The 72,089-nt window shown below is 41.8% G+C and overlaps 1 protein-coding gene across 1 annotated transcript; it reads right to left on the minus strand.

Annotated features, from left to right (window-relative positions):
- Nucleotides 1–13,608: 13,608 nt before the first annotated feature.
- Nucleotides 13,609–35,767, minus strand: LOC145796351 (uncharacterized). The gene is made up of 5 exons (XM_082881436.1): nt 35,253–35,767; nt 34,668–34,802; nt 34,249–34,568; nt 33,509–33,906; nt 13,609–14,001 (listed from the first exon to the last, which is right to left on the minus strand). The coding sequence occupies exons 1-5, from the start codon at nt 35,765–35,767 to the stop codon at nt 13,609–13,611; spliced, it is 1,761 nt and encodes a 586-aa protein (XP_082737562.1).
- Nucleotides 35,768–72,089: the final 36,322 nt, after the last annotated feature.

The raw sequence follows: 72,089 nt of genomic DNA on the forward strand, positions 1-72,089 counted from the left end.
GATGCTTCCAAATGGACCAAAGGACAGCCATAGGCATAACATTCCACATCTCTTTCTCAAGCTTCTTCATCTTGCAAAATGACCACCACTGCAATAGCCCTTCCACTGATTTTGGCATCACCCACTGAACACCCCACCACTTCATAATCTGAGACCACAGTAGCCAGACAAATGGGCAAAAGAGCAAGATATGGTTGACCGATTCCACCTCATTTTGACAGAAAACACAGCGAACATTGGCAGCCTCATCTAGAATCCCAATTCTTTGGAGATAGCTGGATGTTTTCAACTTGCCTAACCAAGCCAACCACCCAAAGAATTTAACTTTTGGTGGTGCACAGTTGTTCCATACTTCCCTTGTCACTTTCCTATCAGGACCCAGTAATGATTCACATTTTCTATAACCTGAAGCAACAGAATACATCCCAGAGGAATTAGCCCTCCACGTCCATATATCGGGCGACATGACCCTCACAGCCGGTGCACTCCTGAGTACGGTATGTAACCTATTCACCTCCTCATCTTCCCAAGCCAACAGAGGTCTCCTAAACTCGAAAAGCCAGTCCTGGATCCCCCCACTACTGGAATAGAAGTCAGCCACTACTCCATCTTTGACAGTAGAGAGAGAGAACAGTCTGGGAAATTCATCCTTTAAACACAACTCCCCTGCCCATTTGTCCCTCCAGAATTGTGCTCTCCTACCATTCCCCAAAATAATTGCAGAGTTTTCAAGATAGAAATTAAGTAATACAGGCTTAGAGGTAATTGCAGTAACTACGTCAGACCAAATTTTTGAGCCTCTACCTCTTCCTTCCAAATCTGGCAGCCATCTTCCACCCCCCATGTTATATTTTGAGCATATGACTTCCTTCCATAGTGAGTGATTTTCCACCCCAAACCTCCACCACCATTTCAGTAGGAGGCACTTATTCATATCAGTGATTCTTCTGATTCCCAAACCTCCCAAAGTTTTGCTCTTGGTAATATTCTCCCAACTAACCATGTGAACTTTCCTTCTTAAATCTGATCCCCCCCAAAGAAACTTAGCTTGGATTTTGTCAATTTCCTTTCCCACCCCCTCGGGTATTTTGAACAATGACAGATAATAAGTAGGCAAGTTGCTCAGAGCGGATTTAATTAAAGTCAGCCTCCCAGCAAACGATAGCAACCTTCTCTTCCATGTGGATAATTTTTGCTTAAGTTTGTCCAAAACTGGCTTCCAAGTGCTTAACCTGCTAGGATTAGCTCCTAGAGGTAACCCAAGGTACTTTAAGGGCAATTTTTGGTGAACACAATTTAATTTAGTTGCAAAACTTTGCATCAGACCCTCCTCTACTCCAATGCCAGCAATCACACTCTTATGACAGTTAATTTTCAGCCCCGAAAGAATTTCAAAGCACCTGAGAATTCTTTTGATGGTCACCACTTCCACCCACTCAGCTTCGCAAAATATAATTGTATCATCGGCGAATTGTAGATGCGTAACTCTTACCCCATTATTACCAATGGCAACTCCTTGGATTAAACCCATTTCCTTGGCTCTCTCAAACAAAATATTCAACCCCTCAGCCACTATATTGAATAGAAAAGGTGACAGTGGATCGCCTTGCCGTAAACCTCGTTGTGGACAAAATTCCTCGGTTGGAGAGCCATTTACCAGGACCGACACCTTTGTGGAGGTAACACAGGTTTTCAACCATTTCACCCATCTATTTCCAAATCCAAAGTTGGATAGCATGCTGAATAAGAATTCCCAATTTACCGAATCATAGGCCTTCTCAAAGTCTAGTTTCAAAACCAAACCTTTCCTATTGCATTTTCTCCACCCATCCACTATCTCATTTGCAATAAGAACCCCATCAAGAATATTCCTTCCCTCTAGGAACGCAGATTGGGCCTCACTAATTACCTGTGGCATCACTTGTTTCATCCTGTGTGACAAAACTTTGGCTAGGATTTTGTACAAGGAGCCAATAAGACTTATGGGCCTATATTCGCTCAAGTGTGATGGGCTGTCCACTTTTGGGATTAGAACAATAAAAGAGCTATTTAAACTAGACACCAATGTGGCATTCTGATGGAACTCTCTAAAGAAGAGCATTACCTCAGCTTTAACTATTCCCCAACATTTCTTAAAGAAAGCCAAATTAAAGCCATCAGGCCCAGGAGCTTTATTGCCTTCACAGCTCTTGATAGCATTCCTAACTTCCTCCTCGGTAAACTCTGCTTCTAGCATATCCACTGCATGTCTTCCACCAATATTCTTGAACTGCCCATCTAAGTGAGGTCTAACAACCCACGTTTCAGAGAAGAGATTCCTAAAGTGAGTCATCACCACATGTCTGACCTCCATAGGTTCCTCAACCCTTACACCATTTACCATCACTGAACACAGAGAGTTCCTGCTATTTCTGTTACAAGCCATTATGTGAAAATACCTTGTGTTCCTATCACCTTTTAAGGCCCAATCCATTCTTGATTTTTGTAACCATGACCATTCTAGCATTTTATTCAATCTCCAAACTTCCCCCATTAGTTCCCTTCTTCGAGCTTGTTCATTCCCCAGGAGTGCTCTTTCTTCAGCAATTAGTTCAATAGCATGTGCTTCCTCTTCAGCAGCTTTGATTTTAAATTCAATCTTCCCAAACACTTCAATATTCCACACTTTTAATTTTTGTTTCAAGGCTTTAAGCTTCTGAAGACATCTGTACCCAGCCCAACCAAACACCTGAGATTCTGACCAAGATTCCTCCACTAAGGAAATAAACTTGGGATGGAGAGCCCAAGCATTCAGAAACCTAAAAGGTCTAGGTCCCCAATCTCTTTCGTCCTCCATCAAAATTATAGGACAGTGGTCAGATAGTATCCTAGGAAGTCCCCATAACTTGAAATTGAAGTTTTGTAGCCACTCATGATTAAGTAAAAATCTGTCGATTCTGCTCCATTTCTCTCGAATTTGTGAGTTACACCAGGTAAATTTCCTACCTAGCATTGGTAAATCAATCATTTCTAATTGGTCAATCATGGTATTAAACTCCCTCATTCCTCTGTCTCTTCGAGAACACCCAATTCTTTCTGAGTTGGTCCTTATTTCGTTGAAATCGCCCCCCATACACCATGGCCCCAAAAAGGTATTTTTTAACCGAGCAAAATTATCCCATAATTCTTTCCTCTTAGCCACCTCCGATGGGCCATATACATTAACAATCACACAATTAAAGGAGGAAAAGAGAGTACCTGACAACAGGATGAAATTACGGTTGCCACAGCAAGAATTTAATTGGAACACCCCTGGATTCCAAATACATAACAGCCCACCTGCTCTGCCTTCTGCATCCACTGCCATAAACTCAAAATTGTCTTCGTACCAGATGGATTTTACTACTTCAGGAGTTATTGTTGAGCTCTTTGTCTCTTGGATCAATACTAAACTGATTTTCCTTCCAGCCAGACTTTTTTTTATTTTTCTCCTTTTCTCAGGCCTGCCAAGGCCTCTAACATTCCAAGATTGTATCTTCATTGCAAGACTTGTTTAACACCCAGACTCCCAGAACTGATAGCTCATTTAGCTTCACCTCCCCTACACCCCACTTTCTTTCTATCGTTGGCCTCTAGTTCCTCTAGCTTGCTAATTATCTCCTCTTCCTTACCATCACAGGCTATCCCCAACACTTTACCAATCTGAAGTGATGCTTCTGCCTCTGATAATCTCAAGCATCCTCTACTAGACTTACTTGCCATAAATAGAGAAATAGCAGCTACTGCTGACCTGAACACTGCCCCTTTCCCTAGATTCATTGGTGGCTTCACAAATTTCTTTCCCACTGCTTTCTTCCCCTTCTGAGAGAATTTATGGCTTTTATTTTCTACTCCTGACTCCATATATTTCCTTCGTATATAAGTTGTGTTCACCCTTCTGCTCACTGAGTTGGGCTGCTCCTCACCAATAACAGGTTCAGGAGGTGATTGGTTGTTGGACATCCTCCTAAACTCAAAATTGGATGGCCCCACTCCATTAGTAGAATCAGTGATAGAGTTGCTACTATTATCAGCCCAAATAAGTGGAGCTTCAGCCCTTTGGGCCGACCCAATCCTACATGTTTCAAAATGGGCCCTGTTTAAATTTACTTCCAGGTTAATTCCTGGTTGCTTCCCAGCAGACCCACTCGTGCTTCTTATGAACCCAGATGTGACCACTTCATCATCAACTCTACAGCTACCCTCCTTGCGTGCGCCACCCTTCTCTGACACTCCTTTACAGAGCTTCTTTTCAGCGCCCTCCTTACGTGAGATGCCTTCCCCTGACGCTCCCTCCATCATGTCTGTCTCCTCCACCACCGAAACCACCCTCAAGCTGGCATCCTCCTCCAAGTCATTCGTGTTAACTTGTGCATCCACCCTAACCCCTTCTTCCACATCACAGTCTTTAGCCACCTCATCACCCATATGGACTTCCACGTCATCCTCTTCTACCTTTTGTCTGCTGCCTCGATCTGCAATATTCTCAACTTCTTCCTCTGAACTGTAGCTATCAGCGTTGTTCCTCATGAAGGATTGGCAGATACAATATTCTTTTACTATTTGTGATACTATAATTTGTTCCTCACAGATCCGGACTGGGTATAGGATACCTTTGCATTCTAGATTTAAGGTATGATTAATGGCGCCCATGTGCCTTGTTGCTACCTTTACCTTCCCGCAATGGAAGGCTTTCAGATTAGCTGTATCTTCGTCCAATTTCAGAACCTCACCCCACTCTTTACCTATGCTGCAAAACGTGTTATTGTTCCACAGGACCAGTGGCACACCATAACAGCTTAACCACACCTTCCTCACCTGTTCCAAGACCATGCTGTCTTCCCATTCCTCAACCGATTCACACCAAACTGTAAGCCAGTCCTTCATGAACGGTAACTTTTCCTTCATAGCTTCCACTGATTGGAATGAGAGAACTAATTGTCTTCCACCACCGACTCTAACTGTGATATCTCCATGTCCTCGTCCCTGTAACTCCTCCTTAAAATCTTCAACTGAAAAAATTGGCTTTAATCTTACCACTACACTTTCATGCAGCCAACCATTACCAACTTTCTGTACCTTAATAGTGCGACCTGAAGTAGATTGAAAGTCCCTGCCGCTGACCACATCAGCATATGACTTTCTCCCCTGATGGGTATCATGTACAAAGTGTATGCCTTCCTTAACCCACCTCTTCTGTACTTGTTGTGACTTGCTTTGCTTATTTTCACACTCCTTCCTGAACTTAGCCATTTTAACCTTTAGCGCTTTGTCATCACACCAAAGGCCATTTGCTTTTTGCAGAGCCATACTCGCTGCTACCGGGCAACCATACCTTATGAATCCAAACCTGGAACCTGTAGATCTTCTTCTCTTCTGTGGAATATACGCATCCAATATAACTCCAAAGTTGGAGAAGAGTTTAGACAACCCTTTCGCCCCCATAGATGCTGGTATGTTATCCACAAAAACAGAGTATATGGTATTCCCCCTTTGACCCCCAACTCCTCGATCCCCATGTCTACGAACCACCGGTTGCCATCCTCCATTCCCCTGCTTACCAGCTGGCCTTACAATCTCCTTGATGTGTATTGCTGAGCCCATTTTCTTAGCCTGCGAAAAATCCATCCTAGTTGGGACTCCATTCATGGACTTGTCAAGCTAAGAGTGGTCAGTTGGGTAAAGACAAGTTCCAAGCACAAGGATTTCTCCATCAACGAGTTCATTAATCACTTGCAGCAAATCACAAATGGACCAGACTGAGTTCTTGTTGAGTTTCTGGTGGAAAATCCTTTTGGGCCTCTAATAGTTTTATGCTAACCATGTTAGTTGAACATTGTTCAATCCCGCTTTCTGATGATTGTTTCAATCAAATTCCTTTCAGTGAAAAAACCAGGTTGTTTGGGGTGAGTCAATGCACCACCATCTCCGCCCAACATCAGAATCACACTTGCTATGTTCGGCCTATACTCTGGCTGTTGTTGCACACATAATAAACTGACATGAATCGAACGCAATACTTCAAGTAGAATGCATGAGTTTTGTATCGATGCATCAATCAATTCTGCAGTTTTGCCTACCTTGTATAATCTTCAGGCCTGAACAGTTGGTAACAATTTTAAGTTCTAATTTTTCAAAGAGTAATTCTAGATAAACTATACAGAATGATGGGATTGAATCGAGGTCTTTTTTTTTTTTTTTTTTAGAACTTTTTTTTTGTAACATTATTATTTTCCTTTTTTAAAAGAAAATGACTCAATTCTATGCTTACATGGCCGAGAAGGTTGAGGTGGCAGTTTGGGTGACAAAATCCCTTGTTTCACTTCCCACTCACTACTTCTAATACCAAAAAACTAAAGCTAAATATATCGGACTTTATTGAGAAGAGCCTCTCAATTACATATTCTGGAGACATGTAACCATTGCACGAAAACAATGAACTAAACAAATAAACCAATTTATATAATTGACAGAAGTAAAATTTTGAACTGGTTAGAGGATTCTTACTATGTTTCAACCACTATTTTCGTATTTCCTCTTGTCTCATTTCTTCCAAAAATTCTGGCTAAGCCAAAGTTCGATATTTTTGGGTTCGTCTCATGATCTAGTAGAATTTTGCTTCCTTTCATATCTCTATGGATAATTCTCAATCTAGAATCTTGATGAAGACAAAGAAGCCCTCGAACAATTCCATTGATTATGTGGAAGCGCTTAGGCCAATCCAGTAGCATCTTCTGTGATTTATAAGTCCAATTTTTCGCCCAAGTTCAACTTGTAAGTTTAGAGAAGAGAAAGAGATAGGGAATGAGTAAGAACTTATCCCCTTTTATATTGATAATAATGTATAATTACAGGAGTGCCATAAGGCATAATTTATGGGCCAACCCATTACATCAATCAAGGGAAAATAAAATAAAAAAAGAATAAAATATAACAAATATTATTTCCCATTCCAACACTCCCCCTCAAGATGGTGCAAGAACATCTCTCATATGGTTTGGTCATATACAACGGAGACCAACAAAGGCAGTAGTAAAGAGATGTGATACAGTGACGGTAGAGGGAAGTGTTAGGGAAAGGGGATAAACCTAGATTGACGTGGATTAGAGTAGTAAATAGATATATGAATCTCCTTAATTTAACTAACCAAATGGCCTTTGATAGAGTCGAGTGGAAAAGAATGATTCATATAACCGACCCCATTTGATGGGACTTAAGGCTTGGTTTGGTTTGGTAAAAAAAATAAAATAATAATTATGAAAACAATTTTCTCCTCGAAATAGCAATGCCTAACTCAAAACAGGATGTTGTTCCTGCATTGGCAACACAGTTGACGCAACACCGTTTGTTGGATTCATTGGGCCTGCCGATGAAAGGTTTCCATCCTCCTTTTCTTGCTAGTTTCTTGGCAACCAAACTGAAAGGAAAAATGTAGATTGACCGAACAAACTGCTAATTGCAAAAGTGGATGCTTTGATTCCACAATTACGGTTTGCCTTCCTTTTCTTGAACTCTCAAATATAATTTCTCATAATGTGCTTATGTATATGTGTTGACATTTGTGTATGTGTGTGTGCGTACATATACATACATATGTTATCTACTCTCTCTTTCGACCATTTTAATTTCTGGAAACCTATTGTTGGTATTGCTAATTGTCCTCATTCCTGTAGCTCTGCATTGTCATCAAATATTTAGTTGTCTTTTGCACAATTGATGTTTGTAAATATATCATGGTATAAAATTGATGTTCAAGAAATCACTGTGAATATGTATTTATATTTGTATGTAATGAAAATTAGTGTGACTTGTCAAGATGTTTTTAACTACAGAAGCATAACCACTTATTCATATATGATGGAAGTGACATTGGTATACCACTAATTTCAAACTGAAATATTACTTAGTTTTGGTATATAGTTATAAGAAATTCTTTATTCTCCTGATCTTTTTTTGTCATTTTAGTTTTATGTAGTTCTAAACCCCCAAATAATTGGAATCAAGCTTTTGTTCAGGTGATTTGAGCTATGATTTATGTTGTTTTAGTAACTACTTGGTTAATTTCTATGAAGATTGTTCGAGGTTGGTTGAAGTGGATCTTTTTTTTCTTTTTTTTTTTTTGGTATGCTAAGCTTAGCAAGTGTGAGTTTTGGCTTTCTAGAATTTCATTTTTGGGTCATGTGATTAATGAAAAGGGTATTTCTGTTAATCTTAGTAAAATCGAAGCCATTGTGAAATGATCGAAACTGACTAATGTGTCCGAGGTTCGTAGTTTTCTAGATTTGGCAGGTTATTACAGAAAGTTTGTGAAGGACTTCTCAAGATTGCAATACCATTGACACAGTTGACTTAGAAGGGAGTGACATAGAAATGGACCGAGGATAAGGAATCAGCCTTCCAGGAGCTAAAAACGAGGTTAGTCATAGCACCAAGTTCGGTACTACCATCGAGTAATGAGGAGTTTCAGAAGATATAAGGGTTTAGGTTGCGTATTAATGCAAGGGGTTAAAGTCATAGCATATGCATCTTGTCAGTTGAAACCTTATGAAAAGAATTATCCTACCCATGATTTAGAATTAACAGTCGTGGTATTAGCTTTGAAAATTTGGCATCATTACTTGTATGAAGCTTCTTGTCAAGTTTTCACAGGTCACAAGAGTCTAAAGTACTTGTTCACTCAGAAAGAATTGAATATGAGACAGAGAAGATGGCTTGAGTTGTTGAAGGATTACGACATGCAAATTTAATATCACCCAGGTAAAGCCAACTCAGTGGCCGACGCATTGAGCAGAAAATATGTAGGGAGTTTGGCATGTTTATTAACCAAGTAGAAAAGCATACTTCAGGATTTGCAAGACTTAGATATTGATGTTATACTTCACCGAGATGAGGGAATTTTAGCAATGATTTCAGTGGAGCCGACTATTGTTGAGGAAGTTAAGACAAGACAGATGGAGGATGAATTTTTCGAGAAGGTAATTGATGAGATCACCACAAAGTCGAGACCAGGATACAATTGATAATCATGTACTAAGGTTTGAGGGAAGATTGTGCGTGATTGACATTCCAGAGTTAAAGAAAAGAATTTTGCAGGAAGCCCATAGTTCCAGATTTGCCGTTCATCCAGGAAATACCAAGATGTACCAAGATGTGAAGCAAACTTTTTGATGGTCGAATATGAAAAGAGAAATAGCTGAGTTTGTATCACAGTGTTTGCATTGTTAACAAGTGAACATAGAACATCAAAGACCAGCCGAACTTCTTCAACCTTTGTCGATTCCTTAGTGGAAATAGGAACACATCTCCATAGATTTTTTTGTAAGTTTGCCGAGGACGCAAAAAGGTATGGATTCAATTTGGGTTATAGTTGGCAGATTAACTAAGTCAGCACACTTTCTGCCTGTTAGGACTACATTTAATACCGACCAACTTGCTTTGTTGTATATGAATGAGATTGTTAGACTGTGTTGGGTTATTTCTATTGGGCTTTAGCTCACCCTATGTGGGAAAAATATTTCAGGTGCTGGTGATATGCTTCCACCAAGGCAATAATTTGGGAGGAATTTGAGCAAGGGCTTCTTTTTATGTATTTGTCATACTTATTTTTATACAAGCCAAGGGCTTTAATTGTGTTGGATCTAATCTATTTTTGTTGTAACCAAGTATTGACTTGAAAAGCTGTAAGCCATGAGGGCATTTCTTATCTGTTCAACTTCCATTCTATTTCTGTATTTTACAACATATGCTATTGATTCAGGGCCCAACTTGTGAATGTCTACCCGCATAAGTTATTCTTTTGTAAACTAAATTAGACTTAATGGAAGATAATTACTTTATCATTGTTGTCACTTGTTGATATTATGGATGGGTTGTTGTATTTATTTCGGGGCATTACACCCACCGTGTCATTACCGCCATGTTGGCAACAAGAGAAAAAGAGAAGAACAAGGATGAAGAAAATGAAGGAGGGGGATAAGGAGCCCTTACTAGAAAATAATTCTTCACATTTGCAGATCAACACAAAGATTTAAAGACAAATCCAGTAAAATTTTTTTATAATTGACACATTCAATAATAAATTTATCACTATCTGTTTGTTAAAAATTAAAAAAATAAAATCTCGTCTTCATAATCACAAATCTAATTAAGATTCAAAGAAATACTTAGTGATAAATTTATCACTGACTATTAGTAAAAAAATTACAAAAAGAAAATCTTATCATCATCATCACAAATTAACACAAGATTCAAAGAGATATTCAGCAATAAATTTAGCAGTGATAAACACATTCACTGATAAATTTTTCCCTACTTGTTTTTAAAATATTGTCAAAAAAAAAAAAAAAATCTCATCATCGTCGTTACAAATCAACACAAGATTCAAATAAATATATCAATGATACATTTATCACTGATACAACAGATTTGGTTTAAGAGAAATAAAAAGAGAGAGAGGAAGTGAGGAAGACGGAGGTGACAAATATAACATGGACAAAAATCAGTTATAAAGTTATCATTGTATTAATATCAAAATTCCAGCAGCAGTAGTCCACAACATATTAAACAAATCAGTGATAAATTTATCACTCATTAAGTGATAAATTTATCAGATTAGTTCAATATGTTTTACAAACGTAGATCTTCACCAATACACTGTAGAAAGAGTCTCGATCTCACCGGCGACCATGTAAAGTACAAAATTGGCGCTGACGATGGTAGATCGGCATTGAAAACAACTAGATTTCAAACCATAGGTGAAGTTTGACGTTGAAGATGGTGGATCGATGATTGAAGAAGAACGACGGTGATGGTAGATGAAGGATGCAGGATGGAGAAAAAGCAACGGTAATGGCAAATAGGAAGGAAGACGACAATATTAGGCTAGTGAGTCAAATGGTTGAGAAATGGTGAAGTATAGATCGGCGATGGTGGAGATGGTTGGTAAACAATGGTGGTGGTAGTGGCCGGTGAAGGTGGTGGTGGTGATCGGTGGAGGTGGTGGCGGTTAGTGACGGATGACGATGGTGGTTGTAGGTGGATGGCCATGGCCATAGCTACAATGGTGGTATTTTCTAGAGAGAGAGAGAGAGAGAGAAAGAGATGAGAAAGAAGAGTTTTGGAAAAATTGATCAAGAGTAAACTTAATACAAATTGAAAAAATTAATGAGTAATAAATATTATAAACAATTAAAGATTTAGAAAGTGTTTGAGATAGCAGGGGCAAAATTGGGATAAAATAATATAATAAGACTTCTTGGGGAGCATCTATTTACACACACCATTCTCTCTCTATACACATGCTTCACACATAATTTTCCAACACACTCTCTCATTAAGTGTGTGGGAAGAGGGGATATGGTGTGTGCATATAGAAGCTCCCGACTTCTTGGTGAATGAGATAGAAACTTAAGACTTAATGGGTAATAGATTCAATTATTGGGACCAACTGATAAAAATCCCTTTTGTTTATCCTACCTTGACTATTTAACTGTGGTGGGCCTCATATGACATGTCACATTGAACTCCTCATAGGTTAGTCAATTATATCAACAATAATTGAGACCCCTTTTTTTGGAGACTCTCACAATTCCTTTTGAATCTCAACTATTGATGGCGTGGACTCCACATATACATGAGTGAGTCTCACATATACATCAATGATTGAGATCTAAAGATGGTTGTCGGGTCTTCAGAAAAAGAGGGTCCCAAGTATTTTTCCAATTATACATCCATCCATCAATTAATAATAATATAGTGAGTTTATAAAATTCTGGAGAGTTTAAATTCGATGGGATTTATGTATAGGGTGGAGAACCTGAGTTGATGACAGCAGCAAAGATGGTCCTCCATGATTGGCAGAGAGGAGGTAGGAGACCACCATTCTTGTTTGTTTCTCCACCACAGGAAGAAGATAACTCTTCAGAGAAAGGAACCCAATGAACATGATGACGTGTAGATAAAGACATGGCTGTTGATGACCATCAGACCAGACCTCTGCAGCTAGAAGTGCCTTTGCAAATGTCATTTCATCCCAGCACCAAAAAAACACGGTCCTGCTCATAATAATTTTTGAGAAAAATTATATTTAAGTGGTACTTTAAAAAAAATTAGAGATTGATGAAAAAATATATGACTTTTATTTTATTGTTGTTGTTGCAAAGTTCATCATTAATGCGATTTTTTTTTTTTAAATTTACACTATGTTTTCTCATAATTTTTTTACCAAGAAATTTAAGGAAAAAGGCATTTCATGTGCATGCGAGATTGCAAAATGTAACTCTTAGATAAGTTATAATATGAGATTTAAGAGACACTAAGAAATCATGATATTTGATGATTGGTTTAAAACATGAGACACATGATATTCTATAAGCACTAAATAATTTTTAAAACGTAAAAGGCTAGAAACATAGCATAAACATCCAACCACTAACATAATCAAGCTATTGCACGGATAAATATTATATCTAAATTACAATAAACAAGGATAGTTATCAGGCAATCATTTTTTAAACACTAACTAAATAAATAAATAAAATAAAATAATTCACACAGTATTATGCGTTAAGTAAAAATGAGATTGGTAAAATTATTGTCCAGACTTTTGGTGCAAAATTCTGTAATAAAGAAGAAAATGATTGTCACACCTAAAATTCGGACAATTAAATATTACATTAGAACTAAACCCTAATTAATATTCCATCATCCAAATCCTAGGGGTAAAACAAAAAACTAAACGCCAACCAAATCATCCACCATAATTTCATAACTAAACAATACCTCCAACATTAAAGTAACAATAAATAGTCAAAACAACTTAAATAAAGTACAGTTACAAATCATGCTAAATTATTCCAATATTAAAGTCATTAAAAAAATAAATAAATATATAAACTAATATCAAATAAATATAAATAAATAAATAAATAAAAACAGCGAATTAAACATAAATCAAGGAAAGTAAAGTTTGTACTCACAATATTTTTTTAAAGATCAAAGAATTACTTGAACAATTAATAAAGCCACAAAAATAAAATCCTAATCTTTTTTATTCTTTTTCCACACCTTCTTCCGCCGTCCCTCTTGAATCCACATTTCAACTCTCTCCCTCTCTCTCCCCCGTGGTTGCTCTCTTCTCCCGTGACTGCTCTCTTGCAAATTCACTTTTCTTTTTTATGATTCCCTAATCCATATTCTAACCTAATTCACTTTATATAATATTATATTAAAACCTAATCCTATTCTAATTTAATAAACTATTATAATATATTATATTATATATAAATATAAATATAAGATTAAATATATATATATATATAACACCTTTTTTTATAACAAATATAAATATATATATATATATATTTAGATTAATTATATATAATTAAATAACACATTAAATTAATTAATCACCACATTAAATTTATTAAATATCACATTAAATTTTCATGTGACTACACAATTAATAAAGAACAAAATAAAATAAGATAATAATAACCATAATAATAAAAAATTATAATTCATGAAAATTAGGGTCGCTACAATATACACACCTCAAAAGAATCTCGTCTCGAGATTCGATAGAACGGAGTATTAAACAAAAAATTTCGGGTGCATACGCCGAACTTTCTCTTCTAATTCCCAGGTGATATCGTTCTCATCCTCGCTCCACTGCACTTTCACCAAGTTCACTTTCTTGTGCCGCAACTGCTTTACATCTCGATCTAGAATAGTAACTGGTCGCACCACATACATTAGATCATCACTAATCTCCAACACCTCTGGTGATACTACTTGGGAAGGGTCATGTTCACACTTCCGCAATAAAGATACATGGAACACATTGTGAATCATAGCTGAGGCAGGTGGTAGAGCTAATTTGTAAGTCATATTACCAATCCTCTCAGTGATCTCATATGGTCCCACAAATCTAGGTGCCAACTTTCCCCTCTTTCTGAACCACATGATACCCTTCATCGGCGAGACCTTCAAAAACACGAAATCTCTAACATTCAACTCAATCCCCTTTCGTTTTCTATCAGCGTAACTCTTCTGACGGCTTTGTGCAGTCTTAATACGTTCCCCGAATAATGTTTATCTTCTCCATGGTCTCTCTCATCAACTCTGGCCCCAACAACGGCGCATCACCTACCTCCATCCAACAAGCAGGTGATTGACATGGCCTCCCATACAAAGCCTCAAAAGGGGCCATCCCGATACTGGAGTGATGGCTATTATTATAAGCAAACTCCACCAATGGCAAGTGTTCTTCCCAACTACCACCAAGATCAAGGACACAAGCTCTCAACATATCTTCCAAGATTTGATTTACCCGCTCAGTTTGCCTATCTATCTGAGGATGGTAAGTCGTGCTCAAGTCTAACCTAGCACCCAAAGCATGCTGAAAACTCTCCCAAAACTTTGCCACAAACAACGGATCACGATCCGAAACTATAGAAACTGGTGCGCCATGAAGTCGCACCACCTCTCGAATATACAACCTAGCCAGTTTATTGCAGTTCGATGAACATTGATAGGAATAAAATGAGCAGACTTGGTGAGTCGATCCACTATGACCCAAATAGATTCATTGCCTCGCTTAGACCGCGGCAATCCATCCACGAAGTCCATCGAGATGTACTCCCATTTCCAAGTAGGAATCTCAAGAGGCTGCAAAAGTCCAAACGGTCGTTGGTGTTCTGCCTTAACCTGTTGGCACACATAACATCGAGAAACATACTCTCCTACGTCTTTCTTCATACCTTCCCATCAAAACGTCCTCTTTAGGTCATGATACATCTTAGTCCCACCAGGGTGAATGGTATATCGGGACCTATGGGCATCATCCATAATCTCTTTCCTCAATTCAACAATGTTAGGGACACACAACATGCCTTTGAATCGCAATCCCCCATCTGAGTCCATAGACCAATCAGTAGGACAATCATCGATCAAATCCACTATAAGATCATCGAGCTTGTTGACGAGAAACCCATCTAAATTTTGCATCTGACGAACTTTACCCAGTAATGTCGGCTGCAGGGTCAAACTACCTGTAGACGCGCCAGTGGGCCTCATGCTACAGTTCGGACTCTCGATTTGTGTCCCGATTCTTAATCTGAACCAAAGAGTCCAAATCTGGCAAATCGTTTTGAGAAACAGATTTTTGAAAAAGTAGTGCCAAATATGGACTGCTTTGCCAGATACAGAGTCGCCACCTAAATATTTTTTATGGGAGAATTTAGGAAACCCTGACTCGGTGCCGAAGGCCACATGTCCGTCATCACCGAAGTTGTCTCGGCTCGGGAGCTTGGGTACGATCGGGGAAGGTCAGCTATGAGCACCCCCTTTCGCCCGGTCCGAAGACCGGCCTCTACTAACCGTGATATCCGTTTTTGAAAACTTTATGTGTTCTTAAACCAATTGTTAGCCTAGAATTACTATGTTATGCGCGTAGCAAACAAGTATAGACTAGATTGCCTAATTTGGGAATAAACATTGCATATCCGTTTGCTTTGGAAATACTTTGGATTTTGCTACTCGCAAGTAGGCTAAAACACGGATTTCAATGAGTTTTTCCAACTCAAACAATCCAACCTTCACCCACAGGCATTCAAACAGTTTAACACATAAGCATTTAGCCGCATGGCAAGTATACTGTCATGTTAACATTCACACACATGCGAGATGCTAAAGCATAAATACTTACATCGTACTCCGTGCCAAAACAATAAACTAGTTAGCAAACATGCGTGTCCTGGTTTATGTTAAAAATGGCTAATGCATCACATGCAAAAATGCAATCTAGGCAGGCTCGGCTAACCCTAAACATGGCATATGAAATGTGATCAACTATCACATATTCAATTTTTGAATTGAAGTACAAATGCAGTTAGCGTGATGTACCGAGCCTAATGCATGCAATACAAATGCATGGATGCACACATGCATAGCATAAGGTATGCTAATTTAAACGTGCCCTAATCTACCACCGTAAGCAGGTAAATAAAAGGGAAGAAAGAAATAGGGATTGGAAGACATACCCACACTCACACACACTTATTACAGATTTGCCCTCGCTCGGAGGGACCAAATAAATATTACAAATCAATTAACTACGCAAGCTAATTAATAATTACAAATTAATTAATTTAATTAAAAAATTAAATTAAACTAAGAAAACAGATAAATCGCCTCGGGAAACGCGCCGCCATGCATAGGCTGCCTCTGTTTTCCTTCTTTCACTCCTCTGGAGGCTGTCAAAACCTCAGGGCTGCATCTCTGGACACTGGGGAGTGTCACCGGCTGAGTGGAATTACCACCGGCAGTGGTGTGTGGCCATCGGCACAAAATGAAGCTGTCGGCAGAGGAATTGTTGCCGGTCGGCATCTTACACTGCCGGTCGGCAGAGTGTTCCTGCAGAATCTGCAAATGACAGCAACAGAGGGCAAGGCAAAGCATGGCAGCACAATTCAAGGCATATATGCACCAACCATGTCCCTTATCATGGTAATAACTCAAAGGGGCATGTGCCTCGATTCTCGGACCACCAATCACGCATTTCCATGCATGATGGCCCAAAGAAGCAAGTATGCAACTTTGATTTCAAATGCAATGCAAACCAATCAAACCAAACAAGGCCCAATTCCTATCATCAAGTCAAGGAACAAGGCATGCATACAAGATGCAATGCAACCTAAGCATACAAGCTAAGGATGCAACATGGCATGGGCGTAAGCTTATGCAAGCATACAGGCATACCTATGGTAATGCAAATAGATGAAAAGATGGACTTAAACATGAATTAGGCAGCTCTAAATAGGCCTAAAACAGTAGCCAAAATGCTATAATGAAGGACCAAATATATGCACACATGCACCTAATTGAAGGCCAACACTTAAGCACAAATTGCACAACCCTCAAACACATTTGAAAAGGGGAATCATGGACTAATTAGCATGCAACATAAGCATTGAAAACATGTCATAAAATGATGCCAAATCATGTTTAAACAAGACAAGCAAATGCATGCAAGCATGGTCCAAATACTTGAGGCAAGTCATGAAGCTTTGAAGCATGTTTATCACAACAAACATGGCATGCATTAACCAACTAAAAACAGGTTTTTAGCACATAACATAAGGCCCAAAAGACCACTTAGATGGCATCTAAATGGCTCAAAAACAAAGGCATGCACAAGTGCTAAACCAAGGAGCATGCAACACATGCTTCCAAAGCATCAAAGGGGCATGCAAGGCAATCAAGCAAGCATGAAAATGGGACTGAAATAGCTTATAGGGTGGCCCCAAATCACCAAAACAATGCAAAGATGCCATGCTATACATTCATATACTCAAGGCCAACGAGCCTAAATACAAAGGAGCTATATGATGCATGCCAAATTTGACCCAAACAACCTAGGACATACCTAGAACATGGCAAAACATGCACAAAATCTTCACAAGACTAAGCCTAAAACATGCTCCAACAAAGGCTAACAACCTAAGACATGTTAAGGCATAACAAGGCATTACAAGGCAACTATGCTAAGCATGCATGGAGTACCAAAACCAACTTAAAATCATGTTATATTATGGATATATAAGCATGAAAAACAGCCTAAACATGCTCAACACACACTCAAGCATAGGCTCTCTTTAGAGACCAAAATATGCCCTTTTCAAGGACAACAAGGAGAGGGGGTGGCCCTCTCCTTCTTGAGACTTCAAGGCATCATCTTCACCAATGAAATCCCTCAAGATTTCAGTGGTGAAGAGACCCCAACACCAAACTCCCGGAGCTAGCACAAAAGGGCACAAAATGAGGCCTTTCAAGGCCTAAGGGGGGTCAACCACCCTCAAACAATAAAACACTCTTAATAAACAATAAAGAGGGTCTAAAAACAGAACTTTTTTATGTTATACAATAAGCACAAAAACAGCTCTAAGATAGGTAGAAAATCAATGCAAAAATGGGGAATATAAAGTCAAAATTGTTACCCTTGAAGACCTTCTTCACAAATGGTGGACCAGCTGGTTCTTCAAGCTCAAAACCACTCAAGAACACCAAGAACAACCCTTTAGAACCTCAGTAGCTAAAGGAAGGTGAAACACTATGTGTTTGTGTGCAATAGTAAGACACAAACACACTAAAACACACACAAGAGGGAAAAAGAGAGAGATAAGGTGTAACAAACCCTAACCCTAGATCTCAAACCCTAACAATGGCTGTGTAAGCTCTCAAAATATCTCAAAATGTCTAACCTCTCAGCCAAGAGCTCTCTCTCTCTATATGGCACTTCTTGTCTTGTAAAGCTTACAAGACAAGCCTCTTAAGAGGGAGATCCCTCCATACATATGGAGGGGAGCAAAAGCAAGACAGTTGTCTTAAAATATCTGCTAAAGCAGATGCACAGTAATCGGCCGGCCAAAAATTCCATCTTGGACAAAAGGAGTGCCGGCCGGCACTAAAAAGTGCTGACCGGCAACAAATAGTGCCGGCCGGCAATATACATTGCCGGTGGCAGCAAAAACCAGCCGGTGGCCTCTAGCCACTGCCGGTGGTGGGTGGGGATGGTCTACGAGCCCTACCCTGCCTCTCAAAGGCAAAACACAAGTGTTTGGTGTGAAACCAGACACTAAACAGTCAAGTTCGGAGATCCTGAGGCAAGGCACGCGAGCCGAGGCCTCCGGGGACTTCAAACGAACACAAACATGGATGATCACCGAGTGTTCCAACGGTGACGTCCAAGTCTTGAGGACGGTAAAAAATGGGGTGCCTACAGTTGCCCCTCTTTGACAGAACTCGAAAGTCATAACAATGACGGGAGTGAATGTCAAAGCCCAGAGACGACCCATTTTTGACGAGGCCGAAGACTTAGACAAACATGCAAGACAAACAAGATATGCACCCGAAGGCAGGGGCAAAATGCAAGACAATGCAGAGAGCCGGACATAACTTATGATCATGCAAAGAAAGCTGTAACGAAGCATACATGCGACAGTTCTAAGCTAGCATACACCGAACTACACTACAATGCAGAAATGATGTAAGAGAATTATGCAATTCTCAATACGTCTCACTCGGGAGATACAATTCCTGTGCGGCTCGTCTGGTTGCACCAGCCTCAAATGAACCGTACATACAATATCGTGCCTGAAAAGAAAACAAACTTAACAGGTACAATATCGTTAGCAACATGCATAACAATGCGAATGTGGATGCAAAACGAAATGCAATATATACAAAGCAATGTATAAACAATGCAAATGAAGATGCAATGTAATTGAAATAATACAAACTACATGCAAAGCATTTGAATCATGATCCAATCATGAGCGGTTCGAAACCACACCTATGTCAAATAGATTGATGGAGATAACAAGTCTGTCTACCACAGAACGGTCAACTGAACTGTGAGCATTGTAGACAGGCGCAAGAACAAGTATTGGGTGGAATTGACATAAGTGAGGAAACGACCCGCTGGAGAAAGGACTACGATCCTAATGCCGGATGCAAAAATTACACTACAATGTAATATATGTGGATATGCTAGGAAGATGGCAATGGATATGGCACGCAAGCCAAACCAAATCTTGCCTAGGAAAGGTATGTACGCATACAGGCCATGTGTAACACAGAAAAGGTGCCGCAACCCTCAACCAACATATCAGCGTGGAATCGGCGCGATACACATGCAGAACTGTGTTTTAACATGAAAAGTAAGGGCACATACCGGACCAAGCTCAACCTGGAAAGGCGCAAGCCATAGGCGGTAGGCGATGCAATGAATGCATGCAATCTACAATGCAATATCTACAAATATGCAATGGAGTGGATATGGATACAATGGATATGGCACGCAAGCCAAACCAAATCTTGCCTAGGAAAGGCATGTACACATACGAGCCATGTGTAACACAGAAAAGGTGCCACAACCCTCAACCAACATATCAGCGTGGAATCGGCGCGATACACATGCGGAACTGTGTTTTAACATGAAAAGTAAGGGCACATACCGAACCAAGCTCAACCTGGAAAGGCGCAAGCCATAGGCGGAAAGCGATGCAGTGAATGCATGCAATCTACAATGCAATATCTACAAATATGCAATGGAACGGATATTTACAAATATGCATGACAATACAGTACGATGCGACTACTGGGAAAAATGCAATGGATGCATGCAAGCTACAATGCAAATGCATGACAATGCACTATGATTGTTTTTTTTTGTTTTGTGTGTTTTTTGAGATGTACATGATGCAAGTGCGGCACGCGTGCCGTACGGAATGTAAGATGATACAAATGAGACACGTATGCCTCATAAGATGCGAAAAAGATTTTGACAATTGGACTTATATGCTACGCGAAGCCGGTTTGTGTTCAAAACAATGCAATGCACTAACAAGTACAAGTGAGGTGCGCAAGATAGCGCGATAGGATGCATGTAAGATGCAAGTGAGGTGCACAAAACAGTGCGATGCGCAAAACAACGCGATTGAAATACAATGCACAAAACAGTGCGATGCGCAAAACAGCGCGATTGAAATACAATGCACAAAACAGTGCGATGCGCAAAACAGCGCGATTGAAATACAATGCACAAAACAGTGCGATGCGCAAAACAACGCGATGGAAATACAATGCACAAAACAGTGCAACAATTCGAATTGCACAAAACAGTGCGACAAATATGCGATATACATGGGGCAACTTTTGGACCTTATAAAAGTCAAAAGGATACGAAAAGGATACACCTTGTATGGGTTGGAGTGCTACGCACGGCAGATGCAGTCCGAAGTCAGAACGGAGGCCGGTTGAGCAACGAAGATGCTCTTTCTTGCACTTTCTTGAGCTATGAAGACCAAAAACTCCTCATATGGCCTAAACAAGGCTGTGGGAACACCACCGGCCGGGAGGGGAGGCCACCGGCTGTCCACCGGCTGAAAAATAATTCCATCGGCACAAAAAAGTGCCGGCCGGCACAAAACATTGCCGACCGGCAAACAGTTGCTGAATCGGGGCAGTTTCGACTTTTCACTTCGGGTGTTTTAAAATAGGGTTTCAAAACCCTATTCCTCACTTCTCCACCGCCGAAAACTCTTGCCCTCTCTCTCTAGAGTGTTTTGCTTTCATTTTCCGTCCGTTTCTTCGCGTTCTACGCCCATTTCGTCGTCGGATTCGCGATTTCCTTCGCGTTTCGGACATTTTCAACCGATCACATTTTTGTTTCGGTGCCTCGTTTGGCGTTCCCACCTTTTCGGGGTTTGTTCCCCTTGTTTTCCTCTTCATTTTTGTGCCTTTTCACATTCCGGCCTTTCCGGCCATTCCCGACCCTCTCGGGAGTCGACTTTTCGGTTGACTCTTCGTATTCTGGCCCGGTTTTCCTTCCTCCGGCCATTTTCTCATCATTTCTGATATGGAGAACGATATTCCACGTGGCGGGACTCCCCCGGACCACGAGATGGATCCCGGGGTCGAGCTCCTACCATTGAGCGAGCGCCCGTTCGACCCGGCGACCTACCGACGGGCGATCCATGTTCTGCCCCCCGACGGCCTGCGTCAGTTCCGGAGCTTCGAGAGGCACGTGGCGCCTGAGCTACTACTGCGTGAGCCTACCTCCCACCTTTCATTCGGCACTTCTGAGGTAATTCTTTGACTTCTGCTTTACTTTTCGCAATGTAGGATACAAAAACTGTCATAGCTAGTTGTATTCTTTAACTGCTGAAAACTGATATGCTGTAGACTGTAGTTGACTGTAAACATACATACAACTGATATCTGCTTGAGACTGACACATGCACACACACTGCACTAGCTCTGAATTACTCAAACACACTACACTTGCTGTAGTTCACTGCATACACACTGGCACCCAGTATTCGTTTGAATCTGTTAGATTTGCACACATGCTATATCTGTTCTGAAACACCCAAACACGCTGACACATCGCACGTATTTCACTGCAAGCACACCGACACCCGGTATTTGCCTGAATCTGTCAAACTTGCACACATGCTTTATCTACTTTTTCAAAACTGCATTTTGAATGTTGTCTTGCAATTGTTACTTTCTGTTTACAGGAGGGTTCCCATACCATCCGTGGGTATGGGAATACTGGTGCTCGGGAGTGGTACGGTGAGCTCCCTGATGCAGTCCGGCGCATCGTGGATCGAGCGGGTTTCGGCGCCTTCTGCCGAGGACTCTCTAGGCTCTCCACTTGTGGGCCTCTCCTTGCCGCTCTGGCGGAGAGGTGGTGGGACACCACCGATTCTTTTTATTTTTCCACTATAGGGGACATGACGATGACCCCTTACGATTTCTCGATGCTCACTGGCATCGGGGTAGGGGGGGATCCTATCCCATTTGACATCGACATGGATGAGTGGACCGCCGCTCAGGTCCATCTTCTGGGGGAGGCGCCACCCCTAGCTCGCCCAGGTTTCGTTCGATACTCTTGGTTTGAGGTCCAGTTTCGAGTCCAGCCCGTGTTGGAGGAGGAGGCGGAGATGACCCCGGAGGACGTGGAGAGGTATGCTCGCGGCTTCCTCATGTTCCTGTTCGGGACTACCATCTTCGCCGATCGGGCAAACACTGTGCCTCTTTGTCTTCTCAGCGCACTGGTGGACGTCCGGGACATTCTGCACTATGATTGGGGCGGCGCCGCTCTGTCCACCCTCTACGGGTACATGAGCTCGGCGTCTCGCAGCAGCGGCCAGCTACTCGGAGGCTACTAGCGGGCTTGGGAGGTACACTTCTTCTCCGCTTTTCATTTCTACCCTATACTTTCTGTATTCTGTACACTGCACACACTGTAGTCTGCTTTACACTTGCTGTATACTGTACACCCGGCACACACATACATTCTGCTTTACACTGACTGTACACTGCTCACACTGTACACTGCACACAATACACTGCACAACACACGGCTCTGCCATTTCTGCTTTATTCTGCATTCTGCCTCAACTGATAAATGCACTGGTATTTATCTCGCAGTTGTGGGTTTACGCCTACTTCCCTAGGCTCGCCCCTGTGCCAGTTGCAGAGACTCCTCTGGCCGTCCCCTTCTCGAGTCGCTTCGACGGGAGATGCACCCGGCGACCACGGGAGACATTCGGCTTCTTCCGCCGATACTTCGACACCATTACCCCTGCCGAGGTATGTTTTACTTACAGTTCATTTAAGCTTCGCTTTTTTTCACTGTATATTTTCAAAACAGTAGATAACAAACTGTCTGTCACTTTCAGATCACATGGCGGCCGTGGGCTCCCTTTCCGGCGGTGATGCAGGATCGGTTCACTGGTGCGGAGGAGACCTCACGTTTCCGGATCATGCTTGAGGGCCCGGTCTGTCGGGCTTGGTACCTGGGGGAGCGTTTCCTACGCCAGACCCTGGGGTTACCTGAGCAGATAGTCCCGGTTCACCCCCCTGCAGAGATGAGGGAGACCGAGGGGCTCACGACTAAGCAGATGGACGACTACACCATCGGCTGGGAGGAGGCCGGCTTCAGAGGCACCAGAGACTATCGGGAGTACGTGCAGACGTACCTGATGCGACCTCTGAGTGGTGGCCGTCGAGCAGAGGGGGCCAAGCCTGTGGCATCGGCGGCTGGGGCCGGAGCGGGAGTTGGAGTAGGGGCTGCGAGGAGGGCCCGAGTCCGTGGTAGGGGCGGAGCGCAGGGAGGACGGGGAGCTGGCTGGCCTGCCCTTCCCGCTGTACTGACTTTCCAGGGGCAGGGTGGGTCGACCTACCAGATCCCCTTCGCCCCTCCACCGGCTGGTCACGAGTTCATCGATGTCCCCGACTTACCTCCGGTATATATTACTGCATTTTTGTACAGTTATTCATTTCAGTTTACTTGATATTCCACAGAATATTGATGCATCTGATACTTTTGCAGGCTTCTTCTGGGTACACCCATTAGTCGTTGGCGATGAATGCCTTGATGATGGGGATGCTCCAGCAGACATTTGATCTCCTAGCCCTCTACAGCATACCGGTATGTCCTTCTAACACTGGCCTCAAACCATTCATACACTGATTCACATAATCTGATGCACGGCACAACACCTGATACACTGATCTCACAGTATCTGAACACTGCATACACTGCATTCTGCACCGTTAAACTGCCCACGGCATTCATACACTGTACTCACACACTGCATTCTGCACTGATAGACTGCTCACGGCATTCTCACACTGTACTCATACACTGCATTCTGCACTGATAGACTGTCTACAGTATACTGATGCATTTCCCTTTTGTGTACTTTTTCAGCCTCCTTTCCAGATTCCCATGGCAGAGGTGCTCCAGCTGGGCCTTCTGTCCCTGCCCGGGGGAGAGATGAGGAGGGCTGGATATTTCCCCGTACCAGGGGAGGGCGTACCCATGTCGGGAGTAGCTCGCGAGCTCCAGTCCCAGACGACGATGATGACGAGGAGTAAGAGGCGGAGGCAGAGGCGGAGTCAGAGTCATCAGAGGAGGAGACCAGAGGCGGTTCTACTCGGGCTCTGACGACGATGCTGATGATGCTCCTGGACCTTCGTCCAGGAAGAGGACTAGGACGGACTGACGGCCCTTGGAGTTGCTTGACATGGATGCAGATTTTTGCTATCTTCTTCTTTTTGTACTTTTCCTCTTTTCTTTGGTAGTTAGATTACCTTGTACTGCCGCAGGCAGATTTTTGTTTCCAAAACTTGTACATTTGAAAAGATTATGAAATGAAACGGACTTTTTATCTGAAAAAGTGTTTACATTTACACATTTCATGCATTGCATCGCATCTCATCATGTTACACCTCAATGTAAATGAAATTGATTGGTTATCTGAAAATTGAACACTTGCACTTGTAATAATCAGATAATTAAACAGCCAACAGAAAAATAACCCAAGCAACCCACTGCTTGATTCTTGATACACGGCCCTTGTTCTGTTGGGGATTAATCTGCATACAGCCCATAACACAGCATTCGTTTCATTCTGCACACGGAAAATTCTGAACAAACGGCCCAATCTAACAGGACGGACCTCAAAGATGGAACCGGTTGGAGTCGAAACACGTTCAAATGTAGAGAATGGCACAGTATTCTGAGCGTAAATGATTTTTGAAATCGAATGAGGGTTTTTCAAACCGGGATATCGAGCCTACAACTGAACACAGCAGGGAGGACTCAAATATAAAGGTACACGACCTAACACAACGAGACACGCTCGGAAAAGACCTAAAACAAAGGTTGAGGTAAACAAAACCAAAGACACGACATACAGACGCGTTAGCGAAGATGGGGGACCTCGGACCACGAGGAGCCAGTTTCTCTAGGCATTGTTTCCCACCCTTTCTGATTTGTGATTCTCACATCACTCGACTCTCGAGCTCGGATTTTTTTTTCAAAACCCTTTTCTTCACTTTTCTCTCAACTTACACCTCTCTATTCTTCATTTTCTCATTTTTCATCCCTCCCCGAGGTGTTTAATGAATGAATAGGAAGTTGCGGGTTCATGCCCAATGCCGTTAGCTCACGGCTATTTCTTCTGACGGGTAGAGCGCTCTTCTGGCAAATACGTCGATGATGGGGGAAAGACAGAACGCCTAGCTCAACTGTGCCCCTAGTTCATCGTTTTAACCATTCTTTGTTTTTGCTTTCTACTAAAACAATTTTGATCAAAATGAGAGTCGGATTAACGTACTTGTTCGATTGTTGATTTGAAAAGCATGCGAGTCAGGCTGTAAGCACTGAAAATTTTCCTTTTTGGGTCCAAGACAATGGTCCAGTTTTGGAAAATGGAATAGTTTTCGAGAAAATAGTCAACCTCAGTAAAAAATTTTCAAAAACTATTTTTCAAACAGCTGATGCTCGACAAGCATGGAACTTACTCTTTGAGATGCGCAACCTCGGATCGGAGGCAATGGAAAATTGCCCCTGGTTTGAAGGGAGTGGGAGGCAACGGAAAGTTGCCCCTGGTTTGAATGGCGTCTCACGACGGCTCGTGGCAACGGAAAGTTGCCCCTTGTTTGGGATGGTGCCGCAGCAATCTGTAAACAGTCTTCATTGGCGATGGTCGAACTCTCAGACACAGAGATGACGAAGACGGTCACAACACATATATGGACACAATCACCTTGAAGGGTGTTGGCCACTGGACTTTGGGATGAAATCGAAACCATTGCATGGACTGAGACGCTATGAAAGCGTTGGGGGCTGGACTTCATGATGAAGTTGCCTACGTATCCCAAACATGGGAATCAAGCCTTACGTAGTTCCGGTTAAGGTACACTCGGGTATTTTAACCTTCACTTTTTTTTAGGCTCTCACTTTTGCCAAGGCGCCCAATGCGGGTTTTCGACCTTGCGAGCTTATTTTCATTTTCTATTTTTTTCCTTTCTTTTTTGCTCTTCCTTTTTTCTCTCTTCTTTTTTTCTTTTCATTTCTTTTCTTTTCTTCTTTTTTGTCTTTTTTGTCTTTTTCTCTTGCTCTAACTTTTGCCTGGGTCGCTCTTCCGGGTTTTCGGCCTAGCGAGCCTCTTAAAGGATAAAAGTGTAGCAAGTCCATGCCAAATGGTTTTTTGAATTGAAGCCCCTCTGTATCTAAGAGAACGGCTGTTGCAATGATTTATAGGAGAATCCATCCCGGTTACTCCACGAGCTTCTTCCGGCGAGATCTACTCCTTCTGATTCGGCTTTGGTGCCTCTTGCTCGAGGGCTGCTTCAAAACTGGCCATACAGACCTTTCATGGCGTTTGTCCGTTGAACTTTTTGAACGTTCTGAACGGGTTCAAAGTTGGAAAACAAATGGGTTGAATCTTGAGGCTGAGAGCGATCCTAGGCTGCGCGACCTCAAGAGGGATTCCACACAAGTCTTCACAGGGCCGCGCAAAACATTTGCTTTTGAAAGTTTTTAAGAAAGCGACAAATTGCTCGCGCCGAAGATAGTGTGGAACCAATCTGGATCAGGCCAGGATCCTTCTCAGTACTCACGCCGACAAGCATGATTTCATTCATAAGAAGGCTTAGCACGCCTCTCTTTCTCTCAAGATGATCAAAATTTTGCAAAACCCGAGGAATTCCTTCCTCTTCGTTTTTATCACCGTAGTGTTCAAAAGGTTTGTTTTTTGGAAAACTTAGGTTAATGCAATGAGTTTGGCACGCAGGGGAGCAGGCGAGATGTACTGTCAGCCCAATCAAATTCTCTGGCCCTTATCCTGAAAGCAAGCATGAAGTTGAGATAGCAACAGCTGTTTCACTCGGATTTGTTGGTGCAACTGGCCCCTCGGCGGAAACAGACTCAAAACAAAAACAAATAATAACAAAATGGCGTTCGGGACAACAACCCCAGAATCACCTAGTATTATATACAAAGGGGACTGACTCGATACAACAAGACAGACCCTTAAGCAAAAGACTGACTCAAGACAAAGAGACAGACTCAAAACAAAAGACTGACTCGATATCCAAGCCAGGATTTACAAAACTCGGTTTCACCGATGCTAAAAAATGAGTGCCAGACGCTACATCCAAAATATACCAAATGTCGCCCGCAGGCGGTTCACTTCACATACTCGCAGTATCTGAGCCCTCGAAATCCAACAACTGGGTGGTAATTGACTTGGCTGAGGTGGGTGGAAGGATAACTTTGTTATCGATCAAATCCTGCACTTCATGACGAAGGCGGGAACATCCATCGGTACTGTGACCAGACTGTTGGTGGTACGCGCAGTACAAGGTAGCATCATGCGTGGGAGGGAGATTCTTCGGGAGTGGCCGAGGCTCCAAAGGCTTAAGATGCCCATTCTTCGCCAATATTAGTAATGCCCTAGACAAAGGCATGTGGAGGTCGTGAAAGACCCTACGCCCTCGGGGCAGGTACTTTGAAGTTTGAGGATTCTTGCCAGATGCGCTAGCGAAAGGGTCGGCTGGCGCTGCCTTGGCTTTTTGACCCTTTCCCGGTGCAGGGTTGGGAACGACAGGAATTGTCTGGGCATGACGGGGCCCATCCCGATTTTCTACCTGGCTTGAACTGCCTTTGATCGGAGCGGGGAAAGCATCATCCACAGCTTTGATCACGATCGCAGATGTTTGTTGCTTGTTCATCCCTCTGGCTTTCAGAGCCTCGACTGCCCACATCAGTTGTTCAATAGGATCGGCGTCTACCTTTGCCTTGTCTTTTCCTCTGGCCTCAGCCTGATCAAGGGTCTGGGTCGGTGCTGGCATGTCGCGGCTATAGCTGGAAGCCACCTCTGGCTGGCTGAGCTCTATCACAATCCGCCCCAGTAGCGGGGGCTCCTACGGTACGAAATTCCCGGCATACGGTGCTGCTGGTGGTGAAGCCGACATTCCATAGGCCAGATCGGCCACGGACCTCTGGAGGTCACCTATCATTCCCACCAATTCAAAGGTGGTGGGCTCACGAGCCTGATATAACTAGGGAGCCCAAACCGGGTGCACAACGGGCGACCTGGGTGGATGTGACATATTGATGCTGGCCTCACTCTGCGGAGCGGTTCCCTGCTCCAATGCAGCCGTCATAACCACAATTTCTTCTGAATTTTGTGCCGTCATAAATCCTGCCTCAGCAAGGGGAGACACTGGCTATTCTGTATAAACTCTGCAACTCTCTGAACCTTGAAAGGAAAAACAGACAGCATTTCAGCCCAAACTGATCAAACACGGGTGTAGCCAAACAACTGTACCCTACTGCTGATCACTGTTCCCAGAAATCACTGTCCCCCAAAACTGAACCCGATACCCGCAGATAACTGATTCATAAACTGATACTGATGCCCTCAGGCCTACTACTCAGTCCTGCAAACTGACATGCACGTTCCTGTAGAGCCACACTCTGAAAGCACATAGCAAGTAAAGAGAGCCAAAACACCCCTATATTGGGGTAGGGTTTCCCTGTCCTATTTTGTCAGGAGCTAGGGTTTCACTATGTACGCAGCGGTTTCAAACAACCTAACATCGGGTAAGCAACCTGTCCTGACTTGGAATGGTCACTATAGATCCGAATATGCACTAGGTCGAATGGTTGAAAAGGGTGCCTCGGTAAAAACCGGGGTTTGTGTTCCCATGCTGTCAGAGCCCATAGCCGGTCAGCCTTATGGACATGCCTTGACAAGACAAGCCTCCGGCAAACTGTTCAGGAATGGCAGACGGCAAACACTCTGTTCCTAGGCGCACCAATGCACATGCAATGCAAAGAAACACATAAGTGAAATCAAAACAGGATATCATGAGTTCGAGTCAAGCTCTCTAAACTCCCCAGCAGAGTCGCCAGAAACTGTAGACGCGCCCGTGGGCCTCATGCTACAGTTCGGACTCTCGATTTGTGTCCCGATTCTTAATCTGAACTAAAGAGTCCAAATCTGGCAAATCGTTTTGAGAAACAAATTTTTGAAAAAGTAGTGCCAAACATGGACTGCTTTGCCAGATACAGAGTCGCCACCTAAATATTTTTTGTGGGAGAATTTAGGAAACCCTGACTCGGTGCCGAAGGCCACATGTCCGTCATCACCGGAGTTGTCTCGGCTCGGGAGCTTGGGTACGATCGGGGAAGGTCAGCTATGAGCACCCCCTTTCGCCCGGTCCGAAGACCGGCCTCTACTAACCGTGATATCCGTTTTTGAAAACTTTATGTGTTCTTAAACCAATTGTTAGCCTAGAATTACTATGTTATGCGCGCAGCAAACAAGTATAGACTAGATTGCCTAATTTGGGAATAAACATTGCATATCCGTTTGCTTTGGAAATACTTTGGATTTTGCTACTCGCAAGTAGGCTAAAACACGGATTTCAATGAGTTTTTCCAACTCAAACAATCCAACCTTCACCCATAGGCATTCAAACAGTTTAACACATAAGCATTTAGCCGCATGGCAAGCATACTGTCATGCTAACATTCACACACATGCGAGATGCTAAAGCATAAATACTTACATCGTACTCCGTGCCAAAACAATAAACTAGTTAGCAAACATGCGTGTCCTGGTTTATGTTAAAAATGGCTAATGCATCACATGCAAAAATGCAATCTAGGCAGGCTCGGCTAACCCTAAACATGGCATGTGAAATGTGATCAACTATCACATATTCAATTTTTGAATTGAAGTACAAATGCAGTTAGCGTGATGTACCGAGCCTAATGCATGCAATACAAATGCATGGATGCACACATGCATAGCATAAGGTATGCTAATTTAAACGTGCCCTAATCTACCACCGTAAGCAGGTAAATAAAAGGGAAGAAAGAAATGGGGATTGGAAGACATACCCACACTCACACACACTTATTACAGATTTGCCCTCGCTCGGAGGGACCAAATAAATATTACAAATCAATTAACTACGCAAGCTAATTAATAATTACAAATTAATTAATTTAATTAACAAATTAAATTAAACTAAGAAAACAGATAAATCGCCTCGGGAAACGCGCCGCCATGCATAGGCTGCCTCTGTTTTCCTTCTTTCACTCCTCTGGAGGCTGTCAAAACCTCAGGGCTGCATCTCTGGACACTGGGGAGTGTCACCGGCTGAGTGGAATTACCACCGGCAGTGGTGTGTGGCCATCGGCACAAAATGAAGCTGTCGGCAGAGGAATTGTTGCCGGTCGGCATCTTACACTGCCGGTCGGCAGAGTGTTCCTGCAGAATCTGCAAATGACAGCAACAGAGGGCAAGGCAAAGCATGGCAGCACAATTCAAGGCATATATGCACCAACCATGTCCCTTATCATGGTAATGACTCAAAGGGGCATGTGCCTCGATTCTCGGACCACCAATCACGCATTTCCATGCATGATGGCCCAAAGAAGCAAGTATGCAACTTTGATTTCAAATGCAATGCAAACCAATCAAACCAAACAAGGCCCAATTCCTATCATCAAGTCAAGGAACAAGGCATGCATACAAGATGCAATGCAACCTAAGCATACAAGCTAAGGATGCAACATGGCATGGGCGTAAGCTTATGCAAGCATATAGGCATACCTATGGTAATGCAAATAGATGAAAAGATGGACTTAAACATGAATTAGGCAGCTCTAAATAGGCCTAAAACAGTAGCCAAAATGCTATAATGAAGGACCAAATACATGCACACATGCACCTAATTGAAGGCCAACACTTAAGCACAAATTGCACAACCCTCAAACACATTTGAAAGGGGGAATCATGGACTAATTAGCATGCAACATAAGCATTGAAAACATGTCATAAAATGATGCCAAATCATGTTTAAACAAGACAAGCAAATGCATGCAAGCATGGTCCAAATACTTGAGGCAAGTCATGAAGCTTTGAAGCATGTTTATCACAACAAACATGGCATGCATTAACCAACTAAAAACAGGTTTTTAGCACATAACATAAGGCCCAAAAGACCACTTAGATGGCATCTAAATGGCTCAAAAACAAAGGCATGCACAAGTGCCAAACCAAGGAGCATGCAACACATGCTTCCAAAGCATCAAAGGGGCATGCAAGGCAATCAAGCAAGCATGAAAATGGGACTGAAATAGCTTATAGGGTGGCCCCAAATCACCAAAACAATGCAAAGATGCCATGCTATACATTCATATACTCAAGGCCAACGAGCCTAAATACAAAGGAGCTATATGATGCATGCCAAATTTGACCCAAACAACCTAGGACATACCTAGAACATGGCAAAACATGCACAAAATCTTCACAAGACTAAGCCTAAAACATGCTCCAACAAAGGCTAACAACCTAAGACATGTTAAGGCATAACAAGGCATTACAAGGCAACTATGCTAAGCATGCATGGAGTACCAAAACCAACTTAAAATCATGTTATATTATGGATATATAAGCATGAAAAACAGCCTAAACATGCTCAACACACACTCAAGCATAGGCTCTCTTTAGAGACCAAAATATGCCCTTTTCAAGGACAACAAGGAGAGGGGGTGGCCCTCTCCTTCTTGAGACTTCAAGGCATCATCTTCACCAATGAAATCCCTCAAGATTTCAGTGGTGAAGAGACCCCAACACCAAAATCCCGGAGCTAGCACAAAAGGGCACAAAATGAGGCCTTTCAAGGCCTAAGGGGGGTCAACCACCCTCAAACAATAAAACACTCTTAATAAACAATAAAGAGGGTCTAAAAACAGAACTTTTTTATGTTATACAATAAGCACAAAAACAGCTCTAAGATAGGTAGAAAATCAATGCAAAAATGGGGAATATAAAGTCAAAATTGTTACCCTTGAAGACCTTCTTCACAAATGGTGGACCGGCTGGTTCTTCAAGCTCAAAACCACTCAAGAACACCAAGAACAACCCTTTAGAACCTCAGTAGCTAAAGGAAGGTGAAACACTATGTGTTTGTGTGCAATAGTAAGACACAAACACACTAAAACACACACAAGAGGGAAAAAGAGAGAGATAAGGTGTAACAAACCCTAACCCTAGATCTCAAACCCTAACAATGGCTGTGTAAGCTCTCAAAATATCTCAAAATGTCTAACCTCTCAGCCAAGAGCTCTCTCTCTCTCTATATGGCACTTCTTGTCTTGTAAAGCTTACAAGACAAGCCTCTTAAGAGGGAGATCCCTCCATACACGTGTATGGAGGGGAGCAAAAGCAAGACAGCTGTCTTAAAATATCTGCTAAAGCAGATGCACCGTAATCGGCCGGCCAAAAATTCCATCTTGGCCAAAAGGAGTGCCGGCCGGTACTAAAAAGTGCTGACCGGCAACAAATAGTGCCGGCCGGTAATATACATTGCCGGTGGCAGCAAAAACCAGCCGGTGGCCTCTAGCCACTGCCGGTGGTGGGTGGGGATGGTCTATAAGCCCTACCCTGCCTCTCAAAGGCAAAACACAAGTGTTTGGTGTGAAACCAGACACTAAACAGTCAAGTTCGGAGATCCTGAGGCAAGGCACGCGAGCCGAGGCCTCCGGGGACTTCAAACGAACACAAACATGGATGATCACCGAGTGTTCCAACGGTGACGTCCAAGTCTTGAGGACGGTCAAAAATGGGGTGTCTACACTACCAATATATGCCCTTTCAGCACTCTCTATTGGTTGAATGCCATGCATCGAAATTAACTCCAAGGACTTCCATTCTTGAATCATCAAAGAAGCTATAATCCCATGTTGTTGACTAAGTGCATTAGCGACCACATTTCCTTTCCCCGGGTGATAAAGGATCTCAAAATCATAACTACTGACGAATTCAACCCACCTCTGTTGTCTTATGTTCAACTCTTTTTGAGAAAAGAGATATTTGAGGCTCTTGTGATCTGTGTACAACTTAAAGTGCTCCCCAAACAAGTAGTGTCGCCACACTTTCAACGCAAAAACAACTGCTGCCAACTCTAAGTCATGAGTAGGGTATCGTCTCTCATGAGGTTTTAATTGTCGAGAAGCATAAGATACAACCTTCTGATGCTGTATCAACACACATCCCAACCCAGTTCCACTCGCATCAGTAAACACTACTAACTTTTCCCCTTGTACCGATATAGTTAACACCAGAGCTGTAGTTAACCGCTGCTTTAACTCCTGGAAAGCTTTCTCACAATCATCTGTCCATACAAACTTCACATTCTTACGGGTCAACTTGGTCACGGGTACTGCAATAGTGGAAAACTTCTCTATAAATCTTCTATAATAACCAGCTAGTCCTAAAAAACTTCTCACCTCTGTAGGGTTCGTGGGCTGCTTCCATTCTTTGACCGTAACAACTTTCTCAGGATCTATTGTTATCTCTTGATTGGATACAACATGACCCAAAAATCGAACTTCTTTATTCCAAAAGTGACACTTATTGAACTTAGCGTATAACTGTTGCTCCCTCAAAATCTGCAATATAACTTCCAAGTGTTCTCTGTGTTCTTCTTTATTCACAAACTTATCTAGATACGGTTGAAAAATTCTGTTCATCAAGTCCATGAAATAGGCAAGAGCATTGGTCAAACCAAAAGGCATTACAGGAAATTCGTACAACCCATATTGGGTCCAAAAAGCAGTAAGCGGCATACTTTCCTCGGACACACCCATTTGATGGTAACCCGTTCTGAGATCAAACTAAGAGAACATGGCAGCCCCCTTCAACTGATCAAACAAGTCATCAATTCTAGGTAAGGGATAGTTGTTCTTGATAGTCACCTTGTTTAGCTCTCTGTAATCTATGCACATATGGAGAGTGCCATCTTTCTTGGAGAGAAAGATCGCAGGTGCTCCTCACGGGGAGTTACTTGAACAAATGAACCCTTTCTGAAGCATCTCTTCCAGCTGCTTTTTCATCTCCACAAGCTCCTTAGGCGCCGTTCTGTATGCCGCCTTAGAAATCGGTGCAGTTCCCGGCACTAGGTCAATGCGAAATTCTACTACCCGTTGGGGTGGAGCTCCAGGTATCGCTTGAAATACATCCTCAAACTCACGTACCACATCTACCTCACTAATATCCTGTTTAGGGATTTCTACCGAGCACAACAAACTCATCATCACCGACTCTTCTCCATCGCTAGAAGTGTGGGTAAGTCGTGGCATGCCGGGAATATCTATATTTACAGTCCTTCCAGCACAATCTAGAGTCACAAAGTGTTTTCGCAGCCAATCCATACCCAAAATAATTGTACACCCCTCAAACCCTACAACAATTACGTCTGCATACCGGACTCTACCCGCAAAATCAATCTCAAAATCTTTACACATCTCATAAAGAGTAACTGCCCCTTCTAAAGGGGTCTCAACACGAATAGGTTTAGACAAGAAAGTAGTTACAATACGTTCTCTTTCTACAAACTGTCTAGATATAAAAGAATGAGAGGCACCAGTATTAAAAAGTACTCTAATGGGTTCTTGAAAGAGATTAAAAGTACCTTGTACTTTGTCAATTCCTAGCATCACTGCAAATGCCCTGGCTGGAGCTGCCTGACCCTGTTGCGCCTGCTATCTCTGAGGGCAATCCTTGATTCCATGCCCCAACTGCTGACACCCAAAACACTTCCTATTGATCAGTTGAGGTGCTACTGGTCTGATAGGTGGGGGACCCTCTAACCGAGGTACGGGAGGACGATAACCCAACTGTGGCACTTGCTGCCGTTGTCCTTGATAACCTTATGGGCTCGGATGACCCTGTCTCTGAAAATAGTGCCCCTAGGGTTGGAAATTGCCCTGAGGCCGGAAATTACCCTGAGGTCTGAAATTTCCCTGACTACCCTCTTGCTGTGACCTCTGAAACTACTGACCCCTATGCCTTTGATCATAGGGTCGGTATCTGTTCCCATCCCGCTGTTGGAAGTGACTCCCTCTAGAAGTCTCTCCGACCTTGGCCTTCCCTTCTTTAAACTGTTTCTCATTTTCCTCATACTTCAGTGCCAAGTTAAGAACTCTGTCAAATGATTCAGTATCAAAGGGAATAAGGGACTTAGATAGGTAATGATTCAATCCCTTAATAAACTTCTCATTCTTCTTCTCCTGCGTGTCGACCAAGTAAGGGGCATAACGAGACAACTCATTAAACTTAGTGACATACTCAATCACTGTTCTACTCTCTTGAGTCAACTTAAAAAATTCATCACTCAGTTGAGACCGAATAGCAGCAGGAACAAACTTCAGGTCAAAACGAGTCTTGAAATTTGCCCAAGTCAAAGTCGTCAAATCTAGACCCTCATTCCATGAGTTCCACCAAAATAGGGTTGCTCCTTCAAGCTGATGTGTAGCCAACTCCTGTTTTTGAACCTCGGTGAGCAGCATACGACCAAACACCATCTCACATTTCTGAACCCAAGCGTCAGCTGCAATGGGTCCTCCATCTCTAGAGAATTTTTGACCTCCCAAGGAACCAAAGTCTTTGTTTCTCTTCGTAAAGGGATCTCCCTGCTGGCCTTGATTATTGTTCTGAATAACTTGAAGTAATCATCTCCACCACATTAACTTGCACCGTATTGGTTGCCCCGGAAGCAGCCGCCGTTGCCTTAGTAGCAACAGTCACCGCCGTTGCTGCTGCCGCCGCGTTAGCAGTTGTTTCTTCCCTTGTGCCATTAGACTCAGCACTTCTTAAATTATACCTTCCAGCCATCACCTTCAAGTTAAACACATAAAAATTCGTTCATAAATACTTAGAATAAATTCAACCACCAACCTAAACCAGCTAATCCATGTTTCCACAATCCGAGGACCACCTAAACTCTTACAAGTCTAGGGTAACCTAGAGCTCTGATACCAAACTATCATACTCCAAAATTCGGACAATTAAATATTACATTAGAACTAAATCCCAATTAATATTCCATCATCCAAATCCTAGGAGTGAAACAAAAAAACTAAACGCCAACCAAATCATCCACCATAATTTCACAACTAAACAATACCTTCAACATTAAAGTAACAACAAATAGTCAAAACAACTTAAATAAAGTACGGTTACAAATCATGCTAAATTATTCTAATACTAAATCATTAAAAAATAATAATAAATACATAAACTAATACCAAATAAATAAATAAATAAATAAAAACATCGAATTAAACATAAATCAAGAAAAGTACAATTTGTACTCACAATATTTTTTTAAAAATCAAAAAATTACTTGAATAATTAATAAAGACATTAAAATAAAACCCTAATCTTTTTAATTCTTTTTCCACACCTTCTTCCGCCGTCCCTCTTGAATCCTCAATTCAACTCTTTGATTTTGATCTCTCCCCTCCCCCCCCCCCCCCCCCCCCCCCCGCGTCGTGGCTGCTCTCCTCTCCCGTGGCTGCTCTCTTGCAAATTCACTTTTCTTTTCTTTGATTCCCTAATCCATATTCTAACCTAATTCACTTTATATAGTATTATATTAAAACCCAATCCTATTTTAACTTAATAAACTATTATAATATGTTATATTATATATAAATATAAATAGAAGATTAAATATATATATAACACCTTTTTTTATAACAAATATAAAAATATATATATATATTTAGATTAATTATATATAATTAAATAACATATTAAATTAATTAATCACCACATTAAATTCATTAAATATCACATTAGTTTGGGATGTTCTAAAAAAGTACACTTTTTGACTTATTGACTTATATGGGTTGGGTTTGGGTTGAGTTTGATGTGATCTGTTAGAAATGTGATGTGATTTAAATAAGATGATGTGACTTAAATAGGATAGTGACTTTTTGACTTTTTTAGGTTATGCCAAACCTAGGATTGGGTTTGTAAAGAACAAAATAAAATAAGATAATAATAACCATAATAATAATAAATTATGACTCAAGAAAATTAAGATCGCTATAATAATAGTAATTAATGTTACAAAAAATTTCACCAAGCAACAATAAGAACATTTTTTTGGAAGTATAATAGTACATTATTTGTTTAATTTTAAATTAAAAAACGAAAACATAAAATGGTTTACACCCCCATATTTCCCCATAGATTTTTGTTCCAGCAACCTTATCAGGTCCTGGGATGGGTTGTCTTCCATTATTCATCTAATTGTTTCTTTCAGCTTTGGCACTCTCTCATAGTACTTTTCCAAAGAAAAATAAAAGGGCACACTATCCCTTTTCTCTTACCTTTTTTGGTGGCAGAGAATATCATAAAAAGCTAGGCTGATTCCAACTTTAATTTTTATAATAAAATAATAAAAAAGTAACATATTGATTCCAACTTTCTTGATGTATTTGAACTCGAACCTGTGGTCTTATGACATGTTGAACACTTTATTTTAAAATGAGACCCTCCCACCACCATGCTCTATTATTATCTTCTAAATTATTGTGTTAATCTCTTTTACTTTTTTGTAATTCAGATTTTTGTTTTGCATAAATTCTTATATTAATATAATATATTGGGTTTGTCGGTATGTATAGTTAAATTTTTTTATATAATTGTTTGTTCAGTTTGATAGTTGCAAATAATTTGCAATTGATTGACGGAAAAAAAAAATAATTGCAGCATAATACTAAATATACAATAAGAAATAGAAAACTTGAAGGATATGTTTGCTTGGACGGGCTGGATAAGGGGGATTATAATCCATCGGACTGTTAGTCCTGGATACATTGTCTCTATGCTATTTGGTTGGACTGGATTTGTATCCTATGTTTGTTTAGTCATGGGATTGGATATCTGGATTGAACTATTTTTAGTTATTTGGTTAGACGGACTGGATAAGGATAAATGTTCAAAAGACTATTTTACCCTTATAATTTATAATTTATATTTTTTGTTTAATATATAATTTTAAATTTGTAATATAAAATTTATAATTTAGCAACACTAAAATTTTTTTAATTTATAAGACCATAATTTTTAATTTATTATTTTAATTAAATTAAATTTTTAATTTATATTTTTTATTTAATATATAATTTTAAATTAACAACACTAAAAAAATAATTTTATTTAATATATAAATTTAATTTCTTAACAACACTAAAATTTTTTAATTTATAAGGCCATAATTTTTAATTTATTACTTTTAATTAAATTAAAATTTTAATTTACATTTTTTATTTAATATATAATTTTAAATTAACAACATTAAAAAAAGATATTAAATACAAGAGGGTCAAAAATGTAATTTCATAAGCTAATCCATGAGATAAGTTATTCCATGATTTCTATCCCACCCCCCTCCATGGGATATGACAATCCAACAAATATGTGACTAATAGTCCGGAGCAAAAATTGGCAACCAAACAATGGACTATTAGTCCATCCATGTCCCAATAGTTCAAAACAAACACCACGAAAATAAAATATTATCAGAAATTTTATATAGAATTTATTTCCAAAACAATGTGATAGTAGAAAACTTGTAAACTATATGGGTTTTGGGTCTTTAAGAGTGAAACATTCACGGTAAGCTATTTCATTTTATATAAAAGCTATGCACAATATTCTATTTGTATAACATTAAATTTATATTTTATAGTGCACTACAACAAAAAACACCTTTGGCAACTAAATTTTTAGTCACCAAAAGTCCTTTTTAGTCGCCAAATGTCGAATTTTCACTTTCCCCGACAAAAACTTTTAGTCGCCAGTTTTGTCGCGAATACATGGTCGCAAATACCTTTGGCGACTAAAAAACTGTTAGTCGGCAATATACAGGTCTTCAGCGACGAAAGAATTTGTCACCAAATGCAATTCTATTTTTGGAAATTATACATTTTGCAACTAAGGTTTTAGTCGTCAATACTGATTTTTTTATTATTATTTAAACATTTGCCGACTAAACTTTTTGTCGCCAAAAAGTATACCTTTCGGCGACTACAGACTTTAGCCGCCAAAACCATTTTTTAGGAAAAAAAAAAAAATTGCCTCTGCTGGTCCCAAGTTTCGAACCCGCAACGTCCCAACATTCTCAACCTTTACCAACACTTTCTCCCCACTACGCCACTACAACATCACATGAATATTAATGCAACATTTATTATTTATATATTATATTGACTGGTATTAATACAAAATTATATATATAAAAATAATTATTTTTATTTAATATATTTTATGTAAAAAATAAATTATTTACTAAAAAAAATAGGATAGTACTTTTGGTGACTAAATCTGAATTTTAGTTGCCAATTCTCCATTTTTTGGCTACTAATTTGTTTTCTGTCGCTAAAAGAATTAAATCCCGCCTAAGGATAGCACTTTTGGCAACTAAACTGAATTTTAGTCGCCAAAACCTCTACTTTGGGCGACTAAACTGCATTTTAGTCGGCAATTCTTGACCTTTAGCTACTAATTTTTTTTTTGTAGCCAAAAAGCTTCACTTTCAGCGACTAAACTGCTTTTAGTCGGCAAAACACCTATAATCGGCGACCAAACTGCTGTTTAGTTGCCAAAACCATCACTTTTGGCTACTAAATCATTTTTAGTCGCTAAAACCCCTACATTCGGCGACTAAACTGCCTTTTAGTCGCTAATACGCTTATATTTGGCGACTAAACTCTTTTAGTCGGCAAAAGTGATCAATTTTAGCGACTAATTCCATTTTAGTCGCCAATTCTACTACTTTCAGCGACGAAAAATGCAGTTTTGGTCGCCAAAAGTGCTTTTTGTTGTAGTGGTGCTACAAAATTAATTCAAAATTATATGATGATGGCATTTTAACAATTCAATCTTGATAGATGTTTTATTTTAATGTAGGACATGCTGAGTTGTATCCATGGTTGAATCATAATGTATTGAAAGGAAATCTTTTTGGAATATGTGGTGACCTACATATTTTGCTACTGCTTCGTGTGGTCTAATATAGAAAAATATCAATATGCTCAAGTCTTGCCAAACAGATTTAAAGAAACTTGGGACTGAACCACTCCATATTTGTAACAAAATAAGAGGCACTCAAAAGTAAATAGATTGAGGTTGCATTGGGAATCTAGTTAGGCATGCCAAACGCGCAAATACTCAAAAATCATGTTTTTCTGTATTTAATACCAGCCCCACTACAGACTTGCAGGACCTCCACACCCCCATACATTTGTGAAAGATAGGGAGGAGAGAAAGAGGAAAATAATAATAATAGTAATAATGAGTGATCATCAATCAATTGGGGATTGTGGGGGTCACAAAATTTGAGGGCTCTAAGTATTTTCCTTAATATACTTTCAATCATATAATAGTAACAAATCTCAAAATATAATTATATGCCGGAAAGTGTGTTGAATATAGCACTCTATTTGTTTGAAGTATAAAAGATTTTTCAATTGAAAACATTTGAAAATTGTTCGTAAAAAATGTTTTTTTTTTAGTTATGTCCCTATAAATAATTAGTACTAGTTATTATATTAATGGTGGTGGTGTTAGTGGTTGTGGTGGCAGGCTGGTCGCGAGGTGATGGTGGTGTTCTTGGTAGTGGAGGAGGAGAAAATGGTGGTGATAGTGACGATGACAGTGATGGAGTTGATAGTGGAAATGTTGCGGAGTTGGTAGTGGTAATCTTCACTGTATTTAAAGAACTAAATTATGTTTGTGTACTAAACAACAAACAAAATACAAAAGAAATAAGGGAAATGAGAGAGATTGTTTGATTACAAAAATCAAACCAATAAATAAATAAATAAAAGATTTTTGTTTTGTTACAAAAACAAAATCAAAATCTGGTTTAAATAAATAAAACAGAAAATTAACAACTTACTTGATTAAATTCTTAAACAATATTCTGATCAAGTCCAGTATTTGACACTGTGTCCTTAAGACATATTCGTCCTCTCCACGGTGCTTTCAAAATATGGACGTCTATCTCCCAGGATAAAATGATCAATCAACCAAAAATAGCAGCACTATAAATTTTTCGTACAACGAACACACTAAGTGTTTATACTATTTCTCACAGAAATTTAGATGTAGCAAAATGCAGAGATTATTTGCAGAGGAAAAGTATGAAAATTGTGAATGAAAACATCAAATGAGGACTACCTATTTATTGATGTAGTTGTGGCTTTTCAATTTGAATTAAACGGGTACCAAACCCGTTTGAACAGGTGCAACACTGTTTCAACAGATAACCGAATCTGTTCGGTTTAATTTGCACATATTTGAATCTATTTGAATTTAAATTCAAACAGGTATGCGTTTTCCTTGAATTAAACGGACAGATTTTGAAATATTTCCAGAAGGTTTGGACAAATTTGAATTTAAACAGCCTGATTTTATTTTACCAAAAAATAAATTAAATTCAAATGTTTTTGGCCCAAAAAGATTAGTAATGGGTCAGACAAGCCTAATCCAACCACACACCACACACCCGCGCCCAAGTCCAGCCCAGCTCGCTCAATCGAACAGATGGTGGCAGCGGCGGCGCGTGCGTGTGTTTATTTTGGGTTCAATGGGTCTAGCCCACTTTGCCTATAACCTTTCTCTCTACAAAACTTGGGTGCCCCTTGGGGCCTACCCCAAGTTCCAACTCCAAGCCTTATAAACCCACTCAAAGTTTCACACCAAATCAATGTGAGACAAGCCATTTTTCAAACCTTAAGGAATTTTTACCAAAAACTCCATTTCCATTGAGCTCACTTTGGCTTCAATTTTCTATTCACTCGATAATGGTTTTAAGCAACCAAATATATCACGTGAATCACAACGCGACATAGAACGCGTTACCACTTAGACCCGCGAAATTCGGCGCATGGGTCCCATCTAAAAATTAGACCAAAGTTTAGGAAAAAATCTGTTTTTCCAGATTTTCCCAAAACCAATTTCTAACAATCCCCCACATGAATGGAATTTGATGACAACGGAAATGCAACAATATGCAGAATTTGTTGAAAGAGTATAAATCGAAAATATCTTGCATAAGGATAGGTAGCTTTCGGCATTGAACCTTCTCTAGTGATAACATATCGAACTTACTAGCTAACCAATGGACGCGATACCTTGAATTGTTCAGCCGTTTTTGTAAGCCAAGACAATAGATTTCACACAAAATATCTTCTAACACATCGTGGTTCTCACTGTTGTGTTCATTTTGGCCTTGAACGCTCTTGGTTTTCATGAGTGCTTCTAGAGAATGTAGCCTTTTCATTCTCAGAGAACTGGCCCCAGTTCAACACTCATATAGGTAATTCTTATTGTGAGTATCTCCTTATACTCGTCTTGATTTTTATGCTTAAATCAAGATATAAGTAATCATTAAAAGCAAAGCATATCCTTAAACCCTTGTATACAACATATTGTAGACACCCCATTTTTGACCGTCCTCAAGACTTGGACGTCACCGTTTGAACACTCGGTGATTATCCATGTTTGTGTTCGTTTGGAGTTCCCGGAGGTCTCGGCTCGCGCGCCCCGCCTCAGGATCTCCGAACTTGACCGTTTAGTGTCCGGTTTTGCACCGAACACTTGTGTTTTGCCTTGGAAGGGCAGGGTAGGGCTTGTAGACCATCCCCACCCATCACCGGCAGTGGCTAGATGCCACCGGCTGGTTTTTGCTGCCACCGGCAAAATAGTTTGCCGGTCGGCACTATTTGTTGCCGGTCAGCACTTTTTTGTGCCGGTCGGCACTTTGTTTGGCCAAGATGGCATTTTTTGTCGGCCGATTGCTGTTCATCTGCTTTTGCAGATATTTTAGGACAGCTGTATAACTTTTTCTCCCCTCCATACACGTGTATGGAGGGATCTCCCTCTTGCAAAGCTTGTTGAATAAGCTTTACAAGAGGCTTATAGAGAGAGCTCTCTCTAAGGCAAAAAAAGAGGGGCTTAGACATTTTTGAGAGAGAAAAAGACAGAGGAGAGCTCTGGTTTTTCTAGGGTTAGGGTTAGATACACTCACCTATCTCTCTTTCCCTCCCATTTTGCACACTAGGTGTTTTGTGCCTTACTATTGCACACAAACACCTAGTGTTTCACCTTCCTCTTGAGATTAGAGTTCTAAGGGGTTGTTCTTGAGTTTCTTGACTGATTTGGAGCTCAAGGAGGCCATTGGAGCATCCTTGTTGAAGAGGACTACAAGGGTAAGAAACTTACACCTTTGTTCCCCATTCTTGCATCAATTTTCTACTAGTCTTAGAGCTGTTTTTGTGATTATTGTATAACATAAAAAAGTTCTATTTTTAAGCCCTCTTTATTGTTTATTAAGAGTGTTTTGTTGTTTGAGGGGTGTTGACCACCCTTAGGCCTCAAAAGGCCTCATTTTAAGCCATTTTGTGTTAGCTCCGGGATTTTGGTGTTGAGGTCTCTTCACCACTGAAATCTTGAGGGATTTCAGTGGTGAAGATGATGCTTTGAAGTCCCAAGAAGGAGAGGGCCACCCCCTCTCCTTGTTGTCCTTGAAAAGGGCACATTTTGGCCTTCCTAAGGAAGCCTATGCTTGAGTGTGTGTTGAGCATGTTTGGTTTGTTTTTCATGCTTATATATCCATGATATAACATGATTTAAAGTTGGTTTTGGAACCTTATGCATGTTTAGCATAGTTGCCTTGTAATGCCATGTTTGTGCCTTAACATGATCTAGGTTGTTAGCCTTTGTTGGAGCATGTTTTAGGTTCACATTTGTGAAGATTATATGCTTATTTTGCCATGTTTTAGATCTGTCCATAGTCGTTTGGGTCGATTTCAGCATGCATTATATGGCTCCTTTGCATTTAGGCTTGTTGGCCTTGAGTATGTGCATGTGTAGCATGCAATCTTTGCATTGTTTTGGTGATTTGGGATCATTCTACATGTCATTTCAGTCCTATTTCCATGCTTGTTTGATTGCCTCGCATGCCTCTTTAATGCTTTGAAAGCATGTTTTGCAATGTTCCATGTTTTGGTGCCTTTGCATGCCTTTGAATTTGGGCCACTTAGATGCCATCTAAGGAGTCCTTTGGCCTTGTTTTAACATGCTAAAAATCTATTTTTAGTTGTTTAATGCATGCCATGTTTGGTCATGATAAGTGTAGTTCAATGCCTTATCAACTTGCCTTGAACACTTGGACTTTTTGTTGCATGCTTGACTTGATTTATAATTTGATTTGGCATCATTTTATAACATGATTTTAAGGCTCATGTTGCATGCTAATTTGTCCATGTTTCCTTCTTTCAAGTGTGCTTGAATGTTGTTTGATTCATGCTTAAGTGTTGGTCCTTATGAGCATGTGTGTGTGCATGCCATTTAGCTCTCACTCTTTAGCACTTTTGGCTACTGTTTTAGGCCTATTTTAGAGTCGCCTAATTCATGTTTAAGTCCATCTTTGCATCCATTTGCATTGCCATATGCATGCTTGTATGCTTGCATAAGTGTTTTGCCATGCCATGTTGCATTCCTAGCTTGTGTGCCTAGGTTGCATTGCATTTTGCATGCATGCCTTGTTCCTTGAATTGGTGATAGGAATTGGGCCTAATTTGTTTGATTGGTGTGCATTGCATTTGAAACCAAAGTTGCATACTTGGTTCTTTGGGCCATCATGCATGGAAATGCGTGATTGGTGGTCCGAGAACCGAGGCACATGTCCCTTTGAGTCATCACAATGATAGGAGACATGGTTGATGCATACATGCCTTGAAATATGCTACCATGCCTTGTTTTGCCCTTTGTTGCTGTGAGTTGCAGGTTCTGCAGGAATACTCTGCCGACCGGCAGTGTAGTGTGCCGACCGGCACATTCTTCTCTGCCGACAGACCCTATTTTGTGCCGATGGCCATACCACACTGCCGGTGGAAGTTTCACTCAGCCGGTGATGATCCCCTCTGTCCAAGGATGTAGTCCTGAGGCTTTGACAGCCTCCAGAGGAGGAAAGGAAGGAAAACAGAGGCAGCTTGCGCATGGTGGCGCGTCTCCCGAGACGCTTTCCTGCTTTAATTAATTTAATTCAATTTGTTAATTAAATTAGTTAATTTGTAATATTAATTAGCTTGCGTAGTTAGTTAATTTTGTAATATTTATTCGGTCCCTCCGAGCGAGGGCAAATCTGTAATAAGTGTGTGTGGGTGTGTGAATGTCTTCCAATCCCCACTTCTTTCTTCCCTTTTACTTACCTGCTTTGATGGTTAGTATTAGGGCACGTCTAATTTAGCATACCTTATGCTACGCATGTGTGCATCCATGCATTTGTATTGCATGCATTAGGCTCGGTACATCACGCTAATTGCATCAATACTTCAATTCCCAAACTGAATACGTGATAATTGTGCATTTTCACATGACATGTTTAGGATAGCCGAGCCTATTCTAGCAACATTTTGTATGCGATGCATTAGGCACTTCACATGGACTTGGATCATGCATGATTGCTAACAAGTTCTTTGTTTTGGCATGGAGTACTACGTAAGTATTTCCGCTTTAGCATATCGCACGAGTGTGAATGTTGCCATGACAGCATGCTTGACATGTGGCTAGATGCTTATGTGTTAAACTGTTTTGAATGCCTGTGGGTGAAGGTTGGATTGTTTGAGTTGGAAAAACTCGTTGAAATCCGTATTTTAGCCTACTTGCGAGTAGCAAATTCCAAAGCATTTTTCAAACCAAACGGATATGCAATGTTTATTTCCAAATTAGGCAATCTAGTCTATACTTGTTTGCCGTGCGCATAACATAGTAATTCTAGGCTAATAAATGGAATAAGAACACGTAACGTTTTCAAAAACGGATATCACGGTTAGTAGAGGCCGGTCTTCGGACCGGGCGAAAGGGGGTGCTCATAGCTGACCTTCCCCGATCGTACCCAAGCTCCCGAGCCGAGACAACTCCGGTGATGACGGACATGTGGCCTTCGGCACCGAGTCAGGGTTTCCTAAATTACCCCATTTTAAAATATTTAGGTGGCGACTCTGTATCTGGCAAAGCAGTCCATGTTTGGCACTACTTTCAAAAAAATCTGTTTTTCTCAAAACGATTTGCCGGATTTGGACTCTTTGGTTCAGATTAAGAACCGTGACACAAATCGAGTCCGAACTGTAGCACGAGGCCCCTCCCACGCGGGCGCTGTTACAGTTTCTGGCGACTCTGCTGGGGATTTTTAGAGAGTTTGACTCGAACTCGTGATATCCTGTTTTGATCTCATTTATGTGTTTCTTTGCATTGCATGTGCATTGGTGCGCCTAGGAACACAGTGTTTGCCATCTGCCATTCCTGAACGGTTTGCCGGAGGCTTGTCTTGTCAAGGCATGTCCATAAGGCTGACCGGCTATGGGCTCTGACAGCATGGGAACACAAACCCCGGTTTTACCGGGGCACCCTTTTTGACCATTCGACCTAGTGCATATTCGGAATCCGTAGTGACCATTCCAAACTAGGACAGGTTGCTTACCCGATAGGTTGTGTGAAACCGCTGTGTGCGTAGTGAAACCCTAGCTCCTGACAAAATAGGACAGGGAAACCCTACCCCAACATAGGGGTGTTTTGGCTCTCTCTTACTTGCTATGTGCTTTTAGAGTGTCCCTCTACAGGAACGCACATGTCGGTTCGCAAGCCAGAGTATCTAACCTGGGAACACCAGTATCAGTATCAGTTGTGAGAATCAGTTATCCGCGGGTATCAGATTCAGTATTTTGGGGAACAGAAATCTGGGAACAGTGATCAGCAGTAGGGAACAGTTGTTCGGCTACACCCGTGTTTGATCAGTTTGGGCTGAAGTGCTGTCTGTTTTTCTTTCAGTTCAGAGAGTTGCAGAGTTGATACAGGACAACCAGTACCCCCCCTTTTGCTGAGGCAGGATTTATGGCGGCACAAAGTTCAGAAGAAATTGTGGTTATGGCAGCTGTATCGGAGCAGGGAACCACTCCGCAGAATGAGGCCAGCATCAGTATGTCATATCCGCCCAGGATGCCTGTTGTGCACCCGGTCTGGACTCCCCAGTTATACCAGGCTCGTGAGCCCACCACTTTCGAATTGATGGGGATGATAGGCGATCTCCAAAGGTCTGTGGCAGACCTCGCCTATGGAATGTCGGCTTCACCGCCAGCGGCACCGTATGCCGGGAATTTTGTACCACAGGAGCCCCCGCTACTGGGGCGGATTGTGATAGAGCTCAGCCAGCCAGAGGTGACTTCCGGCTATAGCCACGACATGCCAGCACCAACCCAGACCCTCGATCAGGCTGAGGCCAGAGGAAAAGAAAAGGCAAAGATAGACGCCGACCCCATTGAACAACTGCTGTGGGCAGTCGAGGCTCTGAAGGCCAGAGGGATGAACAAGCAACAAACATCTGCAATAGTGACCCAAGCTATAGATGATGCTTTCCCCGCTCCAACCAAAGGCAGTTCAAGCCAGGCAGAAAATCGGGATGGGCCCCGTCATGCCCAAACAGTTCCTGTTGTTCCCAACCCTGCACCGGGAAAGGTTCAAAAAGCCAAGGCAGCGCCAGCTGATCCTTTCGCCAGCGCGTCTGGCAAGAATCCTCAAACTGCAAAGTACCTGCCCCGAGGGCGCAGAGTCTTTCACGACCTCCACATGCCTTTGTCTAGGGCATTGTTGATATTGGCGAAGAATGGGCATCTTAAGCCTTTGGAGCCTCGACCGCTCCCGAAGAATCTCCCCGCCACCCATGATGCTACCTTGTACTGCGCGTACCATCAACAGTCCGGTCACAGCACCGATGGATGTTCCCGCCTTCGTCATGAAGTGCAGGATTTGATTGATAACAAGGTTATCCTACCACCCACCTCAGGCAAGCCCGTTACCACCCAGTTGCTGGATTTCGAGGGCTCAGATACTGCGAGTATGTAAAGTAAACCGCCTGCGGGCAACATTTGGTACATTTTTGGATGAAGCGTCTGGCACGCATTTTTGAGCATCGGTGAAACCGAGTTTTGTAAATCCTGGCTTGGATATCGAGTCAGTCTTTTGTTTTGAGTCTGTCTCTCTGTCTTGAGTCAGTCTTTTTCTGCTTAAGTGGCTGTCTTGTTGTATTGAGTCAGTCCCCGTTGTATATAATACCAGGTGATTCTGGGGTTGTTGCCTCGAACACCGTTTTGTTTTGTAATTATCTGTTTTGTTTTGAGTCTGTCTCTGCCGAGGGGCCAGTTGCACCAACAAAGCCGGTTGAAACAGCTGTTGCTACCTCAACCTTCATGCTTGCTTTCAGCATAAGTGCCAGAGAATTTGATTGGGCTGACAGTACATCTCGCCTGCTCTCCTGCGCGCCAAACTCATAGCATTAACCTAAGTTTTTCAAAAAGAAAACCTTTTGAACACTGCGGTGATAAAAACGAAGAGGAAGGAATTCCTCGGGTTTTGCAAAATTTTGGTCATTTTGAGAGAAAGAGAGGCGTGCTAAGCCTTTTTGTGAATAAAGCCATGCTTGTTGGCGTGAGTACTGAGAAGGACCCTGGCCTGATCCAGATTGGTTCCACACTATCTTCGGCGCGAGCGATTTATCGCCTTCTTAAAAACTTTCAAAAACAAATATTTTACGCGGCCTTGTGAAGACCTGTGTGGAATCGCTCTTGAGATCGCGCAGCTTAGGATCGCTCTCAGCCTCAAGATTCAACCCGTTCCGACTTTGAACCCGTTCAGAACATTCAGAGAGTTCAACGGACAAACATCATGCAAGGTCTGTATGGCCAAGTAGCCCTCGAGCAAGAGGCACCCAAGCTGAATCAGAAGGAGTGAATCTCGCCGGGAAAAGCTCGTAGAGTAACCCTGATGGATTCTCCGCAAATCAGTGCAACAGCCGTTCTCCTAGACACAGAGAGGCTTCAATTTCAAGAAACCATTTGGCATGGACTTGCTACACTTTTACCCTTTGAGAGGCTCGCTGGGCCGAAAACCCGGAATGGCGGTCCAGACAAAAGTTAGAGCAAGAGAAAAATACAAAAGAAAGAATGAAAAAAAAATACAAAATAAAAAAAATACAAAAAGAAAGAAAAAAAAAAGAAAGAAGAAAAGAAAAGCAAGAAAAAGAAAAAAAAAAAAGAAAAAGAAACGAACAAAAGAAAATGAAAAGAAGCTCGCAAGGTCGAAAACCTGCATTAGGCGCCTTGGCAAAAGTAAGAGCCAAACAAAGTGAAGGTTAAAATACCCGAGTGGACCTTAACCGGAACTACGTAAGGCTTGATTCCCATGTTTGGGATACGTAGGCAACTTCATCATGAAGTCCAGCCCCCAACGCTTTCATAAGCGTCTCAGTCCATGCAATGGTTTCAATTTCGTTCCAAAGTCCAGTGGCCAACACCCTTCAAGGTGACTGTGTCCATATATGTGTTATAACCGTCTTCGTCATCGCTGTGTCCGAGAGTTCGATCACCGCCAATGAAGACTGTCTGCGGATTGCTGTGGCACCATCCAAACAAGGGGCAACTTTCCGTTGCCGCCAGCCGCCGTGAGCCGCCATTCAAACTAGGGGCAATTTTCCGTTGCCTCCCCCCACCCTCCTTCAAACCAGGGGCAATTCTCCATTGCCTCCGATCCGAGGTTGCGCATCTCGAAGGGTAAGTTTCATGCTTGTTGAGCATTGACTGTTTGAAAAATAGTTTTTGAAAATTTTTACTGAGGTTGACCATTTTCTCGAAAACTATTTCGTTTTCCAAAATCGGACCATTGTCTTGGACCCAAAAAGGAAAATTTTCAGTGCTTGCTGCCTGACTCGCATGCTTTTCAAATCAAAAATCGAACAAGTGCGTTAATCCAACTCTCGTTTTGATCAAAACCGTTTTAGTAGAAAGCAAAAACGAAAAATGGTTAAAATGATGAACTAGGGGCACAGTCGAGCCAGGCGTTCTGTCTTTCCCCCGTCATCGACGTACTTGCCAGAAGAGCACTCTGCCCGCTGGAAGAAATAGCCGTGAGCTAACGGTGTTGGGCGTGAACCCGCACCTTTCATTTATCCATCAAATCACCCCGGGGAGGGATGAAAAATGAGAGATTGAAGAATAGAGAGGTGTAAGTTGAGAGAAAAGTGAGGAAAAGGGTTTTGAGAGAAAATCCGAGCTTGAGAGCCGAATGATGTGAGGATCACAAATCAGAAAGGGTGGGAAACAATACCCAGATTGAACTGGCTCCTCGTGGTCCGAGGTCTCCCATCTTCGTTTACGCGTCTGTGTGTCGTGTCTCTTTCATTTGACGGTCTCGTCTTTTGTTTTGAGTCTCTCCCGAGCGTGTCTCGTTGTGTTTAGGTCATGTACCTCTTTATTTGAGTCCTTTCCGCTGTGTTCAGTGGTAGGCTCGATATCCCAGTTTGAAAAACCCTCATTTGATTTCAAAAATCATTTATGCTCAGAATGCTGTGCCATTCTCTACATTCGAGCGTGTTTCGACTCCAACCGGTTCCATCTTTGAGCTCCGTCATGTCAGATTGGGCCGTTTGTTCAGAGTTTGCTGTGTGTAGAATGAACCGAATGCTGTGTTTTGGGCTGTATGCAGATCAATCCCCAACAGAGTAAGGGCTGTGTGTCCAGAATCAGGCAGTGGGTTACTTGGATCATTTTGCTGTTGGCTGTTTAAGTTATCTGATTATTACAGTGCAAGTGTTCAATTTTCAGACAACCAATCAATTCCATTTACATTGAGGTGTAACATGATGAGATGCGATGTAATGCATGAAATGTGTAAATGTAAACACTTTTTCAGATAAAAAGTCTGTTTCATTTCACTATCTTTTCAAATGTACAAGCTTTGGAAACAAAACCTGCCTGTGGCAGTACAAGGTAATCTATCTACCAACCAAAAAGAAAAGTACAAAGAAAGAAAGAAAAGATAGCAAAAATCTGCATCTGTGTCAAGCACTCCGAAGGGCCGTCAGTCTGTCCTGGTCCTCTTCCTGGACGAGGGTCCAGGAGCATCATCAGCGTCGTCATCAGAGCCCGAGCTAGAACCGTCTGCGGTCTCCTCCTCCGATGACCCTGCCTCCGCCTCTGACTCCTCGTCGTCATCATCTTCCGGGACTGGAGCTCGCGAGCTACTCCCGACGTGAGTCCGCCCTCCCCTGGTACGGGGAAATATCCTGCCCTCCTCGTCTCTCCCCCGAGCAGGAACAGCAGGTCTAGCTGGAGCACCTCCTGCCATGGGAATCTGGAAAGGAGGCTGAAAAGTACACGAAAGTGAAATGCATCAGTATACTGTAGACAGTTTAACAGTGCAGAATGCAGTGTGTGAATACAGTGTATGAATGCCGTGAGCAGTTTATCAGTACAGAGTACAGTGCAGAATGCAGTGTATGCAGTGTTCAGATACTGTGAGATCAGTGTGTCAGGTGTTGTGCCGTGAATCAGATTATGCGAAGCAGTGTATGAATGGTTTGAGGCCAGTGTCAGAAGGACATACCGGTATGCTGTAGACAGCCAGAAGGTCAAATGTCCGCTGGAGCATCCCCATCATCGAGGCATTCATCGCCAACGACTGACGGGTGTACTCAGAAGAAGCCTGCAAAGGTATCAGATGCATTAGTATTTTGTGGAATATCAGTAAACTGAAATGAGATAACTGTACGAAGTGCAGTGATACATACCGGCGGAAGGTCGGGGATGTCAGTGAACTCATGCCCAGCTGGTGGAGGGGCGAAGGGGATCTGATAGGTCGCCCCACACTGCCCCTGGAAAGTCAGCACAGCGGGCAGGGCAGGCCACCCAGCTCCTCGTCCACCCCGCACTCCGCCCCTGCCACGGACCCGGGCCCTCCTCGAAGATCCGGCCCCTGCTCCTGCTCCGGCCCCAGCCGCCGATGCTACAGGCCTGGCCCCCTCTGCTCGACGGCCGCTCAAAGGTCGCATCAGGTACGTCCGCACGTACTCCTGATAGTCGCCGGTGCCTCGGAAGCCGGCCTCCTCCCAGCCGATGGAGTAATCATCCAGCTGCTCAGTGGTCAGCCCCTCGGTCTCCCTCATCTCTGCAGGAGGGTGAACCGGGACTATCTGCTCAGGTAACCCGCGGGTCTGGCGTAGAAAACGCTCCCCCAGGTACCAAGCCCGACAGACCGGGCCCTCTAGCAGAATCTGGAAACGCGAGGTCTCCTCAGCACCAGGGAACCGACCCCGCATCGCCGATGGCAAGGAAGCCCATGGCCGCCATGTGATCTGAAAGTAACAGACAGTTTGTTATCTACTGTTATTGAAATATGCAGTTGGAAAGCGAAGCTTAAACGAACTGAAAGTAAAGCATACCTCTGTGGGGGTGATGGTGTCGAAATATCGGCGGAAGAAGCCGAACGTCTCCCGAGGTCGCCGGGTGCATCCCCCGTCAAAACGACTCGAGAAAGGAATAGCCGGAGGAGGCTCCACAACTGGTACAGGTGCAAGCCTAGGGAAGTAGGCGTAAACCCACAACTGCAAAACAGATGTCAGTATGACCATCAGATAAAGCAGAATGCAGAATAAAGCAGAAATGGCAGAGCCGTGTGTTGTGCAGTGTATTGTGTGCAGTGTACAGTGTGAGCAGTGTACAGTCAGTGTAAAACAGAATGTATGTGTGTGCCGTGTGTACAGTATACAGTGAGTGTAAAGCAGACCGTAGTGTGTGCAGTATACAGAGTACAGAAAGTACGAGACAGGAATGAAAAAGCGGAGAAGAAGTGTACCTCCCAAGCCCGCCAGTAACCTCCAAGCAGCTGGCCGCTGCCGCGAGAAGCCGAGCTCATATAGCCGTACAGGGTGGCCAGAGCAGCGCCGCCCCAGTCATAATGCAAGATGTCTCGGACGTCCACCAGTGCGCTGAGAAGGCAGAGAGGCACGGTGTTTGCCCGGTCGGCGAAGATAGTAGTCCCGAATAGGAACATGAGGAAGCCCCGAGCATACCTCTCCACGTCCTCCTCGGTCATCTGAGTCTCCTCCCCCAATGCGGGCAGGACCCTGAACTGTGCCTCGAACCAGGAATAGCGGACGAAGCCTGGGCGAGCTAGCGGAGGGGCCTCCCCCAGTAGATGAACCTGAGCGGCGGTCCACTCATCCATCGCTATGTCAAAGGGGATCGGATCACCCCCTACCCCGATGCCTGTGAGCATCGAGAAGTCATGAGGGGTCATCGTCATGTCCCCTGTAGCAGAGAAATGGAAAGAATCGGTGGTGTCCCACCACCTCTCCGCCAGAGCAGCAAGAAGAGGTCTGCAAGTAGACAGCCTAGAGAGTCCTCGGCAGAAGGAGCCGAAACCCGCCCGGTCCACGATGCGCCGGACCGCATCAGGGAGCTCATCATACCACTCCCGTGCACCAGTATTCCCATACCCGCGAATGGTATGGGAACCCTCCTGCAAACAGAAAACAACAATTGCAAGACAACATTCAAAATGCAGTTTTGAAAGGACAGATATGGCATGTATGCAAGTTTGTCAGATTCAGGCGAATACCGGGTGCCGGTGTGCTTACAATGAAATACGTGTGCTGTGTCAGCGTGTTTGAGTGTTTCAGAACAGATGTAGCATATGTGCAAGTTTGACAGATTCAGACAAATACTGGGTACCAGTGTGTGTGCAGTGAAATACAGTGTGTGTCGTGTGTTTGGGTGATTCAGGGCTAGTGCAGTGTGTGTGCATGTGTCAGTCTCAAGCAGATATCAGTTGTATGTATGTTTACAGTCAACTACGGTCTACGGCATATCAGATTTCAGCAATTAAAGAGTACAACTAACTATGGCAGTTTTGTATCCTACATTGCAGAAAGTAAAGCAGAAATAAGAAGAGTTACCTCGGGAGTGCCGAATGAAAGGTGGGAGGTAGGCTCGCGTAGTAGTAGCTCAGGCGCCGCGTACCTCTCAAAGCTCCGGAACTGACGTAGACCGTCTGGAGGCAGAACGTGAATCGCCGGCTGGTAGGTCGCCGGGTCGAACGGGCGCTCGCTCAGTGGTAAGAGCTCGACCCCGGGGTCCATCTCGTGGTCCGGGGGAGTCCCGACACGTGGAATGTCGTCCGCCATGTAGAGAGTGGTGTGAAAATAGCCGGAAAAGGAAAACCGAGCCGGAATACGAAGAGTCAACTGAAAAGTCAACTCCCGAGAGGGTCGAAAATGGCCGGGAAGGCCGGAATGTGAAAAGGCACGGAAATGAAGAGGAAAGTGAGGGGAACAAACCCCGAGAAGGCGAGAACGCCGAACGAGGCACCGAAACGAGAATGTGATCGGTGGAAAATGTCCGAAACGCGAAGAGAAACGCGAATCCGACGACGAAACGGGCGTAGAACGCGAAGAAACGGGCGAAAAATGAGACAGAAGCACTCTAGAGAGAGAGGGCAAGAATTTTCGGCGGTGGAAAAGTGAAGAATAGGGTTTTCAAGCCCTATTTTATAATGCCCGAAGTGAAAAGACAAAACTGCCCCGATTCAGCAACTGTTTGCCGGTCGGCAATGTTTTGTGCCGGCCGGCACTTTTTTGTGCCGATAGAATTGTTTTTGTGCCGATGGCCAGCCGGTGGCCTCCCCTTTCTGCCGGTGGGGTTCCCACAGCCTTGTTTAGGCCATTTGAGTTGTTTTGGGTCTTCATAGCTCAAGAAAGTGCAGGAAAGTGCATCTCCGACATTCAACCGGCCTCCATTCTGACCGCGGGCCGTGTCTCCAGTGCGTGGCACTCAAATTCATGCAAGGTGTATCCTTTTTGTATCCTTTTGAATTCAAAAGTTGCCCCATGTGTGTTGCACAAGTTCATCACACTACTTCGGTGCATTACATCGCACTATCGTGCGCCACCCCTGTGCATTGTCGTGCACATGTCTCATGCATCATCATTGCATTTCCATTCCATGCATTGTCGTGCATTCCGGAATACATGCGTTGTTGCGCGTTTGAGCCCGTTTACATTCCATGTGGCGTGCATGTCACACTGGTCATCGCACTGTTTTGTGCATTGCATTGTTCGCGCTATTCTGCGCATTGCACTGTTTTGTGCATTTCAAACCTCGCGCTGTTCTGCGCATTGCACTGTTTTGTGCATTTCAAACCTCGCGCTATTCTGCGCATTGCACTGTTTTGTGCATTTCAAACCATCGCACTGTTTTGTGCATTGCATTGTTCGCGCTGTTCTGCGCATTGCACTGTTTTGTGCATTTCAAACCTCGCGCTGTTCTGCGCATTGCACTGTTTTGTGCATTTCAAACCATCGCACTGTTTTGTGCATTGTATTTGTTCGCGCTGTTCTGCGCATCGCACTGTTTTGTGCATTGTATTGTTCGCGCTGTTCTGCGCATCGCACTGTTTTGTGCACCTCGATTGCATCTGGCATGTATCCCCTCGCGTTATTTTACGCACCTCACTTGTACTTGTTAGTACATTGCATTGTTTTGCATACGAACCGGCTTCGCGAAGCGTGTAAGTCCAATTTTCAAAATTCTGCATTCCGTGTGGCATACGTGTCACACATGCATACATTTTGCATTCCGGTCTAGGAGACCTTAAATCCTTGGAAGGTGCAAGACCTTTAATGCATTGGTGTGCACACTATTGCTTTGTACATATCTTAAGCCGCGTGTTGTCGCGCATTTCATGCAACATGCATTTCATGCATCATTTGCATAAAAAAAAAAAAAAAAAAAAAACAAACAAAACATGCATTGTCATGCATACATTTTGCATTCCGGTCTAGGAGACCTTAAATCCTCTGAAGGTGCAATTCCTTCGGTGTTTGTCGTGCCCGAACGACTTTTCGGTGGTCTGGTAAAGCCACCAGTCTGTGCTTGCGATGAGTTCCTAGAAGACCAACGGGGACGGTGGAAACTAGAGTTCGAACGGCTTATGCCTAGAACGCAAAGGTTCGGGAGTTCCGAGACTAAAGTCTGGTTTAAATACCCAGGGGTTTACCCTCGGCTTGAAATCTGTATGGAAGCCCCATAGGTTGAGGCGGCATGTCTACGCCTCAGTTCTGGATACTGAACCAACCTAGTATATCACCCTGTTGGTAAGATAGGGAAAGTTGCAATCATAGTCATTGCATCATAGTGCATTGTCATGCATTTGCATTGTAGATTGCATGCATTCATTGCATCACCTTCCGCCTATGGCTTGCGCCTTTCCAGGTTGAGCTTGGTCCGGTATGTGCCCTTACTTTTCATGTTAGAACACAGTTCTTGTGTATCGCGCCGATTCCACGTTGATATGTTGGTTGAGGGTTGCGGCACCTTTTCTGTGTTACACATGGCTCGTACGTGTACATGCCTTTCCTAGGCAAGATTTGGTTTGGCTTGTATGCCATATCCATTGTATCCATGTCCATTCCATTGCATATTTGTAGATATTGCATTGTAGATTGCATGCATTCATTGCATCACCTCCCGCCTATGGCTTGCGCCTTTCCAGGTTGAGCTTGGTCCGGTATGTGCCCTTACTTTTCATGTTAAAACACAGTTCTAGTGTATCGCGCCGATTCCACGCTGGTATGTTGGTTGAGGGTTGCGGCACCTTTTCTGTGTTACACATGGCTTGTATGTATGCATGCCTTTCCTAGGCAAGATTTGGTTTGGCCTGCGTGCCATATTCATGTATTACATTGTAGTGTAATTTTTGCATCCGGCATTAGGATCATTGTCCTTTCTCCAGCGGGTTGTTTCCCCACTTATGTCAATTCCACCCAATACTTGTTCTTGCGTCTGTCTACAATACTCATAGTTCAGTTGACCGTTCTATGGTAGACAGACTTGTTATCTCCATCAATCTATTTGACATAGATGTGGTTTCGAACCGCTCGTGATTGGATCACGATTCAAATGCTTTGCATGTAGCTTGCATTGTTTCAATTACATTGCATCTGCATTTGCATTGTTTATACATTGTTTTGTATATATTGCACATCATTTTGCATCCATTCTTGCATTGTCATGCATGTTGCTAACAATATTGTACCTGTTAAGTTTGTTTTCTTTGCAGGCACGATATTGTATGTACGGTTCATTTGAAGCTGGTGCAACCAGATGAGCCGCACAGGTATTGTATCTCCCGAGTGAGACGTATTGAGAATTCCATAATTCTCTTACATCCTTTCTGCATTGTAGTGTAGTTTGGTTTGCTAGCTTAAAACCGTTGCATGTTTGCTTCGTTACAGCTTTCTTTGCATGATCATAAGTTATGCTCGGCTCCGTGCATTGTCTTGCATTTTGCCCCTGCCTTCGGGCGCATATCTTATTTGTATTGCATGTTTGTCTAAGTCTTCGGCCTTGTCAAAAATGGGTCGTCTCTGGGCTTTGACATTCACTCCCGTCATTGTTATGACTTTCGAGTTCTGTCAAAGAGGGGCAACTGTAGACACCCCATTTTTGACCGTCCTCAAGACTTGGACGTCACCGTTTGAACACTCGGTGATTATCCATGTTTGTGTTCGTTTGGAGTTCCCGGAGGTCTCGGCTCGCGCGCCCCGCCTCAGGATCTCCGAACTTGACCGTTTAGTGTCCGGTTTTGCACCGAACACTTGTGTTTTGCCTTGGAAGGGCAGGGTAGGGCTTGTAGACCATCCCCACCCATCACCGGCAGTGGCTAGATGCCACCGGCTGGTTTTTGCTGCCACCGGCAAAATAGTTTGCCGGTCGGCACTATTTGTTGCCGGTCAGCACTTTTTTGTGCCGGTCGGCACTTTGTTTGGCCAAGATGGCATTTTTTGCCGGCCGATTGCTGTTCATCTGCTTTTGCAGATATTTTAGGACAGCTGTATAACTTTTTCTCCCCTCCATACACGTGTATGGAGGGATCTCCCTCTTGCAAAGCTTGTTGAATAAGCTTTACAAGAGGCTTATAGAGAGAGCTCTCTCTAAGGCAAAAAAAGAGGGGCTTAGACATTTTTGAGAGAGAAAAAGACAGAGGAGAGCTCTGGTTTTTCTAGGGTTAGGGTTAGATACACTCACCTATCTCTCTTTCCCTCCCATTTTGCACACTAGGTGTTTTGTGCCTTACTATTGCACACAAACACCTAGTGTTTCACCTTCCTCTTGAGATTAGAGTTCTAAGGGGTTGTTCTTGAGTTTCTTGACTGATTTGGAGCTCAAGGAGGCCATTGGAGCATCCTTGTTGAAGAGGACTACAAGGGTAAGAAACTTACACCTTTGTTCCCCATTCTTGCATCAATTTTCTACTAGTCTTAGAGCTGTTTTTGTGATTATTGTATAACATAAAAAAGTTCTATTTTTAAGCCCTCTTTATTGTTTATTAAGAGTGTTTTGTTGTTTGAGGGGTGTTGACCACCCTTAGGCCTCAAAAGGCCTCATTTTAAGTCATTTTGTGTTAGCTCCGGGATTTTGGTGTTGAGGTCTCTTCACCACTGAAATCTTGAGGGATTTCAGTGGTGAAGATGATGCTTTGAAGTCCCAAGAAGGAGAGGGCCACCCCCTCTCCTTGTTGTCCTTGAAAAGGGCACATTTTGGCCTTCCTAAGGAAGCCTATGCTTGAGTGTGTGTTGAGCATGTTTGGTTTGTTTTTCATGCTTATATATCCATGATATAACATGATTTAAAGTTGGTTTTGGAACCTTATGCATGTTTAGCATAGTTGCCTTGTAATGCCATGTTTGTGCCTTAACATGATCTAGGTTGTTAGCCTTTGTTGGAGCATGTTTTAGGTTCGCATTTGTGAAGATTATATGCTTATTTTGCCATGTTTTAGATCTGTCCATAGTCGTTTGGGTCGATTTCAGCATGCATTATATGGCTCCTTTGCATTTAGGCTTGTTGGCCTTGAGTATGTGCATGTGTAGCATGCAATCTTTGCATTGTTTTGGTGATTTGGGATCATTCTACATGTCATTTCAGTCCCATTTCCATGCTTGTTTGATTGCCTCGCATGCCTCTTTAATGCTTTGAAAGCATGTTTTGCAATGTTCCATGTTTTGGTGCCTTTGCATGCCTTTGAATTTGGGCCACTTAGATGCCATCTAAGGAGTCCTTTGGCCTTGTTTTAACATGCTAAAAATCTATTTTTAGTTGTTTAATGCATGCCATGTTTGGTCATGATAAGTGTAGTTCAATGCCTTATCAACTTGCCTTGAACACTTGGACTTTTTGTTGCATGCTTGACTTGATTTATAATTTGATTTGGCATCATTTTATAACATGATTTTAAGGCTCATGTTGCATGCTAATTTGTCCATGTTTCCTTCTTTCAAGTGTGCTTGAATGTTGTTTGATTCATGCTTAAGTGTTGGTCCTTATGAGCATGTGTGTGTGCATGCCATTTAGCTCTCACTCTTTAGCACTTTTGGCTACTGTTTTAGGCCTATTTTAGAGTCGCCTAATTCATGTTTAAGTCCATCTTTGCATCCATTTGCATTGCCATATGCATGCTTGTATGCTTGCATAAGTGTTTTGCCATGCCATGTTGCATTCCTAGCTTGTGTGCCTAGGTTGCATTGCATTTTGCATGCATGCCTTGTTCCTTGAATTGGTGATAGGAATTGGGCCTAATTTGTTTGATTGGTGTGCATTGCATTTGAAACCAAAGTTGCATACTTGGTTCTTTGGGCCATCATGCATGGAAATGCGTGATTGGTGGTCCGAGAACCGAGGCACATGTCCCTTTGAGTCATCACAATGATAGGAGACATGGTTGATGCATACATGCCTTGAAATATGCTACCATGCCTTGTTTTGCCCTTTGTTGCTGTGAGTTGCAGGTTCTGCAGGAATACTCTGCCGACCGGCAGTGTAGTGTGCCGACCGGCACATTCTTCTCTGCCGACAGACCCTATTTTGTGCCGATGGCCATACCACACTGCCGGTGGAAGTTTCACTCAGCCGGTGATGATCCCCTCTGTCCAAGGATGTAGTCCTGAGGCTTTGACAGCCTCCAGAGGAGGAAAGGAAGGAAAACAGAGGCAGCTTGCGCATGGTGGCGCGTCTCCCGAGACGCTTTCCTGCTTTAATTAATTTAATTCAATTTGTTAATTAAATTAGTTAATTTGTAATATTAATTAGCTTGCGTAGTTAGTTAATTTTGTAATATTTATTCGGTCCCTCCGAGCGAGGGCAAATCTGTAATAAGTGTGTGTGGGTGTGTGAATGTCTTCCAATCCCCACTTCTTTCTTCCCTTTTACTTACCTGCTTTGATGGTTAGTATTAGGGCACGTCTAATTTAGCATACCTTATGCTACGCATGTGTGCATCCATGCATTTGTATTGCATGCATTAGGCTCGGTACATCACGCTAATTGCATCAATACTTCAATTCCCAAACTGAATACGTGATAATTGTGCATTTTCACATGACATGTTTAGGATAGCCGAGCCTATTCTAGCAACATTTTGTATGCGATGCATTAGGCACTTCACATGGACTTGGATCATGTATGATTGCTAACAAGTTCTTTGTTTTGGCATGGAGTACTACGTAAGTATTTCCGCTTTAGCATATCGCACGAGTGTGAATGTTGCCATGACAGCATGCTTGACATGTGGCTAGATGCTTATGTGTTAAACTGTTTTGAATGCCTGTGGGTGAAGGTTGGATTGTTTGAGTTGGAAAAACTCGTTGAAATCCGTATTTTAGCCTACTTGCGAGTAGCAAATTCCAAAGCATTTTTCAAACCAAACGGATATGCAATGTTTATTTCCAAATTAGGCAATCTAGTCTATACTTGTTTGCCGTGCGCATAACATAGTAATTCTAGGCTAATAAATGGAATAAGAACACGTAACGTTTTCAAAAACGGATATCACGGTTAGTAGAGGCCGGTCTTCGGACCGGGCGAAAGGGGGTGCTCATAGCTGACCTTCCCCGATCGTACCCAAGCTCCCGAGCCGAGACAACTCCGGTGATGACGGACATGTGGCCTTCGGCACCGAGTCAGGGTTTCCTAAATTACCCCATTTTAAAATATTTAGGTGGCGACTCTGTATCTGGCAAAGCAGTCCATGTTTGGCACTACTTTCAAAAAAATCTGTTTTTCTCAAAACGATTTGCCGGATTTGGACTCTTTGGTTCAGATTAAGAACCGTGACACAAATCGAGTCCGAACTGTAGCACGAGGCCCCTCCCACGCGGGCGCTGTTACACATATGTTGCAGATATCACTCTCACCATAGGAATGGATAGGGAATTTTAATCCCTTGGTGATTTCCGACGAGCCACACATAACTTAGTTGTCCCTTTGAACTTAGTTCCTAGGATCTCCAGTCATATAAGTAGGGTTACCATTATGATGACTCTTATGTAATAGGCTTTAATCCCATCCCATTTGATAAACTATACAATTGCTCTTTTGTCAAACCTTTTGTTAACGGATCCGCAATATTTGTCACGACCCCAACCTGCCCCTATAGGTTTAGTGTCATAGCCGGCCAATAATCCGAGATTACCAAAGGCCTTCCTGTATAATAAAAAATAATTGGGGCTAGCGGAAGCAATATACAAAAAACACCAATTGTCCAATGAGCTGTGCATCTATATGAACAAATATTGACATGCAAAAACGTTAATTTACCCACATTCAGTACATAACTTATAACTTAACATCTTATACATGACATATGCACATAACAGAAGCGTACTTCATGATCAAAAGCCTGACGGCGGCCTTCCAGGCCTAGCCCCAACTCAGAGGCACACAAAACAACTTGGTAGGCTTCAAAACGGTGGCTCAACTAAAGACCCCTTCTAGGCTTGCCCTCCAGAACGCTCACCTATACATATATATAAAAACAGTGAGCTAAAACCCAGTGAATAACATTAACGTAAAGGGGTTAGTGAACGAATTCCAAATATATCATATCCGTAAAACAAATCATGACACAATCATTCATATCAGTCTCATATCAGAACATAACGTAATGGTACATCTCACATATCACTTATCGTCTTCCGACTAGAGTAATCAATTTTGGATACTGATTAAACACATATCACCACAATGAAGTGGCTAACGAGATCTCGTATCACATATACGTCATGGACCCGCATTTGCAAGCTGTCCCCCTATGACTTGGGACTATCTGTGGTTGCCATACTAGATTTGCAAATAGGACATTCGTTCACATAATCAAGATAGCATTTCAAGAAACCATAACTTATCGATAACAGTTAAAACATAATTTATATCAACATATCTTTACAGAAATGTTACTCACAGATAACAAGGCTGCAAGCAGGCTATTCAACTTCCTTGAGGCGCGTAACCTACACAGTTACAGAATGAACGTATACTAAATTACACACCCGGAATTGATAACAAAGTCCTTTCTACTTCATTATGCTCATTATGATGCCTTAATCATGGCCTAGGAATGCTTAGGATGGAATGATGATGCAAAAATGTACTTGAAAATATTTTTTAAAACTTGCTTAAAACAGGGGTCTCGCTTGAGCGTAGCTTTCTTTGCTCGAGCGGACATACCGAATGTGAGTGGTCGCTCGAGCGCACACTACTTCGCTCGAGCGGTCTGCAAAATGTGAAAAAGTTCTAGTTGCATGCAATTTCCGCTCAATGGTCGCTCGACGCTCACTCGAGCATAAGGCACAAGTCCTCGCTCGAGCGCAACTCTTGTCGCTCGAGCGGGCTGCAAAACACGCAAAATTTTGAGAGCATGCAATTTACGCTCGAGCCAACCTTTAGTTGCTCGAGCGGAAGTGTGAAAATGCAAGCGGTCGCTCGAGCGTGAAATCCTTCGCTCGAGCGTAGAGGCAAAATTCTGGGTTTTCTAGATTTGCCTCCAAATTGCAAACCTTGAATTCAACATTCCAAAACTTATCCTCTTGGGCCAAAATTCTGGAAAACATTTAGAAACTCACAAAACATCAAGATTTAAGGATCATTTCATGAAATCAAGGCCCAAAAGCATGCCAATTGTACACAAATTCAACTTAAACTTTATGAATGTTTCAAGAATATAACATGCATGAATTCTCTTGAACTCCACCACTCCAAAACATGATCAAACTTGGCAAATTGATAGAAAACATGGTGAATTCCCAAAACATAGGTGGGATGAACACATGCATGAAAGAGTTCTTTGAAATCATGCCCAATTTGTGAAGAAATGAACATGCATGCATGGTATTGCTAAATTTTCCTCAATTCTAGTGCAATTCCCTCATGAATTCACCTAATTCACTTGAAGTCTTGTAGAGTCTAACTCATTTACATAATTAAAAGTTTGATTCCTTACCTAGAGACTTGAATTCACAAGAATTGAAGTTGAAACTCTCAAATCTTCTTCAAATGTCAACAATTCCTAGCAATTCTCTTCTATCCCAACTTTGATCTGAATTTCCTTCCCTCTCCTTCTCTCCCACGTTTTGCTTGTTTGAGGCACAAAATGAGGGATTGAAAATGTATTTTCCTAGTCTTGACTCAACAATTTGCCTTATATAGGCTTGGGCAAAAATGTAATTATTTATTGATCAAGTTAATCAAGTAGATCTTAAATTATTTTAATTTAATCGTTCCGAACCGAATTTCAATTAAACCCACCATAAAATTTTATAAATCCTAATTAACATATAAATCAAGTCAATTTCTGAATCGGATGCTGATAAGGCCTTCAATTCGCAAATCGAAACTAAAACATGAATAGATCTTTCTACATCAAATAGATAAAAATGCATTTAACGCAACACACTCATGTAATTAATTTAGGATTTCATCTTTATCATTTACTTAGCATGTGTTAATCATGAATTAGCGCTAATCATGGGTCGAGGTTGTTACAGTCTCCCCACCTTAAGAAGTTTGGTCCTCTAAACTTATCTTACCCTGTAATACGATTAGAAACCTCGGTATTATATTATTATTCAATTCCGTCACACATGGTCAACGCAATTCAAAGATCCATTTTAGTCATTCAGAATTCTAAATCAACTCCATATTTCCATCCCATAACAGTGAAGGCAGTAGTAGTCAAGCACTTAATGAACATATCTTTCACATTTTCCACAAAATCAATTGGAAGATAAGGCAATGTATCTAAGTAACATACTTCCAAGTAGCTAGTAACATAAATGCAACCATTCCCTGAACAAGCAATAGCAAAGGTAATACCGAGGCATTCAATCTTTGTCATAACTCATGTGCTTTGAATTAGTCGAAGTTATACAGTAAGCAAATTCTCAGTTTACCCCTCCATCAGCAAAGATAACCCTATCATTCGTTCAATAGCAATTCATAGTCCTCATAAAAAAAATCAAATCAAATAAAGGTTAAATTTCAAACGGGTTCCGTCGTCACAAAACCATGGTCTTGAGGATCTAATTCTAAGGGTCACATATCTTAACAAATTACTCCGAGGAAAGATACACACACATCTGAGTCCAGATTCCATGATTACATAGGCATTTGGTTATAAATTCGGAAGTAATAGTATTCAATAACAAAATTCGTCCCCCGATAATTAGCATAGGTGATTTGTCAAAGTCGCAACGTTTCAAAGCATCGCATAGCATCTCTATCATTTCAATCAGCATGTTCCTAAGTCATATCAAATTGAGGAAGGTACATAACAATGTCTGATAAATCAGCTAATTTCTTAGTTTGTTTACAAGTAAGTGTTATGACCAATCAATATTCCATGTAAGTAATAGGAGTTAAGCTTCGTGAGTAAGCAAAAGCAATTATCATAATTCATCACAATAGTCCAACAAATGACATGATGTATAACAATTTCCACCTAAATATATTGCACATAAGTAAGATAATACCTGCATCTGTTGTCTCAATATTCTGTATATTTTCTGAAACTAGAGTGTAAACTCTTCCCTACCTAAGATTACTCCCCTCCGCAGTAGCAATTACATTTGTTCTTGGTGTCATTTTTGAGTTAAACCTACTGGTAACCAGTCTTTGATTGTTTGGGTGAGCTTGTGGACAAGATTTGGCTAAGTGTCCTTTTTGTCTACATTTAAAGTAAGCTCCAGAATGGCAACGGCAACTGCCCCAGTGCTGTTTCCCACACTCCCTACATGTAGGTACCTCGTTGTTCCCATTATTTCCTCGATTTGTATTACCAAAAGTTCTCGAATTTGATTTGTCATTCACGGAGGCCATTGATTCACTAATCATTTCCATTTTCTGTTTCTTTAATTTCTTACTTTCTTCTTCGGTTGTTGTTGTTGGCTTGGACATTTTCAAGGCAGCAATGTTTGCTTTGGACATCAAGGCTTTATTAAGTACGTCCACATATTTTACCAATTTCAACACACTTACCTGATCAAGTACTTCAACATCCAATCTGCCTTCAAATTTCCTTGCCTTTTTGTAGTCAGTGTCAACCATATGAGGTGCATAATGGTCTAATTCAGTAAATTTAGCTTCATACTTTGCTACTGACATGGTCTCTTGCTTCAACTGTTCAAATTCAGATACCTTCCTATCTCGAATGCATTGCGGGAAGTATTTTTCATAGAAAATTTCTTTGAGCCGATCCCATGTCAAGTCTCTATTCTTGTCTCGAACGAGCATCCACCATCTTCTAGTTTCTTCTTTCAAAGTAAATGTTGCTAACAGGACTTTATGCACATCAGTACATGGAAACATTTTAAAAATCTTTTCAGTTTCAAGCACCTACACCTTAGCTTTTAACTGTTCAATACCCCTCAAAAATTCTGGTGGCTTCATTTTCTTGTATTTCTGTGTAAGAGCAATGATGTCATCATTATTGATCAATTCCATTTGAATAGGTAGCGAAGGAGGAGGTGGGAATGGTTGTCTCTGTTGTTGTTGCCCTTGCTCTTGTTGTCTCACCAATTCAGTTAAAGCCTCCACCATTCTTTTTAACCGATCTATTTTGGCATTAGAAGATTCTGACTCATCTACATTTCTTGCATTTGCGTTCTCCATTGGTCTATATAATCCATAATAGATATAATCATAGGCAACCAAGTTTCACAGTCGATATACAACACCATAATATAGACTACAACAACAATTCCAAATAGCACACAGAGCACAATATTCACAACATAATGTTTTCCCTGCCATTTCACCATTTACAATTCTTATTCTTTCTATTCTCTCTTCATAGGTAGAGCACAGGCAAAGAATTCCATACAGTTTCAAAGTGTTTCGTTCATGTCAGTTCTCGTCAGATAAATTCCTTTCAGTTCACATGTGTTCACTTCATGTCATTTCCAATATGTGCATAGTATTCAAATTCATTTCATTTCATATAAAGCACATACACACACATACACACACGTCTATGCCATGCCCTATTTCTTTTCTAGGACACCCTACAGCTCATATGGATACGTGTGTGGGTAAATTAACTCGTGCTCTGATACCATTCTGTCACGACCCAAACCCGCCCCTATAGGTTTAGTGTCGTAACCGGCTAGTAATCTGAGATTACCAAAGGCTTTCTTGTATAATCAAAAATAATCAGGGCTAGAGGAAACAATATACAAAAAACACCAATTATCCAATGAGCTGTGCATCTATATGAACAAATATTGACTTGCAAAAACGTTAATTTACCCACATTCAGTACATAACTTATAACTTTACATCTTATACATGACATATGCACATAACAGAAGTGTACTTCATGATCAAAAGCCTGACGGCGGACTTCCAGGCCTAGCCCCAACTCAGAGGCACACAAAACAACTTGGTAGGCTTCAAAACGGTGGCTCAACTAAAGACCCCTTCTAGGCTTGCCCTCCAGAACGCTCACCTATACATATATATAAAAATAGTGAGCTAAAACCCAGTGAATAACATTAACGTAAAGGGCTTAGTGAACAAATTCCAAATATATCATATCCGTAAAACAAATCATGACACAATCATTCATATCATTCTCATATCAGAACATAACGTAATGGTACATCTCACATATCACTTATCGTCTTCCGACTAGAGTAATCAGTTTCGGATACTGATTAAACACATATCACCACAATGAAGTGGTTAACGGGATCTCGTATCACATATACGTCATGGACCTGCATTTACATGTCGTCCCCCCATGACTTGAGACTATCTGTGGATGCCATAATAGATTCACAAATAGGACATTCGTTCACATAATCAAGATAGCATTTCAAGAAACCATAACTTATCGATAACAGTTAAAACATAATTTATATCAACACATCTTTACAGAAATGTTACTCACAGATAACAGTGCTGCAAGTAGGCTATTCAACTTTCTTGAGGCGCGTAACCTACACAGCTACAGAACGAACATATACTAAATTACACATCCAGAATTGATAACTTAGTCCTTTTTACTTCATTATTCTCATTATGATGCCTTAATCATGGCCTAAGAATGCCTAGGATGGAATGAGGATGCAAAAATGTACTTGAAAATATTTTTCAAAACTTGCTGAAAACAGGGGTCCCGCTTGAGCGTAGCTTTCTTCACTCAAGCGGACATACCGAATGTGACTGGTTGCTCGAGCACACACTCCTTCACTCGAGCGGTCTGCAAAATGTGAAAAAGTTCTGGTTGCGTGCAATTTCAGCTAGATGGTCGCTCGACACTTGCTCGAGCGTAAGACACAAGTCCTCGCTCGAGCGCAACTCTTGCTGCTCGAGCGTGCTGTAAAACACGCAAACTTCTGAGAGCATGCAATTTATGCTTGAGCCAACCTTTTGTCGCTTGAGCGGAAGTGTGAAAATGCAAGCGGTCGCTCGAGCGTAGAGGCAAAATTCTAGGTTTTCCAGATTTGCCTCCAAATTGCAAACCTTGAATTCAACATTCCAAAACTTATCCTCTTGGGCCAAAATTCTGGAAAACATTTCGAAACTCACAAAACATCAAGATTTAAGGATCATTTCATGAAATCAAGGCCCAAAAGCATGCCAATTGTACACAAATTCAACTTAAACTTTATAAATGTTTCAAGAATATAACATGCATGAATTCTCTTGAACTCCACCACTCGAAAACATGATCAAACTTGGCAAATTGATAGAAAACATGATGAATTCCCAAAACATAGGTGGGATGAACACATGCATGAAAGAGTTCTTTGAAATCATGCCCAATTTGTGAAGAAATGAACATGCATACATGGTATTGCTCAATTCTCCTCAATTCTCGTGCAATTCCCTCATGAATTCACCTAATTCACTTGAAGTCATGTAGAGTCTAACTCATTTACACAATTAAGAGTTTGATTCCTTACCTAGAGACTTGAATTCACAAGAATTGAAGTTGAAACCCTCAAATCTTCTTCAAATGTCAGCAATTCCTAGCAATTCTCTCCTATCGAACTTTGATCTCAATTTCCTTTCCTCTCATTCTCTCTCATGTTTTGCTTGTTTGAGGCACAAAATGAGGGATTGAAAATGTATTTTCCTAGTCTTGACTCAACAATTTGCCTTATATAAGCTTGGGCGAAAATGTAATTATTTATTGATCAAGTTAATCAAGTAGATCTTAAATTATTTTAATTTAATCGTTTCGAACCGAATTTCAATTAAACCCACCATAAAATTCTATAAATCCTTATTAACATATAAATCAAGTCAATTTCTGAATCGGATACCGATAAGGCCTTCAATTCGCAAATCGAAACTAAAACATGAATAAATCTTTCTATATCAAATAGATAAAAATGCATTTAACGCAACACACTCAGGTAATTAATTTAGAATTTCGTCTTAATTATTTACTTGGCATGTTTAATCATGAATTAGCGTTAATCATGGGTGGGATTGTTATAATATTCTCTTTAGATTTTATATAATCTATTGAGATTATTCCATTTGAGAACAATTGCCTTACGGTATTATGTCGACGACGAATATGTCGTGACTTACCGTTACACATATGATTCTGTGCCCTGCCTATTGCAGATTGACTATCACAATGAATGCAAATAGTTGGCACATGTTTTGGCCACATTGGAATGTCTTCTAAAAAGTGGTGAAGCCATTCTGCTTCTTCTCCTGCTTCGTCTAAAGCAATGAACTCAGATTCCATTGTGGATCGTGTGATGCATGTTTGTTTCGTGGATTTCCAAGAAACAACAGCTCCTCGCAGAGTAAAGACGTATCCACTAGTGGATTTTGAATCTTTAGTATCCGATATCCAATTGGCATCACAATAATCTTCGAGTACTGCTGGATATTAAGTAAAATTCAAACTATGATCACGGGTAAATCTTACATGTCTAAGAACCCGAATGATCGCTTTCCAATGGTCTTCTCTGGGATTACTAGTGTACCTACTCAATTTACTAACTGCATAAGCCATATCAGGACGGGTACAATTCATTAGGTATATTAGGCTTCCAATGATTTGGGGGTATTTTAACTGAGACACCAAATCACCTTTATTTTTCGATAAATAAAGACTAATGTCTACAGATGTTCTAGCTACATTCATATCATCCTTGATAAATTTACCAAGAATTTTCTCAATATAATGTGATTGAGATAATGCATATCCATTAGATGTTTTAGTAATTTTTATTCCTAATATTACATCTATGAACCCCATATCTTTCATATCAAATCTTCTATTCAACATTTGCTTAGTTGATTTGATCATGTTTTGACTGCTTCCAATGATAAGCATGTCATCCATATAAAGACAAACTATGATACATCCTTGGTCAGTGTTTTTAATATAGACGCACTTGTCACATTTGTTTATCTTAAACCCATTAGTAAGCATAGCATGATCAAATTTTTCATGCCATTGCTTAGGTGCTTGTTTTAATCCATAAAGAGATTTTACAAGCCGACAAACTTTCTTTTCTTGTCCCGACACTATAAACCCTTCAGGTTGCTCCATATAGATCTCTTCATTTAGATCACTGTTTAAGAAAGTTGTCTTAACATCCATTTGATGTATTTCTAAATTAAACAACGCTGTTATAGCAATAAGCATGCAAATGAATGTTATTCTTGTCACAAGGGAATATGTGTCAAAACAGTCCAGACCTTCCTTTTGTTTGTAACCTTTTACTACAAGTCTTACTTTATACTTGTCTATTGAACCATCTGCTTTTATTTTTCTCTTGAATATCTACTTATATCCAAGAGGTTTAGAACTAGGTGAAAGATCCATCAATTCCCAAGTATGATTTTGCATAATGGATTCAATTTCATTATTAATAGCCTTTTTCCACAAAGGTGCTTCAGGACCTGTCATTGCTTCCTTAAAGCTTTGAGGTTCATTTTCTAATAGGTATGTCAGAAAATCTGGACCAAAGGATATTGATGTTCTTGCTCTTTTACTTTGTCTTGGTTCATCATCAATTAAATCTTGTTAGTCGAGACCATTACTAGTCTCTTGTGTTTGATTGTCATTAGTCTCTTGACTTTGTGTACAATCATAAGTTCTTTTTTGTGAACTTAATTTTTTTCCTTTCTTGTAAGGAAAGACATGTTCAAAAAACACAGCATTCCTTGACTCTATAATAGTGTTCACATTTATATCAGGTATTTCTGATTTATAAGTCAGAAATCGATATGCACTACTATTCTGAGCATAACCAATAAACACACAATCCACTGTTTTTGGTCCAATCTTAGTCTTTTTAGGAACAGGAACTTTAAGTTTTTCCAAACACCCCCACACTTTTAAGTATTTGTAGGAAGGTAGTCGACCTTTCCACAAATCATAAGGAGTGCTGTTAGTTTTCTTGTGGGGTATTCTGTTAAGAACATAATTAGCAGACAATATTGCTTCTCCCCACAAGTTTCGTAGTAAGCTTGAACTTAGTAACATGGCATTCATCATTTCGTGAAGGGTTCCATTCTTCATTTCAGCAATTCCATTTTGCTGTGGAGAATAAAGTGCTGTAGTTTGACGAATAATGCCATGTTGTGCACAAAATTCATTTAATGGTGCATCATATTCACGACCTGTAGACACCCCATTTTGACCGACGTTAAGACTCAGACGTCATCGTTTGAGCACTCGATGATTGTGCATGTTTGTGCTTGTTTCGAGTTTTCGGAGTTTTCGGCTGAGTACCTTGTCTCCGGGCCTCTGAACTCTTTGTGTTTTGGCTCGGTTTGTGGACCAAGCCTTGTTGACCTTGTCTGGAGGGAGAGAGGGGTCTTTAGACTATTTTTGTGGTTGTAGACCATTTTTCCCTCTTGTAGGTTAGTTTCCAATTTCCGGAGTCTTCGGGTGCGCTCTTTGTTTCGGGACCGCTTATCGTTCTCCTCTTGGCTTGCTTTTCAGACCATGCCTTGTTGCCTTGGTCTAGAGGGACACAGAGGTCTTGGAGACCATTTTTTGTGGTCGTAGACCACTTTTCCCTCATAGACCACTTTTGGTGCCCGTAGATTAGTTTTCGAGGCTTCCGGCTGCGCGCCTCGATCCCTAGACTCTTGTCTTGCATCCTTTTTGGTTTGTTTTTGGCACAAACCTTGTTTTCCTTGCTTGGAGGGTGGAATAAGGGTTGGAGACTAGTTTCTCTCCCTAAAAACCACTTTTTTTCCCCGCCAACCAGTTTTCTGGTCGGCCAACTGGTCTTGGTGGCCATTGGACCACCAAAAGTGGTCGGCAGCCATGCCCCCACTTTGCTTTGTTGGTGCAGACCACCTCTTCCCCCCTGTCGACCATTTGGTCTTCTTGCAGACCACTTTAAGTGGTCGGCCAACCAGTGTAAGTAGCTGGCCGACCACTTCAACTGTTCGACAGTTTTCCTGCATATTCTACAGGTGTTGTGGATGCCAGCTGTGCCAGCTGTTGGGCACAGAACTCATCCTCCATACACGTGTATAGATGGATTGGTCCAAGCTTTTAGCTTGTTCAAGAAGCTTGATTCTTGATTTTCTATAAGAGGGAGCCCCCTCCCTCTTGTCTCAGGCTGAGAAAGGTTACTTGGAGCTATACATACACTTCTATCTCTATCTTTCTCCC

This window comes from Camellia sinensis, chromosome 7, assembly GCF_055761805.1.
Source record: "Camellia sinensis isolate YWXY chromosome 7, ASM5576180v1, whole genome shotgun sequence".
Taxonomy (NCBI): Eukaryota; Viridiplantae; Streptophyta; class Magnoliopsida; order Ericales; family Theaceae; genus Camellia; species Camellia sinensis.

Bases quoted from the DNA above. Each gene is read 5' to 3' on its own strand.
- LOC145796351 (XM_082881436.1), bottom strand. From the start codon at position 35,767: ATGGTGTTTGGTCGTATGCTGCTCACCGAGGTTCAAAAACAGGAGTTG. The intron at 34,569-34,667 runs GTATGCAGACGT...TTGTGCTGGAAG, and splicing joins GATTTTGCGGGTAGAGTCCG to GACTGTAAATATAGATATTC. The intron at 14,002-33,508 runs GTACAAGGGGAA...GTGTTTTTGAAG, and splicing joins CTCTGGTGTTAACTATATCG to GTCTCGCCGATGAAGGGTAT.